This window comes from Canis aureus, chromosome 5, assembly GCF_053574225.1.
Source record: "Canis aureus isolate CA01 chromosome 5, VMU_Caureus_v.1.0, whole genome shotgun sequence".
Taxonomy (NCBI): domain Eukaryota; kingdom Metazoa; phylum Chordata; class Mammalia; order Carnivora; family Canidae; genus Canis; species Canis aureus.
In genome coordinates, this window is record NC_135615.1 from 57,053,291 (window position 1) to 57,124,024 (window position 70,734).

Consider the following 70,734-nt stretch of genomic DNA (forward strand, 5'->3'; position numbering starts at 1 on the left):
TCTAGTCCAGTTTTATAATGGTCTCTGAGTCAAAAAAGATCTTGTAGAACCAATTCTCTGCCTTACAGTTATAGAGAACTCCAAAGTACTATAGTGTCTAAAGACACGTATGAATAGATTTCACTTACTAATTTGTAAATGTATGGGTGTAACTTTTGCTTGCTTAATTAAAAAAAATCAACTTGGGGCGCCTGGGTGGCTCAGTCTGTTAAACATCTACCTTCAGGTCAGGTCAGGTCATGATCCCAGGGTCCTGGGATTGAGCCCAACATTGGGCTCTCTGCTCAACAGGGACTCTGCTCCTCCCTTTCCTGCTGTGATCTCTCTCACTCTTGCTCTCTCGCAAATAAATAAAGAAAAATCAAAAATCGACTTTTGGCAGGCAAATAAATGAAAGTTGGAAGAAAAGTATAGTCAATTTGGATGGAAAAGGCCTTTCAAAAGTCACGTACCAGAAATTAAAATAAGAGGTCTTCCCTCTCATCAGGTAAGTGGAGATTATAGATATGTCTACACTTGTCTATGACTTTTGGTCAGAGCAATCAACAGTCATCCAGCACAGAAGTACAAATGTCAAACATCTGGGGGCACGGGGCACTGTAACTCTACCACTCTAGTTGAACAGTGCGGATCCACTAGGCTAAATTTTATGGTTAGAGCAGTTTCTTACCTTTACTGTTTTGCCTCATAGACAAAGTCAATCAACTCCAAATTATTTTACCCAGATTATTCACCAAGTACAATTGTCAACGTATTCACTAGTCAAAAAATATTTATGATAATTATGTACAAGGCATTATGGGACAGCAAAGAATCACAAGGCATGGCCATACTTTAAAGCAACTTAAAACATAGTGGACATTTCACAAAAGCTTCTGTAGAATTAGAGAAAGAGGCAGAGACACAGGCAGAAGGAGAAGCAGGCTCCCTGCAGGGAGCCCGATGTGGTACTGGATCCCGGGACCCCAGGATCACGACCTGAGCTGAAGGCAGGTGCTCAACCGTTGAGCCAACTGGGAGCCCCAATAAAGAACTACTTCTTGAGCAGCAGTGTGATATGACTGAGAGGTTTGGGGGAAGGGCATCTGCAGTCTATATTGGACAACGGGGATACTGGCGATAAGGAGACCAGAGGGGGAAAAACATATTTCAGTGGTATGGACAGAGGGCAATCGAGGCCTGATCTCTGATTCTAACAGTGGGAGTGGAGAAGGGAGAAAAGACAAGTCTTTGCTTAGGAAGGACTGACCACGTGTGGCGAACGACTGGATGGGAGAATTATACGGATATTATAGGGATGAAGCAATAAAAGACGATTCAGAAAATGTTAAGCCAGGATTAATAGGAAAATGGAGTACTATGGATGGAAGTACAGTGGTCAGGAAGGGAAGCCTAAGATTAGAGAAGGGTGCTAATCCTAGGAATGTAAAGGTGGAGGTTTTTAAGTGGATTTGTGTAGCAGGAGTGGAAAATGTGGTACTACAGCATGGAGAAGATGTCGGTTATCAGCTGAGTAAGGGAAGGGCCTGATGGGTGGCTGTAAGTGGCACCTCAGTCAATCATCAGGGTTCGGGCTCCCTGTGCCTCGTCGTTCATTGTCTTTTCCACTTTTCAGGCCCCAGTGAGTAGTCTCGCCTTCTACTGCTTTATTTGTTTATTTATTTTTTTAAAGATTTATTTGCTTATTTTTATTTATGATAGACACAGAGAGAGGCAGAGACACAAGCAGAGGGAGAAGCAGGCTCCATGCAGGGAGCCCGACACGGGACTCGATCCCGGGACTCCAGGATCATGCCCTGGGCCAAAGGCAGGCGCCAAACTGCTGAGCCACCCAGGGATCCCTCCTTCTACCGCTTTAAATGATAGATGTTTGAGACCTGTCTCTAAAATCACCCTTCCTCTTCTCCTTTTGCCATTCAGAAAGTCCCACATCCCATAGGATTTTTCCATTTTGGAATCAAAGTAATAGGGATACTCGGGAAGAGTCGGACATAGCTATGTTTAACAACATTGTTTAACCAACGTAACTCAACTGAAAGGACCCCTAGGCCACCTTTTCCTTCTCTTTACATCCAAAATGGTTCCGGGCACAGCCAAAGAAACCTCAGATATGGCGATCAGACTGGGAGTGTCTGTTGATTACTTTATTTACTTTTGTATACACTGGACACTCAGTGTGATGAGGCTCCAGTATCCATTTATCTCTCCCTGAAAACATTCTGTTCTTTCGTGCTAATATTTTTTTAATACGTTCTATTCCCATGTACAAGTTTTCTTCCTTCTTTAAGACTCATGTTAAGCATTACCTCTTCTGCAGAGACTTCCCTGACCCCTTCCAGATATTGTTATTTCTTTCTCTGTAATCTTCTACTAAATCAGTTCACACTTCTATTAAAACACATCATAAAATATCTTAATTAGTATACATAGTTTCCACACCTACACCCAACCCCAATATCTTATTTTTCTTTGTATCCATAGCATACATGTCATACCATGCGCGCGACACGGCAGGTGCCCACCAAATGCAGGATGAATAAAGGAATGAATGATCAAGTACAGGTCTTTGGTTTCCCTCAATCATTTCTTTTAGTTACAATATCATATTTTATTTGTATTTGGCCCACATGTGAACTTCAACCCGTATGCTATTTTATGGCTATAATACCATATAGACCCAAGAATCTAGTAACAAATTCCTAACTTTTGACACCATATAGGCATTTCACAGGAAGTGGTTTTAGTTGGTTACTAATTTTTTGTGTATTTCATTGAATTTCTTAAATTTATGTTTTTCATTGAATTTTTAAATGAAAATGTTTATAATTTTTTTCAAGAATCTCTGTTCAAATTGAGCAAAATAACATGTCTTAAGTTACTCTATTTTTAAGATAATGAGCTATTTTCAGGTGAATCAAAAAGTGAACAGAATTTAATATTAATTAAAAGATTAAAGATTTAATTTAATTTAATTTAATTTAATTGGAGATTTTTCTATAATAAACCCACATTCTTGTCAGATACCCATGATCTGGTTCTTCTGCTCAAGTCTCTTAGATTCTGTGTGGTCCCTTCTGGCTTATTTAAAAAGAAGGAGGGCCCATCTATGGAAGCAGGTAGACGAATGGGTGAATAAATGAAGCCAGTCTCTCTCTCCACATACAGATCTCCAAAAATAATAGGATACATGTGTGTAAAAGTGGTGAACCACTAATAATATTTAGAACTCCACAATTCCTAGTGGAAATAAAATAATAAAGCAGTGAACCATTCAAGGAAAAGAACAAGCACCATGGTTAAAACATTGGCATCAGAACTCAAAGCCTGCCTGAAATCCAATCACTCACGATTTGGTCTGCTTACGCTGGGAATTTAGATTCCTTTTATGTCGTGGTCCACTTAGAGATAGGCCAGGCCTGCTGACCACGATCTGCTTTAAGACCGTGCTGTAATTATGCAACTGCCGAACATGCTCATCCTCCATGGAGATTTTTAAGAAATAAACTACCAGTTAGTAGTACTGGTTGAGTCACCCTTATGCTTTGGTAGAGGGAGTAAAAGAGCTACAACCATGTCTAAAGTTAGTAAATATTTCACTTGCAAAAGTTCAAAATTACTACACAAGTTAGGAAATGTGTACTGCTTTGCTTAGAAAGAGGTTAATTAGTGCTATTCTTTAAACACTCCACACCTTGTTTAACATATGATTTCCAAAGTAAGGCACACATTTCCAAGAACCATCCTTAAACGCTGACTCTAGAAATGAGACAAAATTTCTAAACCTTCTTAGGATCTTACGTATGCAAATGAGCATTTCCTTCTAAGCAATCAGTCTGGGAGGCCAAACCCATATGAATGATGCTATCATTCCCAAGAACATTTTGAGAATTCTTCTTGTGTAACTACTTCATACAAGATGATAAATCATCAGGGACGTTTCAGTTTTGCCAAGAAAAACCTATATGACCCAACTTAGTGATCGGTTTTATTAACTATATTTGACACTCACTGACATTTGGCCATTTGTAAAAATCAAATCCACCCTCAGAAATGAAGTTTGTCAAACAAACAGGCAAGATTTTTATGTTCCAAAAAGGTTTCAGCATTGGGCCTATCTATAGAAAAATACAACTTCAGATGATCAGTCTTTTAAACATCACTTATAAAAAACCTGTTGGAAGGACAAGGCCAAATTCATTGCCATAATTAATTATGAGAAATCAACCAATGAAAGCTATTGTCACATCGGAGAGTTCTATTAATGAAATGCTGATTACTTTTTTTAACTGATTTTTTAACTTTTTACTTTGAAAAAATTATAGACTCACAAGAAGTTGCAAAAATAGCACACAGAGCTCATATATGCCCTCACTCAGCCCCCCCAACGGTGATATTTTACGTAACTGCAGTACAATCTCAAAACCAGGGAAGTGGACATCACCTAACACTGTTAAGTAGCTTATAGGTCATAAGAAGACTTTTTCAGTCTTCATCATATTTTACATGCTTTCATTTGTGTGTGTATGCACGTATGTGTGTGTGTGGCTCATGCAACCTTATCCTGTGTATAGACTCATGTAACCCACCGCAATAATCAGGGCACGGCATGCTTCCATCACTACAAAAGAACCCCCCTCTTGCTACCCTTTTATATATGGACCCTTCCCTAATGTCCCTGTCCCTGGTAACCACCAATCTGTTTCCATCTCTACAGTTTTGTCATTTCAATGATTTTATACAAATATCCTACAGTAAGTAACCCTTTGAGGTTAACATCCTTTCACTAAGCATAAATCTAGTTTGTTGCATGCATCATAGTTTATTCCTTTTTGTTACTGAGTATTCTTCTGTTGTGTGAACACCCCAGAGTTTCACCTATTGAAGGAAATATAGATTTTTTTTGTATAACAAATAAAGCTGCTGTGGACATTTATGTACAGATTTTTCTATGAACATACATTTTCATTTCTGTGGGATAATGCCCTAGAGTATGGTTTCTGGGCTGTAGAGTGAGCACATATCTAATTTTGTCAATAGCCGACAGACTATTTTCCAGAGTAACTGTACCATTTTACATTCATACCACTAATGCATGACAGATCCAATTTCTCTGCATCCCCGCCAGTAATTGATATTATTGCTATTTTTTATTTTAGGTGTGTAGTTCCCTTTCTTATTTTCAGAAATTGCTGATTCAGTCTATACCACGGGTACTATGATAATACAGTAGGGATGGCCTTTGTCTTTGAACTGTCTTCCTCAGTAGGAACTTCTAGATTTACTTTATATTTATATTGATTTTTAGATTTAAGATTATAAAAATATGTGTTTTCTACTTCAAATTTATCAACATCCAGAAATTAGCAATCAAAACCTCACCGCAGGCTCTTCCGCTGGGGTTCATCATTTCTCCCATGGCACAAACATGCCCACACCTTCCTGTCCTGTCCTTTTGGGGAGACACATCCTACCGGCTGCATTATGTTGTGTTTCCCGGGGGGAGGGGAGCACTGGTTGAGTTCCTGGGCGCTGGCTTTGAGGCTGCATCGCTGGGGAGGCTGAGGGAGAGGGCAAGACGCCCATAATTCCGCAGGTTCGCTGTGCTTCTTTCCTTCCTAGAGAACAGCTTTTCTATGGTCAGCGTTAACCGGCTTGTATACCGATCCATAGAAACGGTACAGACCGCTAGGTTAGTTGCAAAATGAACACTTTACTTCAAACAGAATTCAAAGCACACTTGACAGGCTGTTACGTTAAGCACTTGCACGTCTGAGGTAGAACAAACTAGATGTAATTCACTTTCGCTCTCAAGTTCACGCCATTCTTTGTGAAGAGGCCCAAAGTACTTACTACCAGTATTAAGGGCTAAAATGGCAAGTAGGAAATAGAATCCAATTACAAAAGCAGCTTTTGGCTTCTGCTCTCCTTACAGGGACCCACAAATGTACATTGAAAATGATGTGCCTAATAGTTACCACAGTTAAAACACTTCATCGTATTTACTTACTCACTTGCAATCATTAAACTACCTCTGCTGGTTGATAATGATGTGTTTTGGTGGGGGTTGGAGTTTGGGGGTGGGGGGAAAGAGTGTTTGCTTTTAATTTAATTTTTGTTTGTTTTTAATTTCAGAGTAAGGTAAGATTTTCTAGTTCCCGCCTTCTCTTCTTGACCTATACAAATTGGCTTACCATGTATACTGTCTTATAAATAAAAGTTGAACAGATGAATCTCAAAAACATACCGATCAGTAAAAGAAGCCAAACAAAAGCCTGCATAGGCACTGTAAGATTCCATCGATATGAAGTTCAAGAACATTTAAAACTAATCTGTGGTGACAGAAATGAGAACAGTGGTTGGGGGTAGGGTAGTATTGATGGGAAACAGGCATGGAGGAGTTTTGTAGGATGGTAAAAGTGTTCCATATCTTGATCTAAGTAGTGGCTACACAGGTGGGGAGTGTGTGTGCACCTGCGTGTGTGTACACCCACAAATCCACCAAGTTGACTGCTTAGGAGTTGAACACTTTGCTGTTATTCTCTAATTGAAATTTAAATTGGCAGTGGGAATAAAAAAATAAGAGGTCTGACGATAAAATCACAGACAGAATAGACTTGGGTATTCCATTTCAAAGGTTCCGAGAATTTTTAAATTTTGCAAATTATAATTCTCCTCAGTGCAAGTGAACCACTTTTCTCAACTCTTACTTCTTCTCTGCCCCTCCCAGCTTCTTTTTTTCCCCTCCCAGCTTCTTAATTAGTTAGATTTATGTTGCAAAGTCATGCACGTTGTAACTGTTAAATTAAAATATTGTGAAGCAGGGTGTGGAAGCAATAAAACTCTATTAAGATCCGTTTAGGCCTTTAAAATTCCACGATTCCCTTCACTCACATGACATCTCTCATTCCTTTTTTTGAAGTTTGGATCCAAGGAATTTTGCATGCTGTGGGTTGGCATTTAGTTAATAGCATCTTTAGCTGAGGTTCCATTTTCTAAATTAACAAGATCAAGAACAGTGACCTGATGATATTTCTTTGTACATCTGGCTATTTTCCAAAAAGGAGGATTAGGAAAAGAAAGAAAGAAAGAAAGAAAGAAAGAAAGAAAGAAAGAAAGAAAGAAAGAAAGAAAGAAAGAAAGAAAGGAAGGAAGGAAGAAAGAGAGAAAGAAAGAGAAAGAAAGAAAGAAAGAAAGAAAGAAAGAAAGAAAGAAAGAAAGAAAGAAAGAAAGAAAGAAAGAAAGAAGAGGAGAGGAGAAAGGAGGGAGGGAGAGAAGAAATATAACCGTCTTGGTCATCTTTATTTTAGAATAAAATGTGTCTCAAATTTTTGTTAGAGCATCCCATTTTTCCCCTCTCCCCAACAAAATGGACAAACAACCTCACACACATACACGCAATCGGTAGTTGCAATATATCTTCTAGTTCTCATTTCCATCTCTTGTATCCCTGATCACTTGTGTTTGGGGTCGTTCCTAACCAAACCAAGGAAAATAATAAAGAAAAAAAAATCTCCACATAAACCATGGTGATAGAATCAACAGCTCGCTTAAGGAACTGAACCAAGCCGGGTTTAACTTCTTAAAGCATATCTGGGGATGATGAGCTAAGAAGGGTGAGAGAAGGCTGAAAAGTATGGTAAGAATCTGCCTAGGCACATAGTAGATGCTCAATATATATTTCTTTTAAAGAAGGCTGGTGACAGCACACAGATTATTTATGCAAGTGAAGAACTCCCGAAGCAACGTGTGCGACCAAGACAGAGGATGGGGGGCCCTGCGGAGACTCCCACTTCCAGATGCTCCTCTTGGAAATTCCACATTTAAAAATAGGTTGGGGGAGAGGTAAGCTCCAGCTATTTAGAGACAATGTGAGGAATAAGGAGGGAGACAGATGGAGACAAAAGTATGGAGGCTGCTGCGGAAAGCAAAGGGGTGTCTTCAGGAAGAGGGAACTAGGAGCCTCTTTCCACTTGGCTGCCCCCAACTTCTAGGCTGTGCCGGGCATTCTAACAGGCGGCTGGGCCTCCAGCGGGGGACCCAGGAAGGCGCTCGGGGATGGGGGGGGCAGGGACTGGGAGGGGGGAGCAGGGATGGGGGAGCGGGAGGGAAGCAGGGACTGGGGGAGCAGGGACTGGGGAGAGTAGGGGGAAGCTGGGACTGGGGGAGCAGGGATGGGAGGAGCAGGGATGGGGAGAGGGGAGAGGCAGGGATGGGGGCAGGGACGGGGAGGGGGGGGAAGCAGGGATGGGGGCAGGGGGGAAGCTGGGATGGGGGGAGCAGTGGGAAGAGCAGGGACTGGGGGGAAGCAGGCCCAGCAACAGGTGGGGAGGAGCTGGTGCACTTTTGTCTCCCGAAGGAAATGGGCTGCGCTGAAAGGGCGGAAAGCAGTGGCGCGCGGGACTGGAGTCTGCGGGGTCCCCGGCCTTCTCGCCGCCACCCCAGGCTTCTCTAATTAGGGAAGGGACGCAGGGTGGCATTAGTTCCCAAACGTTTTAATCGAGCCTCCTTTCAATGGCCGCGGATAAATGTAGCCACTGTTACTCTGGGCTGAATGGGTCGCGGAGGCTCCCGCTGCCCCCAGCGTGGCCATTCAGGGCTCTTTTCACAGCCCCTAAGCGGCTCAGTCCCGGGCCCAGCGACACTCCGGAGCGCTCCTAATTAGTCTAATTAGAAAGGTGGACTGTAAATGGGAGGAAGACAGACTTGGGTTAGGAAGATGCTCGATGCTGCCAATCTCGGCCGGGTTGCCACTTACTCTCTCCGGGAAGAAAAGGGCGCAGAAAAGGAGGCTGGAGCGGACCCGCCGGCCGGGGTCCCTGACCCGCGCGCCCCGCCCCACCGCCGCCCCGCTGCACCCTCGGGCCCGCCGCACCCCCTGCCCGCCGGGAACCGGGAACCGAGCGGAGGCGGCCTGCGCAGCGCAGCGCAGCGGCGGGGCCCGACCGCGTAGCCGCCGAAAGCCGCGCGCCCTCGGGGCCCCTGCGTCCGGACGCGCCCTCCCGCCGAGGAGGGCCCCGCGCGGCGTGGGAGAGACCCGGGGGCCGAGGGGGGGGGCGCGGCGTGGGAGAGACCCTGGGGCCGAGGAGGGGGGCCGAGGCGGGGGGGCCGCGGCGGCGGGGTGGTGCGCGCAGGGCCCCGGGGAAGTCCCCTCGCCGTCGGGGTCCCGCGCGCCCCTGGGCCGAGCTCCCGGGTGTCCGCAGCCCAGCCGGGGCCCCGCGCATTCCTGCGCTCGCGCGGCCCGCGGGAGGCCGGGTGGGGAGCGGTGCGGGTGGCTTCCAGACGCTGAACCTCTAATCGGGCCATAAATCAGCGGGGGGGGGGGGGGGGGCGGCGGCTGGTGCAGGTGTAAAAACAGAGGGGCGAGCGGGGCCGCGCGGCCGCAGCGCCCGGCAGGTCAGCGCCTCTGCAAACGAACATCTTGATAAGTCCGCTGACAACAAAGTAAACACTGGGGGGGCGGGGGCCCGGGAGCCTGGGGGGACTGGGGGGGGCCCGAGAGCCTGGGGGGTGGCTGGGGGCGCCCGGGAGTCCTGCGGGGGGGCGGGGGGCGCCGGGAGCCTGGGTGGGGCGCGGGGCCCGGGAGCCCTGGCGGGGAGGAGGGCCCCGGGAGCCTGGGGGTGGCGGCCGGGCGAGCAGGCCCCGGGGGCGCGGGGGCTCGGAGCTGGGTGCGGGGCAGCCGGGCGGGAGGGAGGGAGGCGAAGCAGGCCCGGGAGCCCTGGGGCCACCGCGTGCGGGGCTGAGGTCCGGGCGCCCTGCTGCCCGCTGCCTGCGCCCCTCCCCGCCCCGCGCCCCTGGCGCCCCCGCACGCAGGCCCGGTCCGGCCCCAGGTCGCAGGCTGCCGGCGGGGCGGCCGGAGGAGGGAACAAACCAAGTGGAGAGGACGATCAGGAATGAATCCGGTGCGCGGCTCGGGAGCAAAGAGCCTGTCGACTCGGTATCGAGACGCTGGCACAAGCGGCAAACGGATTCACAGACAAAGGAAAACAATACAAGTCTCGTTAGATCATTTTTCTGGACATTGTTTAAGGTCTGAAAGGGACCAAATCGTTTCAAAATGTTGCCAGTAAAAATTATCCTATGTGGAATGCAACTAATCCTTTTAGGTTCCTGTCAACTGTTTCCACAAAAGGAATCCGATTTTTCAAATCAAAGATCCAAAAGTCTTTGGGGAGAGATTTATTACATGCCAGAGCTTTAGTTACAGAATAGAGTTACAATAACAACTCGCACCCCCCCCAGCTCCCTAAAATAAGGACTCCCTCCCCAGATCCTTCTACAGAAGTGTGGGGGATGGTTTGCTGGAGTCCCTGCCTGTGCTGGGGGAAGGGGGCCGAGCGAGGGGAAGAGGAGGGAGGCGAAGAAATATTAAATTCCTGACCTAGGAAAACAGAAGGCAGAGGCCTCCGCATTTTATTTTTATCCTCTGTACCCCTGGTTACTTCTGAAGAAGAAAACAAGCCCCGCACTTGGTGACCTGCCCTGACACTTCCTCCGTGCTGACAACTCTAAGGTGAGGGTAATGCTTGAACTGAAGACACAAAAGCTCACGGTGCCCGTGCACTCCCGGGGGGCCAGGACCTGGACTCTCTGAGTTTGCACATTGATGTGTCTACAAATTCTGCAAGTGGAAAAATATTTATTTTAAAGTCTGTAAAAGAATACAAGAAAAATAGACTGTGCTTTTTTTAATTTTCTTTGATTTGTAATAAAATGTTTAAGCATGGGGTGGGGGGCGACTATCCTAGGGTTCTTCTCCGTGCCTCTTTAACTCTTCACACACCCGTGTGAACGTACACTCCTCCCAAGTAGCTCACAGTCTCAGTTCACAGTAGCATGAGCATTTCAGAATGTGCTCCTCCTCCTTGCCAGTTCTTCACAGACACAGCATAGTGGCTAGGGATACTACAAATGGGGGATATCTTAGGAAAAAGCGTTAAAAACTTGGGAGGAAACTCAAATTTCTAGTTTTCTGCATGGAGGAGTTTGGCACTGAGTTGTCTGCAAACCACGCAGACGCTTCGCTGTTTTCGGCGTTTTGTGAGTCAACCGCCAAACTGGGAAAATATTATCAAGAACCAGACAGTCTCTGTTTTGTTTATAGGCCATCAAGATTCTTTTAAAGAGTTCTGTTAAATGGAGTGGGGGGGATGAAAAAACATATCTTCCTCCTCTTCCCTCCACCCCACTGTTTTCCTGCTGAAATGGCTTGCTCCTCGGTTCCCTGGCTGTTTGCTTGCGTTATCAGAGGCAACTTGGTGGCAGGAATTCTTTCACTTGTTTCCTATGTTTAAAGTGGGAATAAAGGGATTTGCATTGTAGCAGGTGCTCAATAAATACTGCAGACTAATCCCACTTTTCAAAGCTTAGAGGTTAAAGAGATGATCGGCAGATAAGTAACTGGGGGAAAGAAGTGGAGCAAGAGTCTAGAAGAGTAGATTTTAAAACACTATTGGTTTGTTTATTTTAGAAGGGAGGAGAAAGTTAGCTGTCCAAACACACAACTGGCTGAAGCACAAGGAGACACGATGCTATCTCTTCTCAATATTTCTAGAAGGGGTTCAGTAACAATTTATTTCATGCATAGAGTGGGAATTTTGATGAAAGAGTTTTCACATTGAGCCAAAGACTTCCCTTAACCTAATGTAAGAATTCAGGTATCCTCCAAAGTTTAGAAGTTCTACTTTTTACTTCCTGGAAGAATAAGGATGTAGGAAAGGAATCACAAGGGAATCATCCTATACAATTGTACAGGGTTTATGTTCTCCAAAATATTTTCACATGAATTGTCCTATTTCATTCTCACAACCTATCTCCATACGCCCCAAAACGACAAACGAGTGTAAAAACTGATCTAACATTTAAGTTCAACCTAGTCTCATTTATTCTGTTGTGAGCTTCAGAGATTTTTTTTGGTTTGTGATTTTCTTCCCTTCCATAGTCAATCATTTAAAAACACACAGACACACACACACATACACATAATCTTGTCCTGTCATTTTCATATATGTGAAGCTCTGCATTTAAATAATAATAGTTATTCTTCATTCATACTAATGCTTCATTGTTGATGTTTCAGAAAATATGTTGTCTTTATATTGCTGAAAATATCTGCCTTTTCTTTATATTAATGGGAATTCCTAAGCAAGTATGCAAAGAAGCTTCTGCCCTCTGCCATAACTAATATGTGCTCCTGCTTTGCCTTTGCTAGTCTGTTATTAATCAGTAGTTGCAAATAAGAGAATCTTCAATCTGTGCCTGGCTCCCCTGGGACAGAGAGGGACAGGCAAGGCCCCAGGGCCTCAGATCTGCTACCCTTGGAGGCCGGATCCTCTCCTGGTGCTCAGCAGACTCCCTGGCCTTGCACGATTCCATGTAGCTTCCATTCTTCCTAACCGATTACATAGATTCATCTTTAACTAGAAGATGCTACATACAGGGAAACACCCCATCTTGAAAAATCAAGTCACTCTTAAGAAGAGAAAAATAACCTTCCTAACTCTCCTCTCTCCAAATTCAGAATCAGAACTTTGCAGGTTTTCTAAATAAAGCCTTTGATATTAACCGAAGGCTTTTCTTCCTGAAATGGGCTTTTTGTTGTCTTTTACGGTGTAGTATCTAAAAGAGAAAATGTTTCTGGTTTCACAGAAACACTCTTTCTCTAGAAAAATCCATGTGATCCTGCGTTAAGCACCGCCCTTTGGAAAGATCGGCATTTTACACTTTCCTCCGCGGTCTGCAGCTCACAATCAGATGCAATCCTTGTACGGACTTGGACTCTGGCTTGGAGGTCCTCCTAAGGGACAGAGCACTGGCCCCAGCAACGGCCGAGGTGGCTGCGCTTCAGGAACACTTGTGGTGGCGACTGGCAAGGATGCTTTGTTTCCGTCAAGGGGAAGGTGTGATTCCAGGAGGTGGCCTGGAATCCCCTTTCTCCCCCAACAAAGCATTTTAGGGAGACCTCCAACCGGGCAGGTCTGAGTCCAGGTGGGATTGTCCCTTGGGAGGCTCCAGGGCAATGGATGGATTGTGGGAGGGCTAAGAGGACCCGTGTAACCCATACCCTACACAGCTGTTCAAAGACAGAAAAATCTTCAAGAATGTGTCTGGATGGAGGTGGGGGCACATTCTGAGAAAAACGACGTGCTTTCTCCTTAAGTGTTAGATCAGTCGATCAGTCTCTTATACATATTCCTCCTTTTTCCCACGTGGAGACAAGGTGACCTTAAATCTAGTTATAAAGACATGCTTAGCAGTTTGGCAAAAAAGTTCTGTCACTTTGGAAGATTTTGAACATTAGAAATCAGGGAGAAAAGCAGAAGAAATGGACAAATAGCACAAAGATGAACCGGGTTAGGTAGATGTGTGTGTGTAATGACTCAAAGACTGCGGACAGATCGGAAGAGCGAAGCCAGGGGAGTGTCACATAGAAGCAGGTAGAGGAAGCTGACACATCTGGAGTAACTGGCTACAGATTCCAAATGTATCTGCAAGAAGGCGCTGGGGTAGCTCCTCAGTACAGGGGACAGGAAGAGCAAGCAAAGAAGCAAAAAGTGTGTAAGAAATAAATGACTCTTCTACACCGTGACCTCTAAGGCAATTTACCCTGCCACAGTGGGTGTCTAATAAACCGCAATGATGGCCACCAAGTGACAGTGTGATGTAAAGGGGATAAAATGGGATTTAAATACTCAAGTCCCAGTAGCTGTGACCTTGAGCAAGTCATTTCATATTTTTTGAAACTTAATACCTTTATTTGTAAAATGAGATCCATAATAACTCTTGTCCTCACTATTCCAGCGTGGTTGAGAGAAGTACCAGTGAAAATCCTTTTTTAAAGTTGATGTGTGGGCAGCCCGGGTGGCCTAGCGGTTTAGTGCCGCCTGCAGCCAGGGCGTGATCCTGGAGCCCCGGGACTGAGTCCCTCGTCAGGCTCCCCAAAGGGAGCCTGCTTCTCCCTCTGCCTGTGTCTCTGCCTCTCTCTCTGTGTCTCTCATGAATAAATAAATAAAATCTTTTAAAATAATAATAAATAAATAAAAGTTGATGTGTGCTGAGGGGTAGTGGATGGAATGGACGGATAAGTGGCTCCTAGGGAACAAGGGACATCTGCTTCTTGCCCTGATGCTGATTACAAGGGTGTGTTCACCTTGTGAGAAGTGATCGAGATTTGTGCATTTTTTCTGTACATATATCATACTTCCTAAAATGTTTACTTTTAAAGAATAGCTCAAAAATGGTCTTTAGAGTCAGGCTGGTGATAATGATGATAAAGATAAGGAAATTATAAATGTGGGCCAGAAACTCATAGTCTTGATCTCATTTCTTTTTCCTAGCCATCTTATCACACCTGGAGGCTCGGAACTCTTCAAGGGAGGCAGGGGGGGTTGACAGTAACAATCAGTTATTTTCTATGTGTGTTCTTGCTTGTTACCAAATAGTATTTTCCCGGTTAAGAGGCTGGAGGAATGAACCAGGAAGTTTCCCGCGTGCCAGAGGGGTCAACAATAAAAAAGAAAGGAGCCCAAGCTGTTCACATCAAGGGGAAGATGTGATTAGAGAGATGTGACATGCAAAGAAATTATCTGAAAAGTGAATTCAGTTGGGAAAGTACAAGTCCCAAAGAGCCGAGAGCAGCTGGTCATGATCAGATTCTCCATCTTTCTGTCAAATGTAATCGTATCCAAATTGGCAGGGTATTTATTGCTAAAGTCGAAGGGCCAGATTTTACACTAAACATATTTACACATTTACATTCACGGCCCTATAAACACTCCACATTTCACTGGCCGTGACATCAAACACATTTACCAACAAAAAGCATATGCCTAATTACAAAATCATAGGGGAGAAGAGAGGCAAGTGGCAGCTGATGGGCAATGAGTGTGCATGCCTGTGTGTGTGTATATGTGTGACCCAGCTGCAACACCAGGAAGCCAGGAGAGACGAGAATGGATGCTGACAATGCTGGGCCCACTCTGCTTGTCCTCTGCTTCCCAGGCCTGTCCTCGTCTGGTTCAGTTCTCAAGGGGGACGGGGACCCCCGGCGCTCCAACGCATCCCACGGTTATCCCCCTGGAGGAGCCCAGAGAGACCAGAGTGACTGGTGGGCAAATTTCTGATTCGGATTGAGTTTGATGGGGATATGACCTTAAAGTTACCCCCACATGACTTTTCTCAGTCGGTAACAAAAATAGGTGGGAGCAAAATGGGTAGCCAGCAGAGAAGTTTTAAAACTAAACCTAGAGTCCTTAATTCCTGGCTTCAGGCAGTAAGATCAGATCCCTGCCCGCCTGGAGCAGTTGTAATAACACCGTTAGCCGCTCCAAGCTTGGTCCTCGGTCAAGCAAGGAAATGAGAGCCACCAGGGCCAGAGAGAGGAAAACAAAACAGGCACCACCACTGGCCTCCGACAGCCTTTAATAAATGACACAGGCTGGTATTCCATCAAAATAATCACCTTCCATCTGAAAAAAAAAAAATCCACCTCCCCCAGTTCTCTCAGAGGACAGTCTACAGGAAGAAATGGTGAGCTTTGGGGGGGGGGGGACCGAAAGGCAGAAGCTTTTCCCCCACATGGATGCTTACTACATTCACTGTAAGAATTTTGTTAGTAACCGTACGCCAAATCCCAGTTCCACCAGCAGAAAGTTTGGGCAGGAAAGGGCCACTGAGTGGGGGCCAGGGAAGGAGGGATGTGCAAACGCATACAGAGATGGCTCGGTGAGTGAGAGCGAAAGGGAAAGGTTCTCAGAATTTTTCCCTTCTCATCCCTCCGTTCTTTTCTTTTCTTTTTTCTTTCTCCTTTTTAAGAGAGGAAAGGAAGTGGCTCTTAAATAAATGCACAGGATGGGGATGGGAAGGAAACACGTTGTTGAACAGAAGCGCTAGCTTCTCATTTTGAAGAAATAAAATAATTACCCAACAGAGAAAAAAAGAAATCAACCAAGAAACGATCTAAGGTCGTGACACCGTGTGTGGTACAAGGAGCAATTCAATCCATAAGGGCTTCATTACCCCCGCAATAGATAACATTTGGCTAAATCCAGCCGCAGAGTAAATCGCCGCCGCTCGGCAGAGCCCTGAATGGAGACGCTCCTTTTTGTGTGGTCCTCGTCCTCCCGGAGCTGCCTGCACCATTAGCCCCAATATATCCCTCTCCCTATTAACTGCAATTCCCTCCCGACTGCGCCCCGGTCATTTGTCTCCGGGCTCGACGGGGGCGTTTGATGAGCAGAGAAACAAGACGGAGGGGAGAAAAGCGTCGGGTTAATGAGTTGTAGCAAATCCACACTTTGTAGTTGGGAGGAGGAGAGCTGGTGGCCAATGTTTGTCCAACTGGTTTATTTTTCGAGACCCAGCCTATTGAGGAAGGCTTGTTCAAGCAAGCTCGGTCCTTCCAAACACACAAACATCCTTCTGTGTGCCTTCAAAGAAAAGGGGACCAGGGCTGGATTTGCATGCGAATGAGGAGCCCGGGAGGAGACGTCCTTGCCCATCAAAGGCCCCGGTAGCCCGCAGCCCCTCGGCCTTTGTTCCAGCACCTGCTCCCGGTGCAGCCCGACGGCCGCCCTGCGCTCCGGGCCGCGCTCCCCGCCTGCAGGCCCCGCCGCCTGGGCGCCCCACTATCTTGTCCCCCGCCCCCGCCGCTGGCCACACCTGGAGCGGAACCCAGAGCCCCCGGGGTGCAGGAGGCAAACCTGGGGAGCCCGCAGGCGCCTGGGGCTTCCTCTTTCTCTGGGCTGGGGGCTCAACAAGCGCTTGGTCTCTCCGGCTGGTGTGCGTGACTCGGGGACGGGCTCCAGACTCCAGATGAGCCCGCGGTGGGTCTGCACGGTGCCTTGTTACCATCCCCTTAACCGCTCTGACAACTTGGGGGGGTAGAGCCCAGCCTGGCACTTTTTTTTTTTTTTTTTACAGGTGTGGGCATCTAACAGAGGATGAGCAGGGATTCCCTGCTTTCAGGCCGTCCAAGCATCACGCAAATAATAACCCGCATGGTCTTGCTCTTTCCCCTGCTCGTCATAATGACTTCCAGCTCTGAGCTGCAGGTCTGTGACTTACGGAGAGAAGGCTGCAAGGCGCGCAGCAGCGCCTGTGCCGTCGGGGATCCGCCTGCTAACGCCTCTCCCCGGGTGGCTTGGGCATCCGTACCTCCCGGCCCAGGGGGCTCCTCTCTGGCAGCCAGCCGGGCTAGGGTAAAAGTAACTTTTGCATATAAGGTTCTGGTCTAACAATGTTTCCATTTGTATCTGCATAGTCAGTGGTGAACTTTGAGGGTATGTCTGAACTCTTACTTAATCTTCTCCAAATGCTTGATAGGAAAAAACCCAGGACTTAATTTTAAGGCTGTGAGAGTCCAGTTTCTCCTCCCTAAAGAGGCACACGAGGCCAGGGCGTCAAGAGCGACTGTCACTGCAAAAATATTGGCCTATAATTCAGTCTTCATTAACTTGATAGGTTAGTGGTGCAGATCATCAGGTACATACCTGTCTAGGCTTTTGAAAAAGAATTTGGTAAATATATTTAACCTCCTCTGCAACTCACTGATATTAAGTATTTAAATTACATATTACATATGCTTTGGTTTTATTTGTAGCCTGTGGCAAATATCTACAGTTATCAAAACTAGAGTCTCATATTTTTTCACATAACTAGAAATTGCCTGCAACAAGTAGTTAATGAAAATACTCAAAATTTGAAAAAAAAGATACCCTAAATCACAAAAGCTGTATAATTACTTCAATAAACACTGATACACTTTCATTTTTATTCTTAAAGCGTGTACTATGCTAAAATTGAAGATTTCTCTTACATACTCTACGTTACTCATTTAGAGTTTCACTGTTTGCCTTTTAAAATAAAAACTTCTTTATGCAATTCCTAAACATCTTTTCTTTCAAGAAAATAGTAGCTTTAAATACTAGAGCTTTCAAATAAAGTTTATTTTACACAGGTAAATATTATGCAGGACTTCAAAGCTACTTGTATCTATTAAATTTGCAAAGACTAAAGATTGCCTATTTGCTCATGCTGCTTTCATTACAATATAACTGTCAGGTTGGAGAATTTTTACAGATACAATATTGTGCTCAAAAGGAAGTGAAAGTTAAAGTGGGAAACTCAGAAATAAAATTAAAAGCTCTGCAAAAATATCTGAGGGTGACTGTGGCATCAATTTTAACAGCCCCAGTGCTCTTCAAAATGGAACAGAAGTCTGAAAATGTCTATTACAGTAGCTTATTTTATTGTCAACATTTAGAAGCAATTTCTGATTTCTTGCAGTGACTTTGACCTGGAAAGCAGAAATGAAAAATGATGCCGTGATGCTCTTTAAAAATCCCTCAGAAAATAAAATTTCCTATTCTATGTCGGGTTCCTACTTCATTCCCACGGAAATCTTTTTTTTTTTTTTAACAGAAAAGAAAATAAACTAAGAAGGGGACGAGTGGAGCCAATTTTTTTTGGTGGATTTTCTTTGAAAATTAAGCATTTTATTTCTGAAAAAAGTGTAAAAATCTTACATTAGAATAGCACAATAATAATTGCCAGTAAAATTTACAATACCCCTTGTAAAGAATAGGCAGCAAGTACAAAATAAAAATCCCGCGTGTCTATTATGATACAAAAACACAGGTTAAAATAAGAAACGATCATTTTGACTTTTTTGTTGTTCCTTGTGTAAACACGTTAATCATTTTTTTCCCCCATAACTGTATGAAAAAAGTACACCAGACAAGTGTCCTCGAATATAAAAACTATTGCTTCGCTGGCGCTCTTCAGGACCTTTAGTATCTGTGTATCACTCTTTTGAACATTATTGGTATTTTTTAAACTCCTGGACCTGAGAATCTCTAGACCTCCAAAAGGCTTAGATTTAGGAAGTGATCAATAAAAAAGTTCCCACAAATGGAGGAAGGCCCTTGCGCTTACACAAGGGAGGGCCCGCGGCGGGCCCCCTGTTCCTCCAGGGCCGGGCGGGCCGGGCGGGCCGGGGGGCTGCAGCCTCGGGGCGGCTTTGCATAAATAGAGGGGCCGCGCCGCAGCGCAGGGCGCACCCGGGGCGGTCCCGGGGCGGGGGCCGCGCGGAGCCGGGCGGGGCGGGTTCCTACCTGCGCGCTGCCGAGCGCCCTGACCGGGCGGCCTTAACAGTTAGAGACGCGGGCGGTCAAGCTGTCGCCGCCGGGCAGGGCCGCGGCCGGGTGCAGGGTCCCCAGGGCGGCGGACGAGGACACGGAGGAGGCTGCGGCGGCCGCGAGCGAGCGGGTGAGCGCGGCGGCAGGGCCCCCCGCAGCCTGGGCGCCGCCGGGGGCGGGCGCGGGGGCGGGCGCGGGCGCGGGCGCGGGTCCGGGCGCGGGTGCGGGCGCGGGTCCCGGCGCGGGCGAGGCCTGCACGGCTTGCGCGGCGGCCGGGCCCAGGCTGCGGCCGATGATGCTCTCGATGGAGAAGGGCGAGCGCGCCAGCGCCTTGGCGGCCGGGGCCCGCAGCGGGGCGGGCGGGGCGGGCAGGGCGGCGCCCAGCGGGTGCGGCCGGTACCCGAAGGCGGGCGCGCGGGGCGGCGGCGGCGAGTGCGGGTGGAAGGCGGCGAAGAGCGCGGCGGGCGGCGCGTAGGGCGGCAGCTGCAGGCCGAAGCCGCAGCCGTAGGGCCCGTAGCCGCAGGGGGGCGGCGGCGGCGGCGCGGGCGGGAAGAGCGCGGCCCCGGGCCCGGCCCCGGCCCCGGCCCCGGCCCCGGCCCCGGCCCCCGGCCCCGCGCCCGCCGCGCCCGCGCCCGCCGCCCCGCGCAGCAGCAGCGCCTCGTGGGGCGGGAGCAGCGGCTGCCGCTTGAAGCGCTTCCTCCGCCGCAGGAAGCTGCCGTTGTCGAACATGTCGGCCGACTCGGGGTCCAGCGTCCAGTAGTTGCCCTTGCCCGGGTTGCCCGGCTCGCGCGGCACCTTGACGAAGCAGTCGTTGAGCGACAGGTTGTGGCGGATGCTGTTCTGCCAGGCGGGGAACTTCTCCCGGTAGTAGGGGAAGCGGCCGCTGATGAACTCGCAGATCTCGCTCAGCGTCAGCCGCTTCTTGGGGCTCTGCAGGATGGCCATGGTGATGAGCGCGATGTACGAGTAGGGCGGCTTCACCAGCGGGCTCCGCGCCGCCGCGCCCCCCGCGCCCCCCGCGCCCGCCGCGCCCCCGGCGCCCGCCGCGCCCGCCGCGCCCGCAGTCGTCGCGGGGCCCGGGGGCGCGGGGGCGCGGGGGGCGCGGGGCGCGCGGCCAGGGGCGCGTCGTCGTCGTCGTCGTCCTCGTCCTCCAGCTCGTCCTCCCCGCCGTAGGAGCGCCGCCGCCGCCGCCCGGGCCCCGGGGGGGCCTCGGCGCCGCTGCCCTCGCCGTCCTCGTCGTCGTCGCCGCCGTCCCCGCCCTCCCCCACCACGTCGATGTCGGTGTCCTCCGCGGGGCCGGGCATCTCCGCGCTCAGGGTCATCGCTGCGGCGCGGCGGGGGCGGCGGGGGGCGCGGGCGCGGCGGGCGCGGGGGGCGCGGGGGCGGGGCGCCGCATCGGGACGCGCGGCTCGGGGCTCCCGCCGCTCCCCGGCCCCGGCCCCGGGGGCGCCACGCTCGGGCCTCGGCGCCGCGCCCCGCGAGTCCTCGCCGGCGGCCGCGGGAGCCGCTCGGGGCCGCCCCGCCTGGGCCCGGGCGCCGAGCGGGGCCGACCTTCCCCGGCGGGCGGCGGCGGCGGCGGCGGCGGCGGCGGCGGGCGGGAGCCGAGGCGGCGGCCGAGTCCGGGAGAGGGCGGACCTCTCCGCGGCTTATAGCGGGCGGCCTGTCACATGGTGCGCGCGTCAGCGCCGCGGAGGGCCGGGCAGGGGCGCGGGAAGCCAGGCGCGGACGGAGCGCACCGAGGACCGGCCCCGCGCGGGTCGCGGCGGGGGACCCGGGGCTGCGCGCCGCTCGGCGTCCCGGCCGGGCCCGCGCTGGCCCTCCCCTCCCCCCTCCCCTGCCCCCCTCCCCTCCCCTCTCCTCCCCTCCCTTCCCCGGGCAGCCGCACCGCTCGGCTTCCTGGCGTCCCCAAGCTGGCCCTCCCCTACCCCACCCTCCCCGGGGCTGCGCACCGCTGGGCTTCCCGGCCCGGCCCGGAGCTAGCCCTTCCCCCCGTCCCCTCTCGGGGCGGCCGCACCGCTCAGCATCCCGGCATCCGGCCTGGTCCCTGAACTGACCCTCCCCTCCCCTCCCCTCCCCTCCCCGCTCCGGGGCGGCCGCGCCACTCAGCGTCCAGCCGGATCCCTTAGCTGACCCGACCCTCCCCTCCCCTCTCCTCCCCTCCCAGGGGCATCCCGCCCCTTCCCGAGCTGGCCTTCCTCTCCCCTCCCCTCCCGGGGGCGCCGCACCACTCAGCGTCCAGCCGGGTCCCTGAGCTACTACCCTCCCCTCCCCTCTCCTCCCCTCCCTTCCCCGGGCAGCCGCACCGCTCGGCTTCCTGGCGTCCCCGAGCTGGCCCTCCCCTCCCCCACCCTCCCCGGGGCTGCGCACCGCTGGGCTTCCCGGCCGGCCCCAGAGCTGGCCCTTCCCTCCCCTCCCCTCTCAGGGCGGCCGCACCGCTCAGCATCCCGGCATCCGGCCTGGTCCCTGAACTGACCCTCCCCTCCCCTCCCTTCTCCTCCCCTCCCCGGGGCAGCCGCACCACTGGGCATCCCGGCCCCATCTGAGCTGGCCCTCCCCTCCCCTCCCCTCCCCTCCCCTCCCCTCCCCTCCCCTCCCCTCCTCGGGGCGGCCGCATCTCTCAGCATCCCGGCTGGTCCCTGAGCTGACCCTCCCTCTACCCTCCCCGGGCAGCCGGTGCCCCGCTCAGCATTCTGACCGGGTCCGAGCTGACCTTCCCCTTCCCTCCCCTCCCTGGGGCGGCCCGCACCCTTCAGCATCCCACCCCGTCCCCCCAGCTGACTCTCCCCTCCCCGGGACTCCGCTGCCAGCCGACCCCCCCCCAGCCCGCCCCCGAGCAGCGGTCCCCATGGAGGGGGCCCCCCCGAGCTCCGCGGGCCGGCCCCGGCTCCCTCAGCCTGGGCCCGCAGCTCCCCGGCAAATCTGTTGAGAAGCGCCCCCACACACCCCGTTTAAGCACAATAATGATTGTTTACTGACCTTTTAACCTGTCTCCTTCGGTTCTTCTCCAAAGACGTTTGTTTTCCGCCATCTGTTAATAAAAATGTGGTTAGGGCTGGCGTTTTGGTCACTTATCTGCAACTGAATGCCCTAGAAACTTGACAGCTAAACTAAACCACTCTAATGAGAGGATCTGACAAATTTCTTGGGAATAAAGCAAGTAATCGTTGAATGCAGAAAAGACGTAGAAAATGTCAGTGAAAACCCAAATACACACACACAGAAACAACTAGGAACAACTCAAAAAGTTCTTTCATGACGAGGTAAGGGACTCTGTGGTTCTTAGTAAGAGGGAGATTCTAATCAACAGCCCACAGTAACCTTATGTGTATAAGGTGTACACACACCTCGACTCAGGCTTGGTAATAGGGTAATGAACACTTTCAAACCAGCTTTTAAAAGTGTTTTTGGAAAATCTAAGTATCTCCAATAGCTACTGGTGGGAAGCAACGAAATAATGCTGTAAAATAAGATTCAAGTTTTGTTCAACCCAATTTTCCTTTTCAGGTGACAGCGTAGCAGAAACAACTCAAACAGGATGTCATTTTAAGCATTCCTATCTTTGTCATCAACCCACAGTAATTGCTGCGGCTGTGCAAAGGTCCTGATAGCCCGTGGAATTGACACTCACGTGGCCACTCCTTTTGGATTTTTACATTTCTTAAAGCACTCCTGTTTCAAAGTGGAGACCCACCTCAAATTTTTAGCTTTCTGACTAAAATGAACACTTGAAAAAACTAAGTATCAAAAGTCAGTGGCTTTCTGTAGCAACGACCCGGCAGCTGCATTTGTGTACATGTTACTTTTCCCACCCAGTTCTTTGCGTTTTCCAATGTCTTATTAATCCCCTTATCAATCACAGTCTCAAAAATAAACTGCCCCAACCTGAGAATTCTTTTAAAATCGAGTTTTGGGGGCCGAGGACAGCTACCCACCAGTTGCGCTGACAAATGACCCCTAACATCCAACACAGGTCTTTGAAAGCTGTGACGGTGCCTCCAAGTCCTAAATAAGTGGTTTCTCAGTGACTCTCCTTTGAAAAATGGCACAACCATGGCATCATGGCAAGGGGCTCCGCATTCACCTGAGCCAACACTGTCAGCACTACTACTCCGTCGTTGGTCATTACGTTGCTCTGCTCTTGTAGCCCAAGTCCTTACAAGGACCTCACGCTGGCACTTCCAAGTCCAAGTTTTAGAAGCGCTCCTCGGAGAGCTAAATCAACAGCGCGGAGCCAGGCGGAGCACTATGGGCGGCACAGGAAGGAAGACGGCTGCAGGCCAGCAGCTCCTTCAGGTGCTCGTGCCCTCTCACTGCCCTGACCATGTCCGCAGAGGAGAGAGGAGGGAGCAGGGCGAGGAGGGGGGAGGATTGAGGAGGGTGAGGAAGGGGGAGTAAGGAGGGTGAAGAGGGAGGAGGAAGGAGGGTGAGGAGGGAGGAGAGTGAGGAGGGAGCAGGGCGAGGAGGGAGCAGGGCGAGGAGGGAGGAGGGGCAGGAGGGAGGGGGCGAGGAGGGAGTAGGGCAAGGAGGGAGGAGGGAAGAGGGTGAGGAGGGAGGAGGGGGAGGAGGAAGAAGAGCAAGGAGGGAAGAGGGAGGAGGGAGAGGAGGGAGGAGGGAGAGGAGGAAGGCGGGGGAGGAGGGAGCAGGCCGAGGAGGGAGGAGGGGGAGGAGGGAGAAGGGAGGAGGGAGGAGGGGAGGGAAGTGGGCGAGGAGGAGGAGGGAGGAGAGGGAGGAGGGAGCAGGGCGAGGAGGGAGGAGGGAAGAGGGAGGAGGGAGCAGGGCGAGGAGGGAGGAGGCCGGAGGCCGGCTGCCCCTTGCCGAGGCTCCCACCGGAGGGGCTCGGGGTGTGCTCCCCGCGAGCCTTGGATGGTGGGTCACCTGGCGGCGGGCGGGCGCGGGCACCTGCCAGGACGCGGTGGATCTGGGCCGACCCCGGGCCGCCCCCCAGGCTGGGGCGATGGCGCTGCGCTGGGAGGTGCGCGGCCGGCTCGCGTGGACGGACCGTGCGGGGCGCCCCGGGCCGGGGCGGGGGAGGGAGGCTGCCCCCTGGCGGCGGCGCGGCGGCCTGCGGGGCGAGCCAGGCAGGGGCGTCCCCGGGGCGGGCGGCCAGCTCGGCTTCCCTCCTGGCGCGGCGGCCCGGGACGCAGGCGGAGGGCGCGGGGGCGGACGCCCAGGGGCCCGGGAGGGGCCGGCGGGCAGCCCTGGAGCTGAGCCTCACACCTGGGCTCCGCACGCTCCCTTGCGCCTGGCGGGGGCTGCGGGGGGCCGCGCGCCCTGGACGTGCCGTGGGTGGGCGCTCCCCGCACCCCGCACCCCGCTCCCCGCACCCAGCACCCCGCACCCCGCTCCTCACAACCCGCACCCCGCTCCCCGCACCCCGCTCCACCACCACGCACCCCGCTCCCCGCTTCCCGCACGCCGCACCCCGCACCCAGCAACCCACACCCCGCACCCGCACCCTGAACCTGGCTCCCTGTTCCCCGCACCCCGCACCCAGCACCCCGCTCCACCACCGTGCACCCCGCTCCCCGCACGCTGCTCCCCGCACGCCGCTCCCCGCACCCAGCACCCTGCTCCCCGCACCCCGCTCCCCGCCCCCCACTCCCCACTCCCCACACCCCAATCCCCGCAACCCGCACCCCGCTCCCTGCACCCCGCACCCCGCACTCCGCTCCTCCACCACGCACCCGCTCCCCGCACCCCGCACCCCGAAACCCGCACCCCCACCCCGCTCCCCGCACCCCAAACCGGTCGCCTGGGGGCCTGGCCTGGCCGCAGCCGCCCTCGCCCTGCGTTTTGTCTGCTTGCTGGTCGGCGCGAGCTAACGCACAAATCGCACACAACTGACTTTATTTTCACTTTTTACTTTCTTTCCTGCGAATAGACGCAGAGCCTTACACCGAGGCAAGTGACGCACAGTAGGAACGTGCACACTCGGGCGTCACCGTGGCACCGCAGGGGAGCAAGAACTGAAGAGCACAGTTCAGAGACATGGAGAATATTCACGTTGGTGCAATCACATTATCCATTTCCAGAAAGTTCCCATCATCCCAGACTGAAACTGGACCCACTAAACAGTAACCCCAGGGTCCTGCCCCTCGCCGCCAGCCTGGGCAAGCACTAGTCCACCTCGTCCCTATGAATCTGACCCCTCTGGCCGCCTCACAAAAGTAGAGCAGCACCACCTTTGTCCTCTTGACAGTGGGTCTCTAACTGGGGTCTTCAAGGTCATCCCTTGTAGCACGTATCAGAACTTCATTCCTTTTTAAGGCTGAATAACACTCTTTCCTATATAGATGCCACATTTTGTGCATCCATTTGTCCACCAAGGGACGTTGAGGTGGTTCTCTCCTTTTCTGTTCCTTGGTGAACCTCAACGCACCCAGCTCTCTGTGAGACTCCGCATGCGCCCAGTAAGGGTATGCTTGTCACTGTCCTGCGCCTTTCTCACCCCAGAAATCCTCAAGGGAGCCCCATGGTCCTAAGAGAGCACACATTAGTGAAGTCACAGCAATAGTCCCCCCCCCCCCCGCCCCAGCTTCTGGATTTGTAACCTCAACTTGCTCACAATCCTGAGACTTGGAGACTCACACTCTGCACATCATCTTCGATTTTAAGCAGGAGGAGTTAAGACTCCACCAGAATATTTGTGAATATTGTGAATATTTTCCCCCAGACACCTGCACGCGCGCGCGCACACACACACACACACTTTTAAATTCCTTTTCTGCCTTCTCACCTGTCCTAAATCCCCAGAGGCCCCAGATGACCTTCACATGCTTCTCTGGCCATCCAGGCATTCTCTAGGGGTCTAATGGTTGTGCCATGAGGGTTGGTTCGTACACTCCACCAAGCTAATGTCGAGGTCACAGTAGCCAGTGCAGTGGGTACCTCCAAGTGATGGCTGAGCAATCAGGCTTGCACAGGTGCTGCTACGTGTTAAGAGGTCGTGATGGCGAGCAGAGCCTTCTGTCATCACGTCCCGGTGCCAGCTGCCTCTCCCAACACAGGACTCCACGGGCCAGGCTCTTTCCACCCCCTAAATGTGCTTCTCCAGTGCTAGTTAGGTAGTCTGAAAATAAGCTCAAGACAAGGGATTCCTGGCTGAGGGTAGTGGTACCTCTCCCAAGAGTAGGTACTATTTTAATCTGGGAATTCTTTTTTTTAATCTGGGAATTCTTTTTTTTAAGATTTTATTTATTTATTCATGAGAGACAGAGAGAGAGAGAGGCAGAGACACAGGCAGAGGGAGAAGCAGGCTCCCTGCTGGGAGCCCAACGTGGGACTCGGTTCCGGGTCTCTAGGATCACGCCCTGGGCTGAAGGCGGCGCTAAACCGCTGGGCCACCCGGGCTGCCCATTAATCTGGGAATTCTGTTATAAAATGTCATAATTGAGTTTCAAATGATGGGTCTCCAGCAGTGTAGTCGGAAGTTGAGAAGAAGATATTTTAGTGGCCTTCTGGGTCTTACTAAGCAGTCTATGCTTGCGCAACAGCTCCTTAAACAAGCATTTCATGGCCTCTGAGCAGGATTCAGAAATCCTCAAGAATTCAGAATGTCAGAAAGGTCTAAATCTGTGTTTTATAACAGCGAAATTATTTACACTGACTCAGGAATTTTCATTACCACAGTTAACCTGGACTCGCCCTCCTGCCCCAACGCACACCAAACAGAGACTTCTTTAGTTAGCTCTGATCTCAGTGGTCTGCAGTGGTGCATGTTTAAATCTTGTACCCCCAAGTCGAAAGTTCAAGAGATGTATTTATCAGGAATTAAACTGCAAAATACACACATCTCCCTTCCAGAGAGGAGTCCCCCATTTCGGGGCGGGACCACCTTCCATATAAGACTCTCAAGAGCACATGCTTGTAGTTCTGTAATCTTCTAGCATTTACTTACACTGTTTAATAAGTTAACTTCTTGGAAATAGATTTATTATTTTTAATTCTAATATGAGAATTGAAAACAATAACATTACTATATCTAGAAAGAGTACATTTATTTCTTATTTTATTCACAGTTCACCCAGAGGAAATGTGAAGAGGAACCTCTCTGTTTGGGATGAACAAGGCCTCTCTAAAGTGATTTGAGGGGTACAGCTATCCAGACACATTGAAAATAAAAAGGATCCCGTATAAGACCATGAGAAAGCCTCATCATTAATTGCATTTTTTGTGGTTTAAAATTGGCATACAGTGACAAAAAAAAAAAAAGGAGTATAGAGTGACTGAGCTTATCTATTACACACACAAATACACACACGTGTGCACACTTACACTCTGTTGCCTGGTGTCCAGGCTTAAACCAAGGCTGAACTGTCACCTCTCTGCTCTACCTATGCAAACACCAAAACATCTCGATCTCCACCCTCAGAGCCAGCCCTGACACCACGACCTGGCACCAATCCGGTGGGGACATCGGGAGGGTAGCTGAGGTGGAACACAAACATGGGCCCCTGTGCGGAAGGCACCTCAACATTTTTCATTAGAGGGATGTGTGAACAAATTGTCTTTGCTAGAAAGCTTTGGTTGGCTAGCCTTCTAGTGCAGAAAAAAAACTGAGGAAGGGCCTGAACCCCAAATTTACAGAAGAATAAATAAAAATAATGAATGATCACCGGTAACAAAGTTAGAAAAAGGTGAAATGCCATTTTCCTCTATCAAATTAGCAAAGAACATTATCACGATGGGTGTAACAGAAGGAACTGCATCATACACTTCCTGTGTAAAGTGATAGAAACCTTCTGGCAAACAATTTGGGAACTGGACCTTAAGTGTCCGTTCTCTTTGAATCATTTACTCTAGGATTGCATCCTAAGAAAATAACCAGAAATGTGAACAGAAATGTATGTACCAAAAAATGTTTGTTGCAGTGATATTTTAAAAGGGAAAAAGTTGGAAACATTCTAACTGTCCAAGTGTTAAATGTATTACTATATATCCTCAAAACGAAATCATTTGCAATCGTGAATAGTTAAGTCTGTGACTGGAAGTCCTAGCAATCAGGTGAGAAAAAGAAATAAAAGGCACCCAAATTGATAAGGAAGAAGAAAACTTTCACTCTTTGCAGATGACATGATAGCATATACAGAAAACCCTAGACTACCAAAAAGCTACTAGAACTAATAAATGAATCCAGTAAAGTCACAGGATACAAAATTAATATACAGAAATCCATTGCATTTGTATGCCTAATAATGAAGCAGCACAAAGAGAAAGTAAGGAAACAATCCCTTTTACCAAAAATAATAAAATACTGGGAATAAACTTAACCCAGTAAGTGAAAGACCTGAACTCCAAAACCTATAAAACATTGATCGTAGATAACACAGTGATTGAGGATGACACAAATAGAAAGATATCCCATGCTTATGGATTAGAAGAACTGATATTGTTAAAATGTCTGTACCACCCAAAGCCCCCTACAGATTTAATGCAACCTCTATCAAAATACCAACTTCGTTTTTCACAGAAACAGAACAAATAACACTAAAATTTGGAGGGAACCACAGAAGAACCCAAATAGCCAAAGCAATCTTGAAAAAAAAGGACAAAACTAGAAGTATCACAATCCCAGGTTTCAAGATATACTACAAAGCTGTGGTAACCAAAACAGCATGATACTGGCACAAAAGTAGACACATAGATCAACAGGACAGAAGAGAGAACCCAGAACTCAACCCAAGACTTATATGGTTAATCAATCTAAGACAAAAGAGCCCAGAATATACAACAGAGAAGACATTCTCTTCCACACATGGTGCTGGGAAATCTGAACAGCTACGTGCAAAAGAATAAAACTAGACCACTTTCTGACACCATACACAGAGTAAATTCCAAATGTATTAGAGACCATCAAATGTGAGACCTGACACCATAAGACTCCTGGAAGGAAACATGGGCAGTACTTTCTTTGACATCAGCCATAGAAACATTTTTCTAGATGTTTCCACAGGGAAAGGAAACAAAAGCAAGATTAAACTATTGGGACTACACAAAAATAAGAAGCTTTTGCACAGTGGAGGAAACCAACAATAAAACAATAAAACAAGGACAACAATCCAATTTGAAAAATAGGCGGAGGACCTGAATAGACATTTTCCCAGAGAAGACATCCAGAAGGCCCACAGACACCTGGAAAGATGTGGAACATCACTCATCATTGGGGAAATGCAAATCAAAACCAGAATGAGCTATCACCTCACACCCTGTCAGAATGGCTAGATTCAAAAAGACAAGAAACAACAAGGATTGGTGAGAATGCGGAGGAAAAAGAACCCTTGTGCACTATTGGTGGGAGTGCAAATTGTTGCAGCTGCTGTGGAAAGCAGGATGGAGGGTCCTCATAACATTAAAAATAGAAACACTATATTATCCAGCAATTCCACTACCAGGTTCTCAAAGACAATGAAAACACTCAGTGAAAAAGGTAGGTGTGCCCCTCTGCCTATTGCAGCATTATCTACAGCAGCCACGCCATGGAGGCAATGCAACCATCTCTCCCCGGATGAGTGGATGAGGAGGGTGTGGTGTGTATGTCCAACCAGAAGAAAGAATGAGATCTTGCCATTTGCAACCAACGTGGATGGATCCAGACCACATAATGTTCAGTGAAAGAAGTCGGTCAGAGAAAGATAAATACTGTATGAATCCTCTTATGTGTAGAACTCAAGGAATAGAACAAATGAACGAAGAAGAAAAGAAAAAACAAACAAACAAAAAATCAGATTCAAAACTATGGAGAATAAACTGGTGGTTGTCAGAGGGGTAGTGGGTGGGATAATGGAAATCGATGATAAAGGGAATAAGAGTACACTTCACTTTTTTTTTTTAATCCAAAATGTGATTATGGTGGCGGGGGGGGGGGGGGTAGGGTGGGGGTGGGCACTAGGCTGGCTCAGTCAGTAGAACATGTGATTTTAGGATTGTGAGTTTGAGCTCCACCTTCAGTGTCGACTTGAAAATAGAATCTTAAAAAAAACTATGTGCTCATTGGGATGGTTTCCCGCTCCTCTAGATTCTGGGTGTGTGCAGCGCTGCATCGGTGTGAAGGAGCGTCCTCTTCCTCCTGCAGGTGGCAAACAGACCGTGGAGCAGTCAACACACAAGCTACCGCTGCGCATGGCTAACGACAGCCGTGATCTTGCAGCATCCTGGGCATTTCACATCCGTGAGGTTGGGATTGGGGCCGTGCACCAGGGGCTTCTCCTTGTGCTTCCTCTCCTCCTCTTCTGGGGCTGAGTGGAGGAGGTCCCTGAGAGGGGCATGTGGTTTGTGGGGAGGATGTCATTGCACGAAGGCCAAGAACATTTATCTTGATGAGCACTGAGCAATGTATAAAGTGGTCGAAACATTGTATTGTGCACCTGAAATGATTATAACACTGTATATTAATACACTTCAGTAAAAACATGAGGTCTGTGAGCAATTTTAATAACTTGAAAAAAACTTAAATGGTAAATGAAAAATCCAGATAGAAAAATTTTAATATAATTATACATGTAATATTATATTTATTTACATATATTTATTTTATATATTTAATATAATGCATGTAAATAGTATGACGGGGAGGAAATAATAAAAAAGTTCAATTGGTTATTTCTGGAAGGTAGGATTATGGTGGTTTTTATTTTGTTATTTCTTTTTTTTTATTTTGTTATTTCTGTTTTACTTTTCTGTTTTCCTAACTATTCATGATGCACAATTTCCAAATTGCTAAGTTGTGACACCTGAGAGGCACAATTAGTGTAAAAGAAAGACTGCAAGCTGAACAGTTTATATCATCTGAAGCATAATTATTGGAACAGACACTAAGAGTTTTAAATAAGCATGATAAATATATTAAGGTGAAAGGGAACTTATTAGTAAAATCAAGCAAGAAAAATAAATAATTTTCAAAAAGATCCCAGTGGAAACATTAAGCATGGAAAATACAATAGATAAAGTAAAGAACAAACAGATGGAACACACAGCAGAATGGATACAGCTGACGAACGCACTGGGTTTGAAGATCCATTGGAGGGAGTCTCCCAAAAGCAGCTGGAAAGGGCAAAATCCTAGTTCAAGGAGTTTTATTTATTGAGCAAGAGAGAGATAGATCATAAAAATATGCAAAATGAAGGGCTCAGTCGGTTAAGAGTCCAACTCTTGATTTCAGCTCAGGTCATGATCTCGAGGTCCTGGGATGGAGCCCTGCATGGGGCTCCTCACTCAGTGGGGAGTCTGCTTCTCTCTCTCTCTCTCTCTCTCTCTCTCTCTTGCTGTCTGTCTCTCAAATAAATAAACACATCTTTTAAAAATGAATATGTTAGTTAATTACTTCCTTCTATCACATGCTAGAAGGCAACAGACACTGCAGGAGAAAATAAAAAAGAGGGTAAGAGGGCCGGGAGCAGTGAGTATAGTGTGGAAAGGGTCAGGTAGGTTACAATTTTAAACAGGGAATGAAGACCGGAAAAATGATAGAGTTGGATATTTAGGGGAAGAGAATTCCGAGAAGGAACAATTAGGGCAAAGGCCCTGAGGCAGGAACATGCTTGGTCATAGTCAAGGAGTGGCAAGCAGGCCAGCGCAGTCTAGCGGAGAGAGCAAGAGGGAGGATGGGACAAAATCCTAGAACAGGAGATGAGGCCAAAGGGCTGTGGGATGGGAGGGGGTGACCGTGCAGGTGGGACCTGTGTTTGAAGAGCTACTGCAAGGTGTTGCGCAGAGAGGTGACCTGCGGGAGCTCAAATCCTTAAATCCTGTAGAGAATTCCTGGCTGCTCTATTAAGAACACCCTGTGTCAGGGCGCCCGGGGGCTCAGTCCGCTGAGTGTCTGCCTTCGGCTCAAGTCGTGACCCCAGGCTCCTGAGATCAAGCCCCGCGTGGGGCTCCCTGCTCGGCAAGGAGGCTGCCTCGGTCTCCCTCTGCCTGCCTGGCCCCTGCTTGTGCTTGCTCTTTCTCAAGTAAATAAAATCTTAAAAAAAAAAAGAAAAGAAAAGAAAAAGGAAAGAAAGAACACGCTGTGCCAAGCAAGGGAAGCACCAGGAAGGCAGCTTAGGAAGCCGTTACAGCCCAGCGGGCCTGACCCGGGGCACATGCCCAGGCAGCGGCGGCGGCGGGGGGAAGTGGTGGATTCTGGGCCCACCAGGAAGATGGTGCCTGGTGGTTCCCGGAGTCGGCCTCAGCCTGTATTCGGTGTCAAGGAGAGTCAAGCTGGTCTGTCTGCGGCATTTTTTATGTTGCTCCAACTTCGCTTTTTTTTTTTTTTTCTTTTTTGCCCTCTGTCATCACCTCAGTGTTGGCGTCCCCAAGACTGTGTCTTCGGGGCGGCCTCGGTCTGTAGGCCGTGCCACGTGAGGCCACCCCCCTCACGCCATCGGCTGTTGCCCAAGGCCTTGAAAATTCCTATGTCCCTTCCCGTTTGTCCACGCGCCACAGGGTCATGCTCCTCGCGGCCTGCTGGGCGGGTCTCCTGGACCCTGAGCTGAGAACTCGATGTTTCTCCCTGACTCTGGCAGGCCCTGTTCCTTCTGTAGTCCTTGTCACTCCTTGTGGCTCATCTTGCCATGTTGGCAGCAAGAACTGGTCAAGACGTGAGGTCTCCTTCCTCATGTCACAACGTCCAGTTTGCCACCAAGTCCCTCCGGTCCCCCATGCTGCAAGGCGTGGCTCAAACGCCACATTCTCCGTGGAATCTTAACCCATTCTCAATATTTCAAAGTGGTTTCTCCTCGGAGTTTTATAGCTTTAGGCTTTACATTAATTTAGGTCAGGGATCCATTCTGAGTAAAAGGTTGTACATGGCATGTGATTAGAGGCTATTTTTTATTTTATTGTTTATTCTTCTTTACACGTGTACATCCAACTGTCCCAGCACGCACACCCACTGAATTTCCTAAGTATCTTCTGGTGACAAGGTAAAATGGTACAACTACTTTGAAAGACATTTTGGCAGAATCTTAAAAAGTTAAATCTAGGCCTACCCCACAACCCAGGCATTCCAGGTCTAGCTGTGTGCCCAAGAGAAATGAAAGTATACGGCTACGGAAGGACTTGGTATATGAATGTTCCCGAAACAACCAGGAGCATCTCCACAGCACTCACTAGTCCCCCAGCGTCAAGGAAAGGGACCCGTGTCCCCTTGTTAGGGCCACAGGCCGGGAAGCTACACTGCAGAGACAAGGGGAGCCAGACGTCCACCAGCCATCGCAGGACCGGTTGTCTCTCCAGTCATGGGACAGAGGCCCGAGCCAGGCCTGTCTCCCGGTGTATGGGTGGCCGTCTTCCCCCGTGTCTCTTCACATCACTGTCATCCCTCCTGGTGGGCTTCTGGGCCCAGACCTGAGGCTTTTCACAACACGAGGCATCCGGGATCAGGACCGACCCTGATGGCTTTACCTTGACGACCTCTGTGTAGACTCTGTCGAAATACGTTCCTCTCCTGAGGTGCCGAGGATTAGGACCCCAACACGTGAATTTGGAGGGAGACACGATTTAATTCTTAAGAGAGGAACACAGACGACCCCCCACCCCCTCTCAATGGGCAGGGTGGCAAAGCCACCACATAAAAAGTGTGTGTGGGGGGGAGATATTACCACCATCTCTGGAAAATATAATCTACTTCATCGTGATATGAAATGTTTAATAGGGAGACTCTATGACAGCTTGGGTTCTTCATTTCAGCGAAGTCAGCTCACAACATAAGAAGACATGTAATTTAGGGGGGAAACTGTTTTCATGTGTGTCATATTTTTATGATGGTTGGAGAGCTCAAATACTAAGTAAGCGTTTGGTTCCAAACAAGACACCTGGAACGCCTATGGCTGATTTTCCAAGGCAATGAGAGGATCTGCTTCAAAAGCTAGTGCTTTCCCAACAGAATTTCCAGCAAATTATTATTCCTGGCCCGAGGATGTGCTTTACTTTAAACTCCTTTGCTGACTTGCTTATTTGTAGTAGACACTCACTATTGGCGCTTGTAGTTCACCCTTGACCAATCTTGTCTTCACTCCGAGGAATTCATGCCTATTAATTTTATTTTGCAGGCAAGGCAAATGTAAACGTGTATTTTTATCAAGTTTTAGGAAAAACATATCACTAAGTACCTGCTATGACAATACATCTCGTTATGCCTCATTTGTTGCCATTATTATTATTACTACTTGAGATTTGGGGTGACCTATGGCACAAAAAAATAAGTGCGGCACCTGGCATTGGTAATGCTCCTTTTTTTTTAAAGATTTTTTTTTTCATTTTGAGCAATCTCTATAGCCAATGAGGGGCTCAAAGTCACAACCCCAAGATCAAGAGCTGCATGCTCTACGGCCTAAGCCAGCCAGGCCCCCGGCGAGGGCCACACGCTCACTGGCCCAATGCACACTAGTAGCTGTGCTCCAACAACAAACCCCGGGATGAAGATTGCACAAAAGCCAGTCTCCGAAACCTAAATGTTCCTTTTAAAAGGGGGTGGAGGCCTGGTTACCTCCAAGCCCGTGGGCCAACTCCAAGGCATCTGTTCGCTACCGTCCACTCCTGCCACGCTGCCTTAGCAGCCAACCTCTCCGCCTGCCCACGTGGCCAGCACCCAGCACGGGCCCACCAGGCCTCCCAGCGGGGTCTGCCCACCACAGCTCCATGCAACCAAATTCAAGCTCCCTGAGCCCAGCCTGATGGAGCCATCACCCCTGCTCAGCTCTCCAGGCACCTCGCTACTCCCCACCCCACGACTTGCCCATTAATAATGCTCGCGGGGCGCCTGGGGGGCTCGGCCCATCAGCCTCCGGCTCTTGACCTTGGCTCGGGTCGTGGTCTCAGGGTCGTGACACGGAGCCCCCGTCCTGGTCCGGGCTCAGCGTGGAGTCTGCTTGGGCTTCTCTCCCTCTCCCTCCCCCTCCCCGTTCTCTCTCTCTCTCAAATAAATAAAATATTTTTTTTAAAAAAACCCTGAAAAACAAAAAAAAACCCCAGTACTCCACATGTTGCCTCCATCCCATCAGGCCCTGCCCAGGCTGAAACCCTCGCCCCACTGTACCTGCAAACCAATTGCAAACCCGCAATCCAGCAGCCGTGTCTGCTTCCAGGAAGCCCCCGCTGACTGCCTCAGCCCCGCCAGGACTCTGCCTGGGCTCGGGGGCAGGTGCTGTCTCCCTGTCTCCCCGCGGGCTGTGGACCTCAGGCCTGTGGGGCTACCTGCTGCGACGACAAGCCCCGAGGTGAAGCATCCAAGGGGAGGACCCCCGTTTCTCCCACACAGCCGCGTGCTGCTCGCGGACCCCGACTGCATGCCCTCACCTGGCACCCTGGGCCGCCTTCCGCCCGCTGCCCAGCCCGGCCACTTCCACAGAGCCCGCAGCTGCAGCCCAGGCCCCACGCCCCAGTCGAGCCTTCTTTTACCCAAATCCATCAGCTGGCAAGGAGCGCACACCTGGCTCCGGGGACCCCGGGGACCAACGGGGGCTGTGACGGCGCCTGCCCCGGCCCTGGGCCTCAGCCTTCCTGCCCACGCTCCAGGCCACCAGCCCCGGCCTCTGCCCCCGCGGCTCCGGCCGCCGCCTCTAGAGCTCCAGGTGCCGCGGGGCCGCTGCAGGCCCAGGACAAGCACCAGCCAAGAGTGTGGGGAGGGGACTGCCAGCGCCGAGCTGCTGCACTAGCTACACTTACCCGCAAGGGACACGGAGAAGCAGCCCCAGGACACCGAGAGGCCAGCTGCCCCGGCTGCCTCCCGCTGTGAATCAGAATCTTTGAAAATGGGACAAAAGTATCAGCATTTTTTTTCTTTTTTTTGACTTTCCAAGTGCTCCCAACGTGCCAGCCAATGTGAGACCCAGTGAGTCGGACCTGTGGTTCTCAGAGCTGGCTGCCAGTCAGAGTCACGCAGGCTCCTGCCAGGACCCCACCCCGAACCAGCAAAACCAGAGTTTCCAGGTGTGAAGCCTGGGTGGCTGCCTTCGTTCCCTTACCCCTTCCTTCCTGCCTTCCCTGCCCACCAGCTTTTCGGATTTTTCCAAAGTTCAACCAGTCTGGGGGATTACTAACCTGGACTTCAATGGACCCCTATTAAAACTGCCATTTTTGTTGCAGTTGATAAACCCTTTGGTTATTTTCTGGGGGCGAGGGGGTTAAAGATCCGTCTGAGAGAGAGAGTGCGTGTGTGAGTCGGGGGAGGGAGAGAACCGCAAGCAGACACGCTGAGCACACAGCCCTACTCCGGGATCCGGATCAGGATCGATGCCAAGGCCCACAAGACCACAACCCGAGCCGAAACCAAGGGTCAGACGCTTAACCTACTGAGCACTCAGGCATCCCTAAATCCCTTGTTGTGAACAAAGGAAATTGAGATAATGATTTTTATTTTTTTGAAACTAGAAAAGACTGATCCCGGGGCGGGTAGATGCAGGGGAACAAATTTATCTTCTGGTGGCGGGGGCGGGGGGGGGGAACCCGTTAGCAACAGGACTGTGCCTTCTCCAAAAATCACCTTGGGTGGCACTTCCCAGAGCCCACCTGCTCCTGCAGCTCCAGCATCACTTGGGAGTGTGTTAGAGATGTACGTCCTCGGGGCCTAAATTCTGAGGGTGGGCTCTTGGGTCTGGGTCTCGCCAAGCCCGGCGGGTGATTTTTTTTTTTAAGATTTTTATTTATTTATTCCTGAGAGACACACACACAGAGAGGCAGAGACCCAGGCAGAGGGGGGAGCAGGCTCCCTGCAGGGAGCCTGATAAGGGACTCATCCAATCCCGGGTCCCCCGGGGTCACGCCCTGAGCCAAAGGCAGATGCTCAACTGCTGAGAATACATCAGGTGTCCCAGCCAGTGGGTGATTTTGAGGCACGTTAAGGTTTGAGGGCCACTAACCTGGAAGTGGCACTTCCGGTGGGGAAATTAAGATCTTGAGCTTCCATTTCCGATGTGGGTCATCTTTCTTTTGTTTTCCTGACACACCACACGGCCTCTCAAAAAGACAAGAGTAACAACCGGCAGTGCTGCCTGAAGGCCCGGACTCACCGCGCGTGTCTCCACGTGGGACGGCGCCGTCACGCCTCCACTCTGCCCCTGCTGCTTACCGGCCTTCGTCCCTGACCTCCGCACTCAGCCTCAACATGTGGTTTGTGACCTTAGTGTCGTGGCCTGCAGGTAAGCCCCCAACTCTGCCTCCCACCTGCATTTAGGAGCTGCCGCTGCGGTTTGATCAAAATGACTGTTGGGCTCCTGTTTGCCTGCTGCTTCCGCTCCCCATTTCCTCACCAGATGGGGTCACATAATCCCCAAGTTTTATGCAAACTGCAGCACAGGGGCCTGTGCGGCCAGGGCGGTGAAGGGAAGCCCTGCTGGGCTGGACCCACCAATATTTTACGAGAAGTCACAGGCTTCCTCTCAGCCTGAAGAACAACAAAGTAGGAAGCAGCTCATTTTCTTTTTCCCCCCACAACCCTTTGTCGAGGGTTAGCAAGACCCTCCAGCGTGAGGCCGCGCGGTCTGCCCCGGGTGGAGCCAGGGCACGTGGGGATGTGAGGGGCCGCCAACAGTAAGCAGCCCCGTGATGGTTCTCGACGCTGGAGGGCTCCACTGCTACTGAGCACGCACTAATTCTGGGATTTCAGAGACGTAATTTTACTTAATCCCAACAACATTGTAAAGGTAAGTAGTCTTTTATTTATTTATTACTGAGAGACACAGAGAGAGGGGCAGAGACACAGGCAGAGGGAGAAGCAGGGTCCCTGCGGGGAGCCTGACGCAGGACTCGATCCCAGGACCCTGGGGTCACGCCTTGGGCTGAAGGCAGATGCTCGACCACTGAGCCCCCCAGGCGTCCCAGGAAAGAGTGATTTCTGATGCCATCACAATCACCTTTACCTTCATAAATTCTTTTGTACTTATGCCTTTGAATGTTACAGAGCATCCCAAGAATCCACTCATTAGCCAGCACACGTTTATACTTTTAAAAATTGTATTTATTTTCAGCGTTGATATCAGGATGTGCAATGCGGTGGTAGAGACAAGCCGAGCCTGACAAGTCTGTGTGGCGCACGGAGTGAAGGCGCCCGTCCGGGCAGGTGGAGGAACAGTGAGAGCTCTGATCTTAGTTTGCTAGCTGTGGGGTTTCAGGAACACCGTGCAATCTCCCCGAATCTGTTCCCTTTGTGTTTGTATTTCTGCAAGTAGGAATAAGACTACTGCCTCTCTCTGTGTCTCTCATGAATAAATCTATAAAATCTTTTTTTTTTAAATCTATAAAATCTTAAAAAAAAAATGATCACTCTTTCCTAATCCTAATTCTTGGATCTGTTTCTCCTTGCTCTCCTAGCCCAACAAGGACTTTATCTACTCTCCAGCCGGGCCAGATAGGACCACAGCCACGTCCTTCAGGCACTATGCTCTCCACTGCTGATGACTGAACCCCCTTCCCTCGCTCGCCATCCTCCTTCCCACCTGTGTGGGAACAATCCACCCATTCAACACAGGACAGTGCCTGCTTCCCCACACCCTGCCAGGATTGAGCACTGTAGTCTTCGAAAGTTTTCATCATGAAAATAGGAAAAATAAAAACCTCATTTTAATTGGCAGGTTCTTAATTGCTGTAGAGGTTAAACATGTACATTCTTTTGTGGATTGCCTTTTCATTTCCTTTACCCAACTTCTTTTTTATTATTATTTTATTTATTTATTCATGAAAGAGAGAGAGAGAGGCAGAGACACAGGCAGAGGGAGACGCGGCTCCATGCAGGGAGCCTGACGCGGGACTCGATCCTGGGTCTCCAGGGTCACGCCCTGGCCGAAGGCAGCGCTAAACTGCTGAGCCACCCGGGCTGCCCTTTATGTTTAATTATATATAATTTTTACGTCTCACTTTTTACATTAAATCCATCTGAAACTTGTAAGGTATGCGAAAAGAATCAAGAGTCAACGCTCTCCTTCAAATAAATAGCCAGTTTGTTCTAACGCCATTATTGAATAATAGAGATCTTCTTCAACTTCCAATGACGTTATGTCCCAGTTACAATTTCACCGTAGTTGAAAATATCCTAAATCAACACTAAACACACCTAACCTGTGGAACATCATCACTTAGACTAGCCTAGCCTACTTTAAACAAGCTCAGAACACTCACAATTAGCCTACAGTTGGGCAGAGCACCTAACACAAAGCCGGCTTTGTAATCAGGTGTGGAGTATCTCACATTATCTGTTAAATACTGAGACTGAAAACCAGAATGGTTGTTGGTGTGTGAGCTGCTTACCCTTGAGGCCTGGGACCTGACTGGGAACCACAGTTCCCTGCTACTGCCCAGCACCAGAAGACAGTGCTGTACTGTGTATCACCAGCTGAGAAAAGACCATTATTTAAAATTCAAAGTACAGTTCCTTTTTTTTTTTTTCAAAGTACAGTTTCTACTGAATGCTATTACTTTTGCACCTTCTAACGTGGAAAAAAAATCGCTAAGTCACTCCATCACGCTCTCGGACCACATGTACATACTTTCCTCAACGATTTAAGGGATCATCTTTATTAAACACTAAATTTTCTTTCTGGACTCTCTAGTCTTTCCATTGATGTATTCTCTTTTTTAAAATATATTTTTAAATTTATTTATTTATTTATTTGAGAGAGAGCGCACGTGCAGGAGCTGCAGGGGAAGACAGGGATTGGGGGCGGGGGGCGGGTCTCAAGCTGACTCTGCGCTAAGCGAGGGGCCAGAGGCGGGGCTGGATTTCACAACCCTGAGATCATGACCTGAATTGAAACCAAGAGTCAGATGCTTAACGGACTGCGCCACCCAGGCACCCCTCCATTGATCTATTCTTGTGCCTGTAGGACATTGGTTTAATTTCTGTAACTTTATACTATGGTTTAATATCAAGTAGAGCTACTTCAAGCTTATGGCTCCATGTGTAGTGTGGAGTCCAACATGGGGCTTGAACTCACAACCCTGACATCAAGACCCGAGCTGAAATCAAGAGTCCAATGTTTAACCAACTTTGCCACCCAGGCGCCCTTCAATCTCTCATTAACACTAAAAAAAAAGTCTAGGCTACTATTAAAATTTTTTCCTCCAACTTACTCTTGGAAATATTTTGCCAAAGCCTGACTTTTTCACTTACTTTTCTAGAAGCTATTCTTTCCATTATTTAATAATCATTACCTGTGTCTACAGTTAACCTGGTTCTGTGGTAAGCGATGGCAATAAAAAAAATTTTTTTAAAAAATTGACAAAGTCCTTGCATTCAAGAGGCTTAAAATCACATGTAGGAAAATTAAAGCAAATGACTTGGGGTAAGAAATCATGATTTCTGCTGTGGGGGAGAACTGTAAGGGTAAAGTCCAAGAAGGCTTTGATACATCTATCTCCTGGGGGAAGCAGTGGAAATGCAAATAGCAAGGGATGGCCAGTGCTACACCACCAGGCCTCTTAAGGGGCCTGGGGAAGGGTCCACGCTTCCTATGCAACATTGGGATGCTAAGATTCCAAAGATATGTCTTGGGGGTCTTAAAAGTCTACATTCCATCTTAGCACTGTCCAGCGGGGTCTACATTTTCAGTTTCCCTACCCCATGCTAAAACTTCCTCCGGGATTACATCTCACAAACTGGCAGTGGTGAGGACGCCCACCTGTTATACAGCTCAAGCCAGCATAAGGCAGGGACCCTCTATGCACACTTTGCTCCCTGGTATAAGGTACCAGCTTTATTAGAAATGAAATGTTGTAGCTTTCAAAGCATGATTTGCCTGTTTATATAATCCAGAATCCCCGATAGTCTTGTGAGGGGAGCAGAGGCCATCATTTCTACTTTAAAGATGTATAAATGGATGTTTTGCAAAGCTAGCACATTAAGTGATTTGTCCAAAGTGCCACGTGACAGAGCCAAGCCTATAAGCAAAGTTTCAGATTCCTAGGTCAGTTTTTTTTTAATATTTTTATTTATTTATTTGTTCAGAGAGAGAGAGAGAGAGACCCAGAGAGAGGCAGAGACACAGACAGAGAGAGAAGCAGGCTCCATGCAGGGAGCCCGACATGGGACTGGATCCGGGTCTCCAGGATCACACCCTGGGCTGAAGGCGGCGCTAAACCGCTAGCCACCAGGTCCCTAGGTCAGTTCTTTTGTAGTATGTCTGTGGCCTACTGGGTAAACCCAATCTGTGTGCTTAAGGAGGTTCTAGTAGCACTATCCCGAACTTCATTATACCTCCTCTCCTCTCTTCTTCACCCTCACCACTGTAAGGAAATGGGGGATCCCCTTCCTTTCTTTATACTTTTCCATCCAAAAAATGGGATTGGGGTGGAGAGGAAAGAGGGCTAGGACAACACTGGGGTGAAGATCTAGATGGAAGCCAAAGAAGAGGGGAAATGAGCCTCTGTGGGACAAGGTTCAAGGAGTTGTAGCTGCCAGAGTCTCCTGCTAATTTACCTCCCAAGGCTCCCTGGCTAAATCCCCAGTCATTCCAACCCACTTCCTTTTTCACTGTCACATTGGTAGCTTCTGAACTTCCGAATCTCTCTCCTTCTCTGGGCAACTGACGGACAGAATTCAGACTTAGCTTTTTACCTCTGCAGATGTACCTTTTAAAAAGACATATACATGGGATGCCCAGGTGGCTCAGTGGTTGAGGGTCTGCCTTCGGCTCAGGGTGTGATCCCAGAGAACCGGGATCAAGTCCCATATCAGGCCCCTGCATGGAGCCTGCTTCTCCCTCTGTGTATTTCTCTGCCTCTCTCTCTCCATGTCTCTCATGAATAAATAAATAAATAAATTATTTAAAAAAAAGAAAAAGAAAAAAACACACGTGTTCTTTTTGGTTTTGTCTTTATTTGTTTATGTAAAGGGTCTGTACTCTTACTAGCAATAGAGAAAGTGGTTGGGACTGAAAAGGCAAAAAGTCTTCACTCTTAGTGCCCCTCATGCTATTTCATAGAGATACTACAAAGGAAAGACATTTCCTCCATCCCCAGTTTTCCTGTAAACCAGCTGGCTCAGTCCATAGAGCATGTGCCTCTTGATCCTGAGGTCCTGAGTTCAAGCCCCACATAAAGCTTATTTAAAAAAAAAAAAAAAAAGAGGGTGGGGGCACCTGGGTGGCTCATTTGGTTAAGTATCCAACTCTTGTTTTCAGCTCAAGTCATGGCCTTATGATGTGAGATCCAGCCCTGTGTCAGGTTCTGTGCTGGGTATGGAGCCTGCTTGAGATTCCTTATCTCTCTATCCCTCTGCCCTCCCCCCACTCTTTCTATCTCTCCCTTTCTAAACAGAAGAAAGAAAGAAAGAAGAAAGAAAGAAAGAAAGAAAGAAAGAAAGAAAGAAAGAAAGAAAGAAAGAATAACTGGGACAGAAGAAGATTAATCTGCAGCCCTTGCATCGGGGCATTTCACTACTGCAGCTGAGACTTACAGAGAGGAGGACTTTGGGGTTAACGTGGGGGGGTGGGGTGGAATGGGCCGGATGCTGCCAAGACTAACACTAGGGATGGGTGGGAGCTGACAACAGCTGTGGGGGAGCATCCTCCCCTACCTCAGCCTCCAGACCTCACCCTAGACCAGCTGGAAGGAGTGGGAAGACAGAGGAGGTGGGGGATCTGGGCCAAGGAAGGGGAAGGAAAGAAGGGGAATTTTCAGTCAAGCAATTGGGAGACAATTCCTAGGTCCCAGGAGGGAGGGCTTGTCCTCTGGTGCATGTGTGTGTGTTGGGTGCGGGGCAGCGGGGGGGGGGGGGGGGGGGGGGCAGGGGGACGGTTAAGTGACCTAGGTAACTAAGCAAAGCCAGACTCCGCAAGGCCACTGCTAAGCCTGCCTCCGTGAGTGCTGTGTGTCCCGTCTGCGGCTCGATGCCGGGGAGGCACTCATAGATGTTTCATGCTGAAGCGCGCATAGCTTGTACATAAAAATTCCATATGCCAATTGACTGGACTACATGAATACATCTGTCAAAAACAGGTCTCTTAGGCACAATTTAGGACATTCCAAAGCAGCTTTATAACTGTTTCAACCTCCAAATGGTATGAATTAACACTCATAAGCCACGTCTATTCTCTGTCAGTAGGATTGGGCTAAACATCCAAATAATTCAAGTCTAAAACACTCCGTTGCCTTCATTATAGGGAGTATCAGTAGAAAGGTCTTTTCTTTTCCCCCCAAAAATTATACTGTTGATGGACTCAGTGTTTGATGTCACATTGTTAACATATGGGAATATGGCCATAATGATAAAATATTATGGGCTTGAAAAGAACCATATTTTTGCATTTCTACACGATTGTTATTCCAATAATATCTATAATTTCCAGTGTACACTGACACCAGTAAGTGATGAGATCTCAGGTGCAAGTATATTTTTTTTAAGAAGTCAATAAAAAAAATAATTATATAAGAGTTCCTGAGATGGCCCTTTTGATCTTCAATTCTCTCCATTCTCTCCTTACAACGGGAGATGCACAAAGGAGGGACACAGCCTCCCTTTAGGACAAAGCTTAGATGTAAACTTCACGTGCTCAGTCTCAGTACTACGCATATGCACTCTAGGGACTCGGGGCACCTGGGGGCTCAGCAGTTGAGCAGCTGCCTTCAGTTTAGGTCATGACCCCGGGGTCCCGGGATCAAGTCCCACATTGGGTTCCCCTGCAGGGAGCCTGCTTCTCCCTCTGCCTGGGTCTCTGCCTCTCTCTCTCTCTCTTATGAATAAACGATGTCTTTAAAAATAGATAAATAAACAAACCAACAAACAAAAGCCATCTTCTCATATCACACAAAAGTTAAATACTTAGGAAATCTAATTTTCTTCAATTGTTTCTCTTTTGCTGAAAAAGCTACGATTTTGAATGAAGTATTATATACTTCTAAAATGGCTACTGTGTATATATAATTTGATACATTACAGTATATAAGTAAATAAACTGTATTAAAAATTAATCAGCAGGGGCATGTGGGTGGCTCAGTCAGCTGAGTGCCTTCCGCTCCAGGCACGGTCCCGAGGTCCTGGGATTGGGGAGCCTGCTTCTCCGTCTCCTCCCTGTTCATGTTCTCTCAGTCTCTCTCTCTCAAATGGATAAAATCTTTTAAAAAAAAGTTACTCAGCAAATACAGTTATAAAGTTAAATAGTAATAGCTTGGATTTTTAAGATTTTATTTGTAAGTAATTTCTACACCCAACATGGGGCTCAAACTCACAACCCCAATATCAACCCCGCATGCTCTGTTGACCAAGACAGCCACGTGTCCCTGATTTTCAAGTTTACTGATATTTTGACTTAAAATTTTATTTTGTGATTCTTAACCCTGCATTAGATAAAAAGAGTAAACTTTATACCTGTTCTTATGTATAAAGCACAGACACACATATAGTAAATGGCCATATACAGCACATCTGTGGGATTAAAATCTGATGGGCAGGTGATTAGGGCAAAAACATGTCCAAAAAGACTCTTGAGTGTAATGATACCTTTTTTTTTTTTTTGAATGATTTTTTTTTTTTTTAAGTTGAGAAACTCTGAACTAAAGCCATCTAAGTTTTTTGGCAGGAAAATATTTTGCTGTTAGTTTGCCAGGATGAATCTCAACCAAAACTTGAAATAAGAATGGGTTTATGCATATTCTTTTCTTATCCTCATGTCCCCTTCCTTGTTTTTTCTCCTTCCACCCCAGGTGGTTGCATATCCTCTAGTCACAGAATGACTCTTTTCCTTTTGAGGCCAGGATCCCATTCCCTGGCTTCAGTGGTGGCAGGTGGTCCAGGCCTGTCCACCTGTGGACATGTCACTTGACTCCAACCAATCACAGGTAATCCTGGGACTTTTGCTGGAACTCAGAAGAGACCCTTTTCTGTAGGAGTTACATTTGCCAGGCTGTGAGCCTGGAGCTGCTCAAGTCCCTCTGCCATAACCCGGGGCAAGACTAGCAGACAGTAAAAGCAATCTAGTGGAGAGCAAAGGGAGAGAACCAAAGGATGGAGGCAGTGCTCAGTGGTAACACCGAGAACCTAGATCCAGCCATGCCTGAAGCTATCAGAACCCCTGGTGTTCTCTGGTGTCTGCTGTGGCTAACGTCAAACAGAGCCCTGCCTCTGTCACCAGCAAGCAGAAGGGGGATGTCACTTCAGACACCAACACTGCCCAGTTCGCTAATTCCAAGACTCTCCGCCCAGAGTCCAGGAACACCTCTTTGGTTCTTCATCCAAATCAGCATTTCCCATCTGCGGTCTTAACCCCATCACCTACCCCTACTTAAAACTCTACTTTCAGGGAGACTGTTAACAGTTCTCACCGGGTATGGTTCTGAATGGAAGACACTAATCTTTTTTTTTTTTTTTTAAGATTTTATTTATTTCTTCATGAGAGACACGGGGGGGGGGGGGCAGAGACACAGGCAGAGGGAGAAGCAGGCTCCATTCAGGGAGCCCGACGTAGAACTTGATCCCGGGACTCCAGGATCACACCCTGGGCTGAAGGCGGCACACCCAGGGATCCCCGGGAGACATTAATCTTACAGCAGTATTTCTGGGGTCACTTTTAATTTCTTGGTTAAATTGTGAATTACTCTTTATTTGAAAGAATGTGCTTTATTTCCTTTTTGTGGACACAATGTTTGCCTATATGTAAATATATATATACATTATGTGACAGCCTATCATCAGCTCACTTATCATTAAATATGTACCATTAAGGAGTTATATATATATACTGAAAGGCAACAAACATGAATCTATATTCATGAAATTTTACTCTGACCTCCATGAAAAAATGTCTACTGTTCATTCATAACAGATAAACAGAAGGTGAAACTGTTTTGGTAATTTTATTATAAAGTGTGTAAATACAAATTTTAAAAAAATGAACTACAGGGGCATCTGGGGGTGCTCAGAGGTTGAGTGTCTGCCTTTGGCTCAGGGCATGACCCCGGGGTCCTGGGATCGAGTCCCACACCAGGCTCCCTGCAGGGAGCCTGCTTCTCCCTCTGCCTGGGTCTCTGCCTCTCTTTGTGTCTCTCATGAATAAATATTAAAATATTTTTTAAAAACTGAACTACAGTATACTAGACAATATGTTTTTGAATTTGCAAGGTTCTAAGTAGTGCATTCACTAGCAACTAAAGTTGTTCAGTATTCCTCATAACTATCCTCAATAATTTGAAATTTAGTAATTTTTTGATTTTCAACAACTCCATTCCCAAAAGCTTTCTCTGGAAGGAAGGAAGGAAGGAAGGAAGGAAGGAAGGAAGGAAGGAAGGAAGTCAGGAAGTCAGGCAAAGAAATTTGGAAGTAAAAGACTACTTCTTTAATTCTGTAGATGCACAATCAGTTAACACTGTTCATTTTTCTGAGGACACAAAAAAATTGAACAGCAGACCAACTAATGGGAGGTGAGTCACAGCCTGGAGTGTGTCATTTTGTCAGCATCAGTAACTGATAGTCAAAAATAGGATCATTTAAAGAGATTCAGTTCACTAGGAAGATTTAGGTTCAGATACATTACACTTGAGGACACCCAAATCGATTCTGAAGGCATCTGAACATACAGAACTGGGAATAAGAGGCCAGGGTTTGTGGTACAAATCCAAAAGTCAGCAAAAACTCAAATGAGCAGGCTCAGAAAATGGCTGAACTCTTTGGATCAAATGGAGAGAAAAGGAGAGGATCCCATAGAAAGTCTAAGGACAAGGAAAGGAGGATGGCCTGAAATGATATTGGAAAAAATGAGGCAGGCCAGCATCAGGAAAAAAAACAAACCAAAAAAACAACCAAGAGCAAAGGGTCTTACTGTGAATACCTATATCAACACAGCTATTGAGAAGGTGGGAAAGAAAGTCTTATAATTCAGGTTTTGCTATCTAGGCAACAGGGCAATCTTTCCTTACGTTATATGTTACATGTTAAATCATCCAGGGGATAGGGCTTTGTTTTGATCCCAGTTAATAGAAGACAGATGTCTGGCATCTGGTTCTATGACGAGAAATGGCCACTTTTAGAGCAGCTGGCAGGCATGCTTGGCCCAATGTCTGTGGGGGAACAGTGACTTGACAACAGTTGTACATCTAGATTTCGAGGGAGTGGGCAGTAGTATGAAATACTTCACCCAAATTATATGGTAGAAAGGTTTTGTTTTATTTTTTGGTTTTGATTTTTTTAAAGATTTATTTATTTGAGACCGAGAAAAAGAGAGAGAGCTGTGGGGTGGGTCTGGGGTCAGCTTGCAGCTCAGCACAAGCCTCAATCTCAGGACCCCAAGATCACAACCTGAGCCAAAACCAAGGTCAGACGCTCAACCAGCTGTGCCACCCAGGGGCCCCTAAAGATTTTATTTTTAAGTAATCTCTACATCCAATACAGGGCTCAAACTTATGGCCCCGACACCAATAGTCTCATGCTTTACCAACTGAGCCAGCTAAGCGCCCCTTTTTGACTTCTATTGGTATATATTTTTGGTACCTATTATCAGAAGGCAGTAATTTTGTTATATTCCAAATGTCTTATAAAATTTTAGCATGGATTACCTCTATGACTAATAGTCTGTAGAACTGTCACACTTGAGACATTTGGTTCAATTGTAAGCGATAGCTATTAGAGAAATGAGGCTATCAATCTCACTTCTGAAACAGAAGTCTGCACCAACCTTATGAATAGACAAGTCCATCAAGAACAGCTCTGGATTATCTTTAGCCAAACCTGTGTGTGAATTCCCTCTACTTACCCTCCCCAGCCTGGCCCCCTTCACTAGTCTCTTCACCTCACTCTGGCATTATTTTATGTGGCTTTTTCCAAGTTTAATTTTCTCTTGTTTAACATATTCATGACACCCTCAGTCACCAGATAGTCAAATGCAAGGTCCTTAGCATTGCTCCCAGGGTCCCTCATACTTGCTGGGGTGTATTTGGTTTTGTTTTTTGTTTTTTACTGCTCCAGGCAATGGAAGCAATGGAAGGAAAACTCCAGGCAAAGGAAGTGCCTATTTGACGTGCCTCTTGGGCACAGGTGTTGATGTGGCCCTTTCTCTTGCGGCAGGTAACAGTGCAGGGTTGCAGGCGAGCAGAACACTTGCGGCAGATCTTGCCCCTTATCTCCATGCCAAGCTTCAAAACTTCAGTCATTTGTATACCTTCTTCATGATTTTTGGCATACTCAAGTACCAAATGAACTAGCTACTTAGTATTTCTTTATATAGGTCAATTTTAACTACTCAAATAGAGTATCTTAGAAAGAAAACTGAATTTCTAACAAAAATAGCAAGTTAGGGACGCTTGGGTGGCTCAGTGGTTGAGCGTCTGTCTGCCTTCGGCTCAGGGCATGGTCCCAGGGTCCTGGGATCAAGTCCCACATCGGACTCCCTGCATGGAGGCTGCTTCTCCCTCTACGTCTCTGCCTCTCTCTTTGTGTCTCTCATGAATAAATAAATAAAATCTTTAAAAATATAGTAAGTTGGTTTCAACTGCCATATAATGAAGAGAATTGTTGTTTAATTCTACCTAGATGATCCTGCCAATTGAAACTCTAAGACTAAGGCTACTTTCTTAATTTTACGTTTTATTTTTCTTGAGGTCCAGAACCCCAAGATCATGACCTGAGCTGAAATTAAGAATTAGTCGCTCAACATTCTGAGCCACCCAGGCTTCCCTGAAAAGACTACTCCTAATGGAAATATGAAGCCACAGTTCTGTTTTAGTCAGTACAATCAATATACAAAATCACTTGCTCCTCATTTGTTTGAATGAAGAATGAAGGACAATCTAAAAATTAGCTGCAATACTTAAAAGCACAAATAATCGTTATAATTTAACACAGATTTAATGCTAATGTCAGTCTCTTCATGTGGTCAGCAGATCTGAGCTCAAAACAGACTATATGCTGACAGAAAATGAGGGAGAGTAACACTTAAATTTTCAATTCTGTAAAATTACAGGAGGTTGAAAAATATTACTCTTTACCACCTGATTTATATTTTATAGCAAAAAATATTACTGGAACAGAATAGAGATCCCAGAAATAAACCTACAATTAATTGGTCAATTAATCTAAGACAAAAGAGGCAAGAATATACAATGGAGAAAAGATAGTCTTTTCAATAAATGGTGCTGGGAAAACTGGAAAGCTTTATGTAAAAGAATGAAACTGGCCTACTTTCTATTACCAAATCCAAAATCAAGCTCAAAATTGATTAAATACCTAATCATGAGACTTGAAACTATAAAAGATCCTAGAGAGAACAGAGGCAGTAATTTCTCTGAAATCAGCCATATCAACACTTTTCTAAATATGTCTCCTGAGGCAAGGGAAACAAAAGCAAAAATAAACTATTGGAACTACACAAAAATAAAAAACTTTTCTACTGCAGGGGAAATCATCAATAAAACAAAAAGACAACCCATACTGAATGGGAGAGGGTATATAAGGGGTTAGTATCCAAAATAAATAAAGAACTTATATAAGTGAACATCAAAAAAACCCCCAACAACCCAATGAAAAAATGGGCAGAGGACCTGAGTAGACATTTTCCAAAAGAAAATATACAGATGGCCCACAGACACACATGAAAAGACGGTCAACATCACTCATCATCAAGGAAATGCAAATGAGAATCATAATATCCCTTCATACTGGTCAAAATGGGAAAAATCAGAAAGAGGGCAGCCCGGGTGGCTCAGGGCATTTAGCGCCGCCTTCAGTCTGGGGCGTGACCCTGGAGACCCGGGATCGAGTCCCACGTCGGGCTCCCTGCATGGAGCCTGCTTCTCCCGCTGCCCGTGTCTCTGCCTCTCTCTCTCTCTTTCTGTGTGTCTCTAATGAATAAATAAATTAAATCTTTAAAAAAAATCAGAAAGAGGAGAAAGAACAAGTGTTGGCGAGGATGTGGAGGAAAAACGAGCCTTGTGCACTGTTGGTGGGAAAGCAGACTGGTAAAGCCACTATGGAAAATAGTGTGGAGGGTCCTCAGAAAATTAAAAATAGAACTGCCATATGATCCAATAATTCCACTATTTCCACTACTGGGTATTTACACAGGGAAAACAAAAACACCAACTTGAAAAGAAAGGCACCCCTATGTTTACTGCAGTATAATTTACTTTTTTAAAGATTTTATTTATTCATTTGAGAGACAAAGCGCACAAGCAGGGGGAGGGATAGAGGGAGATGGAGAAGCAAACTCCCTGCTGAACACGGAGCCCCATGTGGGGGCTCGATCCCAAGACCCTGAGATCATGACCTGAGCTGAAGACAGACGCTTAACAAACTGAGCCACCCAGATGCCCCTGCCCCCTGCATAATTTATAATAGCCAAGACACACATGTAACCTAAGGGTCCAAGTGTCCATTAATAGACAAAGAGATAAGAAATGTGGTGTATGTGTATATATATATATATATATATATATATATACATATATATATATATATATCTGTACATACAGAATAGAATATTACTCAGCTATAAAGAGTATGAAATTGTGCCTTTTGAGACAACATGGGGGACGCCTGAGGGGCTCAGCGGTTGAGCATCTGCCTCTGGCTCAGGTCGTGACCCCGGGGGTCCTGGGATCGAGTTCCGCATCGGGCTCCTCGTGGGGAACCTGCTTCTCCCTCGGCCTGTGTCTCTGTGTCTCTCATGAATAAACAAACTAAAAACCTTAAAAAAAAAAAGAGAGAGACAACATGGATGGACCTAGAAGTTATGATACTAAGTGTAGTCAGACTGAGGAAGACAAATACCATATGATTTCCCTCATAAATGGAATCTTTAAGAAAACGAATAAACAGTGGCGCCTGGGTGGTTCAGTCACCTGGGTGGGCATCTGACTCTTGGTTTTAGCTTCGGTCAGAATCTCAGAGTGGTCAGATCAAGCCTCGTGTGAGGCTCCAGCCTAGGATGCAGTCTGTCTGTGTCCCTCCCTCTGCTCCCCCCCACCCCAGACTCTCTCATAAATAAAAATAAAATATTTGTAAAATTGAATAAACAAAAAGCAGAATCAGAACTATAAATACGGAGAACAACATGATGACTGCCAGAGGGGAGTGTGGGTGGGATTTGGGCAAAATGGGAGAAGGGGAGAAAGAGATGAGGCCTCCAGGTCTGGAATGATTACGTCGTGGGAACAAAAGACAGAGCACAAGGAATAGGGCCAATGACACCGTGACAGTGATGTAAGGGACAGATGGTAGTTATCCTCGTGATGAACTGAGCATGACGTATGAATGGTCAAACCACTAAGTTGTATACCTGAGACTAAGGTAGCACTGCATGCCAACTCTACTCAGATAAAGATAACAGTGAAATAACTAAAAAGAAAAACCTGAGACACAAAAAGGTTGAGGCAAAAAAAATATATATGTATTATCCCGTAGGTACGACTCAATAATTAAAGAGTGATTAGGAAAGCAGATACCAGAGCCTAGACCTTGGTGCTAGCTTAGATTTTGATTTTGAGGGGTGCCTGGGTGGCTCAGTCAGTTAAGCATCTGCCTTCCGCTCAGGTCATGATCCTGGGGTCCTGGGATCAAACCCTGCATTGGGCTCTCTGCTCGGCGGGGAGCCTGCTTCTCCCTCTCCCTCTGCCCTCCCCCCTGCTCATGCCCCTGCCCCCACTCTCACTCAAATAAATAAATAAAATCTTTTTAAAAAAAAAAGATGTTATTTTGGGGTCTCTGGCTGGCTCAGTCAGTAGAGCATGTGACTCGACCTCAGGGTTGTGAGTTCAAGCCCCATGTTGGGTGGAGAGATTACTTAAAAATAAAATCTTAAAAGAATAATAAAAAATTTAAGGGATGTTATTTTTGCAAATTAATGAAAATAAAACCCTTCACAGTAGAAGACCCTGGGGGGTCGCTTGGGTGGCTCAGTTGGCTAAGCATCTGCCTTCAGCTCAGGTCAAGATCTCACAGTCCTGGGATTGAGCATCAAGTTCGGCTCCCTGCTAAGCAGGGAGTTTGCTTCTCCCTCTTCCTCTGCGCCTCCACCCCACTCATGAGGTCTCAGGTAAATAAATAAAATCTAAACAAAACAAAACAAAACAAAACAGTAGAGGATCTGTGAAAGCTAAAATAAGTATGGATGCCCCACCTACCACTCATATACTTTATCAGGTTTAGTAGAACCCTCTAGATGTAATGATCCACTTTATACTTCTAACTTACATTAAAAAAATCTTTTTGCAGAGTGAACTCAAGCATGTGTTCTTGCTTCAAAACTTTTCTTTCTGGTCTTTTATCACGGGTCTTTCTAGAATCCATGTGAGAAAGAACAAAAATGAAAACAAAACAGAAACACCTTGACTTCTACTTGGCTTCACAACCAAAAATTAAAGCCGGATCACAGAGTTAAATGTGGAAGTTAAAACTGTAAGAAATAATGGAGAATATCTTCATGGACTAGATACAAATTTCTTAAACAGAAAGAAAAAAGTACTAACTATAATATTGTATCTTTTTTCTTAACCAAATTCTCAGCTTCTCAAGGCATTAAAATACTGAGGCACTACTTTATCCTATAATATGTAGGAAATGTTTTCTAATTTACAATACCAATGTTGCAACTAATAAGTCTACTGAGTGAGGTTTACATTTTTTTCCAGTTCCTTTTTCCTTTGGATATATTCCATTAAGATTGGACAGTCTGCATAAGGCATTCAAAAATAATCTGAAATAGCTCTCTTCTCTATATAGCTATTTTCACCATTTGATATAGTTAGGTTCTTCTGCTTCAGTTTATTGTCAATTTTAGAATTTTAGGGTTTGCTCTTCTTTTTACTCTGATTACATGTTCCAATATATAGAAGATTCGAAAGTCAAAACTAACTGAAAAGGTATACTCTGAGAAATCTTGCTTCCACTCCTATCCCTTCTACTTTTCCATTTTATTTCTGCTCACATCATGTAGGTGTTTCTGTTTTAAGTGTCTGGTTTCTTATTCTTTTTTGCAAAAAAAAAAAAAAAAAAAAAAAAAACCAAACACATTCATAGTTTTCTTTTAAAGGTACCATCTTCTGGGGCACCTGGGTGGCTCAGTGGTTGGGCGTCTGCCTTCAGCTCAGGGCGTGACCCCGGGGTCCTGGGATCGAGTCCCACATTGGGCTCCCCGTAGGGAGCTGCTTCTCCCTCTGCCTCTCTGTGTTTCTTATGAACAAATAAATAAAATCTTTTTAAAAAATAAAGAAATAAAGTACCATCTTCTATATGCTTGGCTTCATTGCAGAGTACTCTAATGGTTTGCAGAATATTTACAATTTAATTTTTAAACTATTTTTAATTGATACTCAGAACAGTTATATAAGCATTAGCCATCACTAGCACACTGTTATCTTCAGTCCATGCAAGGCCCTCCCCTTTTTCTTCTTCCCTGATCTTCATTCCCATTTTCCTCCCCACAAAGGCACACACACACTTGTGTTTTTTTTCCCATACCAACAATCAATTCTCCAGATACCAACTGGGTGTCTAATAATTCAATTCAATGAGGACATCATCTTCCTGGAGTTGACCTTAGATGCCATCAGTTACAGGAGCACAGTCCTGTAAGACTGTCTCCACTTCAGATGCCAGTCATATATCCCAGGCCACCCTTACCAACTGGCTATAAATTGAGGGTTCCCATGACCCTTCCCCAGGTTTAGGAACTTGGTAATGGCTCACAGAACCCAGGTAATACATATGCTTGTCGGCTTATTACAAGGTTACTCAGGAGCACCCAAAGAGATGCATGGGGCCTGACATGGAGGAAGGGGGATTTTGGAATGTGTAAGCCCTCTTTTGGCTGTGTTACCCTCCCAGCACCTTGATATAATCACCAACGTCAAAGTTCTCCAAGCTCTGTTGTTTAGGAGTCCCTCTGTAGGTTTCATTACGTAATGATTAGATAATGATTAAATTATTGGCCACTGGTGATTGAACTTAACTTCTAGGTCCTCTCCACTCCCTAGAAGTTTAGGGGTGGAACTGAAAGTTCCAATCCTCAACCCGCTAATCATGCCTTGGTCTTTCTGACACTCTCCCCCATCCTGAAGTTCTTCTAGTGGTCCCCAGCACATGAGTCATCTCATTAGGATACAAAAGACACTCCTGCCACTTCAAGGGTTTAGGGGCTATGGTCCAAAAATCTGGGACAAAGACCAAATATTTATTTCCCGTTATATTACACCTCTGTAATGTTGAAATATGATCTCAAGTATGAATATATCTTTGTATTATATCTTACATTGTTCTGTGTTGCTTTTTAAAAAACTTATGAAGTATAGCAAATACAGAAAACTGCAAAGATCACAAGATAGACCTTTGCCCACCATCCTAGCAATCGCCTATGCACTCCTTCCAATGACTGCCTCCTTTCCCCTCCTAAGAATAACTACTGTTCTTATGTTTATAATTACTTCCTTGTCGGTATTATCACCTAAGCATGCATCCCTATACACTAGTTTTGCCTATTTTCTTTTGTTGTTTTTTTGTAACATGTCTCTTAGGTCTCTTTTTACCTAGAATCTCCCTTTTCTCCTTCCCCCCACCACCTTTTCCAGAAACGTATTGGTTGAAGTATCACACTGTATTATCATTTCTCATAATCTGAATTTTGTTGAATGTATTCTGTGGAATAATTTTTTAAGCTTTTTTTTTTTTTTTAAGATTTATTTATTTTAGGGGAGGGAGGGGCCGAGGGAGAGAATCCACAAGCAGCCCGATGTGAGGCTTGATCTCATGGCCCATGAGATCGTGAACTGAGCTGAAACCAAGAGTTGGATGCCCAACCGACTGAGCCACCCTCCTTCTGTAGAATAACAGATTTTCTGTCTTTGGGTTTTCTGTAAATTGATGACTGGATCACCTTGGAGTAAAAAATTAATGTTTTTCTATTTAACAAAGGTAGTACAGATAAATTTGACAGACCAGGAATATCTAAAATAAGTATCCAAAATAAAAGAGGTTAAAAAAAAAAAAGAGTATAGGGATCCCTGGGTGGCTCAGCGGTTTAGCACCTGCCTTTGGCCCAGGGTGCGATCCTGGAGTCCCGGCATCAAGTCCCACGTCGGGCTCCCGGCATGGAGCCTGCTTCTCCCTCTGCCTGTGACACACTCTGCCTCTCTCTCTCTCTCACTCTGTGTCTATCATAAATAAATAAATAATTCTTAAAAAAAAGAGTATAAACATTGTATACCAACCACATGTAATAAAAATAAAAAATAAAAAAACTATAATATATCTGGGAATCCAGCTAACAAAGCATGTGCAAGATCTTCAAAAAGTCATCTCAATTAAAATACATAAAATATGGATGCCTGAGCAACTATTTGAACTCACAGAGCTTCTTGCGAGACATGTCTATAAAAGCAAGGGAGACAAAACAATAATGAGCTATTGGGACTTCGTTAAGATAAAAAGCTTCTGCACAGCCAAGGAGACAGTCAACAAAACTAAAAGCAACCTACAGAATGGGAGAAGATACTTGCAAATGACATATCAGATCAAGGGCTAGTATCCAAGATCTGTAAAGAACTTATCAAACTCAACATCCAAGAAACAAACAATCCCATCATGAAATGGGCAAAAGACATGAACAGACATTTCTCCAAAGAAGACATACACGTGGCCAACAAGCCCATGAGAAAATACTCCACATCACCTGGAATCAGGAAAATACAGATCAAAACCACAATGAGATCCCACCTCACACCAGTGAGAATGGGGAACATTAACAAGACAGGAAACCACAAATGTTGGAGAGGATGTGGAGAAAGGGGAGCCCTCTGCACTGTGGGTGGGAATGTGACCTGGTGCAGCCACTCTGGAAAACTGTGTGGAGGTTCCTCAAAGAGTTAAAAATAGATCTGCCCTACAACCCAGCAATTGCACTGCTGGGGATTTACCCCAAAGATACAGATGCAGTGGAACGCCAGGACACTTGCACCCCGATGTTCACAGCAGCAATGTCCACAATAGCCAGACTGTGGAAGGAGACTCGGTGTCCATCGACAGATGATGGATAGGGAAGATATGGTCTATGTATACAGTGGAATATTCCTCGGCCAGTAGAAATGACAAATATCCACCATTTGCTTCAACGTGGATGGACCTGGAGGGTATGATGCTGAGTGAAGTCAGTCAGTCGGAGAAAGATAGTTATCATATGGTTTCACTCATATGTGGAATATAAGAAATAGTGAAAGGGACTAAAAGGGAAGGAGAGGAACTGAGTGGGGAAGACTTAGAGAGGAAGACAAACATGAGAGACTCCTGATTCTGGGAAACAAAGGGTTGCAGAAGGGGAAGTGGGTGGGGTGACGGGGAGACTGGGTAATGGGCACTGAGGGCGGCACTTGATGGGATGAGCACTGGGTATTATATGTTGGCAAACTGAATTTAAATGAACAAATAAATAAAATATGGGCACCTGGCTAGTTCAGCCAGTAGAGCATGAGATTCTTGATCTTGGGGTTTTAAATTCAAGCCCCATGTTGGGGGTAGAGATTGCTTAAAACTAAAATCTTTAAATATATATATATAATAAAATACATAAGATATTTGAAACAATAGTTGCACTATATTCACGGACAAGGTAGGTTGGTATTCAGCATCTGTTTATAAAGCTTACTTCTATATTATAAATCTTGAAAAGTTAAAAACTACATTTCCCAGGGGTGCCTGGGTGGTTCAGTCAGTTGAGCAGCTGACTCTTGATTTTGGCTCAGGTCAGATCTTCGGGTCTGATGTGGGCTTGTAGGATCCAGCTGGTCAAGCTTCATGCGCAGTGCAGAGTCTGCTTGCCCTTTCCTTCCCCGTCCATCCCTTGCCCCCTAAAATAAAGAAAATATTTTAAAAACATTTTCTAAGAACTACATTTCCCAGATACCCTTGCAGTTTTAGTGTTCTTGAAGTAAATGATTTCTGCCAATTGGGTACATTTAAGTAAGATTTGGTGTAGAAGGCCAAAGCCTTTTTCCTGCTGCTTTGTTTTTTTTTGGCTAGCGAGCATAGTGGTGAATATATTAGTATTTTCTGCAGCTGCTTTCTAGAGCACAGTCATTGGCTTTGTGGGTGTTGAGTAATACAGTATCTTCTTGACTCTCACATTGTGGTTAAAGTAGTCTTTTTTTTTTTTTTTAAGATTTCCTTATTTATTTGACACAGAGAGAACACCAGTGGGAGGAGGGGCAGGGGAAGAGGGAGAATCATCAAGCAGATTCTCCCTTGAGCGTGCAGCACAACATGGGGCTCAATCCCAGAACCCCAAGATCATGAGCTAAGGCAAAATCAAGACGGGATGCTTGACCAATGGAGTCACCAGGCACCCCTATAGTCATCTATTCTTAACATCAATAATTCTAGTCCTAGCATATTGATTCTCCGTCCCCTGATGGGTAGTATCAGCTCCCTTAATAGTCATGTTCTGTAGTATTATCCTGGGACTCATTTTTTTTAAAGATTTTATTTGTTTATTCAGGAGATACACAGAGAGAGTGAGAGAGTGGCAGAGACAGACGGAGAAGCAGGCTCCCCACAAGGAGCCCGACGCGGGACTCGATCCCGGATTCTGGGACCAGGTTGTGAGCCGAAGGCAGATGCTCAACTGCCGAGCCATCCAGGCGTCCCTGGGACTCATTCTTGATGCCTAAGCTAAAGCCCACTCTTCCAGCCCATTCAATAATTTTCTAAGCACCAATTCCCTATATTATACCTGTAAAAATAGCCATATCTATTTACTGCAACTGAAAGCAGATTCATACAATTAGTAAAGATATAAAAGCTTCCCAAATTAATCTACACAATGTCAATGCAATTTTAAAATAATTTAACAAGCCTAACATGTATATGGAATAGAAGTCTGCATATAGGTCAACTTTAAAAAAAAATATGTCAACTAAAAAAAAAAAAAAAGTAATCATCCTACCATATATCAAGAATACTGGGTCTACCACCCAAATGCAAACAATGAAATGATTACTTCTGGGTTTTTTTCCCACTTTTTTATATCAGTGACAAATGATACAGGAATATACAAAATGAAATGCCTTCTAGGTTTGAAATCTGGACAGTTCTATTAACCAAATGAAGTCACTAATTATATATTGGTCTTTTATTTTCTACCTTAACAACTTGGTTTAAAAAAAAAAAACAACAGAAAAAGAAAAAGTAATACATGAGCAGTGTAATATATCTGACAAATAAACACTGGGTGTCCTGACAGTAAACCTAAAAGGTGCAGACTTTAAGACAGGCCATCAGCCCATGGAAGGAAATCCCCCTGGGGATGTGTGATGGTCCTGGCTAGCACTGGATGTGAGCTTGGGGAGAAGACAAACTACTGAAACAAGAAAGTGAGTCAGTTACAATTTGGTAGTCACCAAGTTACCCCAGTTTAAATTTTAAAACGTCTATAGATTTGGTTTCCGCAACAGTCACATTGTTTTGAGCACATAAAAGCTTTAAAAAAAAAAAAAGTTCCCCAATAAACTGCAGAATACATCTTTAAAGGTGCTTAAATGTAACCTAAAAATACAAAGGGCAGGGGCGCCTGGGTGGCTCAGTCAGTGAAACATCTGCCTCGGGCTCAGGTCATGATCTCGGGGTCCTGGGATAGAGTCCCATGTCTGACTCTGCTCAGCAGGGAGTCTGCTTCTCCTTCTCCCTCTCTCTCTCAAACAATATAAATTTTAAAAATCTTTTAAAAAAATAGAAAGGGCAAAACCATTTTTTTTTAATTAAAAAAAAATCAGGTTGAATTAAGGGCCGTGTGAGATAGTCTTGCTGGAGGTGGCTCAGCTTATAAACACGGAGAGAAAGCTGGGCTGGACTCTTTGTCTCTATAAACTTGGTACAGTGCTTTTTTTAATAGCTAACTTTTAAGCTAACTTTTAATTTTTTAAAAATCTACTAGAAAAATTAATGCTCTGCTGGCATTTTCTGCCTAACAAGAAAGGTTGCTTCAAACTGTTTATTTTTACTTGCTAAATTTGCACTAGCCCCACCTCCTTCCAGGACACACCTTTTTTGAGAGAGAGAGAGAGAGGGCACAAGAGCGAGGCTAAGGGGCAGGAGACAGAAAGACAATCCTTTTTTTTTTTTTTTTTTAAGATTTTATTTATTTGAGATAGAGAGCAAGCACGAGCAGGATGGCAGGGGTTGGAAAGAGGAGAGGCAGAGGAGGAAGCAGATACCCCACTGAGCCAGAGGCCTGATGCCAGGCTCAATCCCAGAACCCCGAGATTACAACCTAAGGCAAAACCAAGAGTCAGATGATTAACCCACCACGTCACCCAGGCGCCCCCAAGACATACCTTTAAAGCTTTAATTTTCCTGTGGCTCTCAGTTTCCTGTTCTCAAACCAAAGTTTGAGCCACTTGGACCTGTAATTTACCTTTGCAGCTCCAAAATGATATAAAATGTAGAGTGTCAATCTCCTACATCACTTTCCTTGTTCCTACAACCCTCTTATTCTTTAAACCAAAAATACAAGTTCGGACTCCCAAGAAAAGCAAACAAGGATGCTGGATGCTGGCAAAGTTAGCAAATATTAAATTGGAAGATATATTTAAAAGGACGTCGGATTTATATTACTATCTTGTCGAGAGTGTTTTCCAGTCACTTTTAAAAGACATACAAATAAACCAGTATATACATTTTTCTGCAGGATCTGATTTAATTTCCTTGAAGTTCTTTATATTCCTCTGTTCCTTATATGCCTAGTCCTCTCCTATCTTTATAAATGACAACTCCACATACTCACTAAAGCAACTAAAGTTTACCAGTTTGTCAGTCCTTTTCCTTGTTGCCATATCAGTTTTAATACAAAAATACTAAAAAAAACCAAAAAACCAAAAAACCAAAAAACCAAAAATACTGAACCTAGCAACAAAGTCCATCATCCATATTGACCCACCGTCATTGTAGCACTTGCTTTTACTAGAGTGTAAGATACAATTCTCACTTTGGTTTATGCTGTTTATAAGAAGGCACATACTGGAAACTCTCAGCATATAAACACTGATAAACTGAATTGCAACTAATAAAGAATAGCAGTCATGGCAAGAAGAAAGAAGACTGGCCTCTATAAAGTGTTCAGTTTATTACCTTAAGCAATTTGAAAGACTAAGAAGATAATAGGATCGGGGAGAATTACATAGCTATGAAAGCCCTTAAAAATATTTTAGCGTGGTGAAGATAATAAACTGTACACTAAATAGGTGATCAGCAAAATTTGGATAATGTAGACTTTCATCATGCTTTGCTTTCATTACTGACGTTCTAGGATCTTCGTACCCATTTATCATCCTTGTCTGACTGCAGGCAATGTATATTCTAAGAGCAATTTATTTTCAGTAGGTTTTTTTCCCCCACCAAGTGAACATTTAAAGCTTTTATTTTTTTAATTATAAAAAAGTTGTTGACCTCCTTGGTTTCACTCCGGTCTCAGAAATATAGAGTATATTAGGCAACTGATATTTTATTTTATTTTATTTTATTTTATTTTATTTTATTTTATTTTATTTTATTTTTGCAACTGAGATTTTAGAAGATGCTTTGGGGGCACCTGGTTGGCTCGGTCAGAGGAGCATGTGACTCTTTTTTTTTTTTTTTTTTTAGCATGTGACTCTTGATATTGAGGTCCTGAGTTTGAGCCTCACATTTGGTATAAAAATTACTAAGAAAAATAAACTTAAAAAAAAAAAGATGTTTTGGATAATCCCTGTGACTTCAGTAAATCTTTTCTTTTTAAGCACATTTTAGCTGTTTTCTCTCCCCATCTTCACACAAGATTGTTTCTCTATCAACGTTCCCTGCAAAACAAAAAATCCTTGTCTGCTCCTCTTCCTCCCTTTCCTAGCACTCAACTTTCTGTATCTTTCTTCCAGAGTGATCTTATATAAGTTTTCTGAAATAAATACGTATTAATTTAATAACTGCTGATGCGTGTAGTGGGTCTATGGAAGTTCATTATATTATTTGTGCTATGTACTTGAAGTTTTCCACAACAATGTAAGAAAGATATTCAGTCTGATAATCAAAAAGTTAGGGTTGGCAGTATAAATTTGAGACTTAGCAAAATAAAGTTAAGATTTAAAGCCATGGGACTGAATGAAAAGACTTAGGAAGAGTATAGGTAGAAAAAAAGATAGGACTAAAATGTATCCAACTCTAATATTTAGAAGGCAGAGAAAGAAGATAAAGCAAAGTAGACTGAGGTGTCAGTAAGACACCCCAGGAAGCGAGATGTTCTGGGAGCCTAGAGAAGAAAATATTTAAAAAATGTACAAGTAGCCAGGTGTGTCAAATGCTACCTAAAGGCTAAAATGAGAACTAAGAATTTGCCTTTCAGATTTGTCAAGATGGAGGTTTAGACAATTCTTTGGAGAGATTTTGCTATAAAAGGAAACACCAAAATTAAGTAGTGGCTGGAGCAGAATAGAGATCAAAAAAGTTTTTGGTTTTTCTTCTGAAACACCTGAAAGGGAGGCATTTTAGCATACTGGTGGAATGACCTAGTTGTAGGGGGAAAACAGATATAAGAGGGATTTAACAGAAGAATCAAGGTCCTATATGAAATGCACAAACGTACAAGTGGAGGGAATATTTCTTCTGTGTTTTTTTTAAATATTTATTTATTCATTTATTCATGATAGACACCGAGAGAGAGAGGCAGAGACACAGGTAGAGGGAGAAGCAGGCTCCATGCCAGGAGCTTGACGTGGGACTCGATCCTGGGACCCCAGGATCGCGCCCTGGGCCAAAGGCAGGCGCCAAACCGCTGAGCCACCCAGGGATCCCCTCTTCTGTGTGTTAACAGCAAGAAAGGCAAAATTTACAGATTCAGATGCACAGAGATGGTACAGCTGACGGAGGGTAAATGAAGTGGTGTCAATCTTCACACCTCAACTCTTTAAGCATTAGTTAGACGGCCAGTGATATGAGCAGTAATACGGGAAGAAACTACCTCCTCAGATTTCCGTGAAGATCCAACTGTCAAAGAGCCAACACTCAACATCAACCTAGAAGTTGTTATTAAGACTCCTGGTTCAATTCTCCATGAACTCAACAAGATTATCAATCTATCATTTTACATTTAATAAAGTACCACAACTAAAAATAACAACGATGGATGTAACTTAATGGGGTCGAGGGTGTCAGAGAAGGCTTTCCGGAGACTTTTAAACCAAAAGCTACATGAGTTGCAGACAGTAACTGAACAAAAGTGGGGGTATTAGAAGTTCAAGGAGATGTAGAAACAGACAAAAGGTCCATTGTGGCTATCAGTCAAGGGCCAGATCACAAGGCAACTAGAACCACAGTGATTCCCAATACCCTTCCGTGGGTCAAAATGGGCACAAAATGGGCACAAAATCATTACATCAAGTATGTATTTGAGTTTGGGTCGAAGCCAACTTAAGTCCAACTGAGAGGTGAAAACGATTCATGGACTTTGATTAGACCACAAACTGTAAACAAAGGCGAGCACACAGGTTTCCCCTTTCTTGCCTATCTATTGACCGAGGTCATGTTGAATCCTTGAGTTTGTTCAAGCTCAGCAGTTAAGTGTGGGAACTACTAACTCGTATTTGCCATAGATATTGTGAATTATTCTTGTCATCGCTAAGATAGTAACTTTTTTCTGGAGTTAAAAAAAACAACCTTCAATTACTTTTTTAAAAGACTGGTATATAAACATTACTAAGAATATAAATATTCTTATACATTACTAAGAATATAAATATTCTTATACATAAGAATGTAAATATTCAGAATCTGGATTTCCTAACCATTCACAGAATGTCGCAGCAGAAGTCAAAAATCAAAATTCTCTTCTTCCCATTAGGGGACCTTTCATGATTTTCAACATGGTGAGTCTTAAAAATTAGAAAAGCCCAGGACAAGTGGGAACCAAAGGAAAATTAAAAATAACCTGGGATATTACCTGAAAAACAGGTATTTAAAAGGTCAATCAGGTGACAGGTAGGTGAAAGAATGGTGTATTTATGTAAATGCTCAAAAAAACATTGTATGACTTGAAAGTTTCAAATGCCCTCAGTATAACATGGAAGAAGGAGGGCTGGGAATGTGTTCCTGAACAAAGATGGAAAAAGGGGAGGTTTTAAGATTTTATTTATGTGGGGATCCCTGGGTGGCTCAGTGGTTTAGCGCCTGCCTTTGGCCCAGGCCGTGACCCTGGGGTCCCGGGATCAAGTGCCACGTAGGGCTCCTGGCATGGAGCCTGCTTCTCCCTCCTGTATATCTCTGCCTCTCTCTCTGTCTCATGAATAAATTCAAAAAAATAACTATAAAGATTTTATTTATGTGATGCAGAGGGAGAGAGCAGGAGCACAAGCAGGGGGAGTGTAGAGGGAGAAGCAGGGTCCCCGCGGAGCAGGAAGCCCAACGGGGACTCGATGACCAGGACTCCGGGATCCTGCCCTGAGCCAAACGCTTAACCGCCTGAGCCACCCAGGCATCCCCCAAAGGGGCGTATTTCTATACATTTTGCAATATTTGCACATTTGCACATTGCACTGAATGATGCTGGCGGTCACTTTGACCTTTACAGTAACCCACTTAGCCTAACGGCTCCTCTTTCTTCTGTACTCACCTTGACTCCTGTTTAAGAGAAGAGCAACATTGTTTCCTAAGAAAATACCAACTGCTACACTTACCCTTAAAAAAAAAAAAAAAAAAAAAAAAGCAAGGCAGCTGTCCTATTTTTCTTAGAGACGCTACATTGTAACAGATTTACACGTGAAAAGTATCCCAAAACAGAAAGATTCATTTTAATTGGACAGAATCTGCACCCACGAGGTCCCCTTTGTCCTAGAAACTGTATTTTCCCCGGAGAGGAGAGCTCTTGGGCTCATTTTGTAACCTGCAAGAGCCTCATGGCGAAGACCACGAAGAGGCTGGCGCACAGCGCTGCGATCCCAAGCTGGACACTGCCGCGCCAGGAATTCAGCCTCCAAACACACCGGGCACAAATTCTCCTTTGACTGCGACTGCGCAGTTAGGAAACAAGATCGGGGGACGCCCCAGGGCGGGTGGGGCAGCGGTTAGGCACCTGCCGGCGGCCCGGGGCGTGACCCCAGGTCCTGGGATCGAGTCCCGCGTCGGGCTCCCTGCATGGAGCCTGCTTCTCCCTCTGCCGGTGTCTCTGCCTCTCTCTCTCTCTGTGTGTCTCTTGAATAAATAAATAAAATCTTAAAAAAAAAAAAAAGAAAATGTGTTCAACACTTGTTCATTGTAAAATCCATGCCCATTGATAACAAGGAGCCAAGTTTCTGGTAAACAACAAAAAAGAAATGAGAGAGTCCCGCACGCGGGGGGCGGGGGGGGGCTGCTGCGCTGACACTCGCATCGCCCGGCTCCACGCCCAGGCCCTCGGAGCCCACGGAGCCCACGCAGCCCGCGGCGCCCGCTGGAAGCCCCAGCCCGGGACGCGCCCCAAGGCGCTCGCCAGCAACCGCAGAGCGGGGTCCTGCAGCCCGCCGCGCCGCCTCGTCCGGGGAGGCACGATCCGCTGACCTGGACCCGGTTCCGGCAAAACGTCTTGAAAAAAGGCGGATTCCGGCCGCAGAGGGAGCGTCTGCGACCCTCGGACGAGGGCTCCGAGCCGCAGCCAGCGAGAGGGGCCGCGGGAGCGCACGCCGGGAGCCCCACGCGTTCCCGCTCCCGACGGCGGGAAGGGCGGGCCCGCGGGCCGACCCACTCAACCCCAACCGTGCAAAGGGCCGACCCGGGAGGCTCAGTCGTGGCCCGGCCGCCGCCGCACTCGGAGCCCCGCGGGGCCCGCCCCGTCCCGCCCCGCCCACCCGCGCCCACCCACGCCGGGGCCCCGGGCGCGCGTGCGCAGCGGAGCGCGCGGCTCGCGGCAAAGCCCGCTTCCGGACTTCGGGCGGAAGCCGCGGTGCGTCACTTCCGGCCTCCCTCTAGCTGCCATCTTGCGTCCCCGCGTGTGTGCGCCTAACCTCAGCTGGTCCGCCTGAGACCCCCCGAGCGCCAACCCTAGTCCCCCGCGCGGTCCCATTTGCGCTCCAACAAGGTACAAAAAGGCTCTGGACGCCGGCGTGGGAGGAGGACGGGAACGGGGGCGGGAAGTGCCCGAAAGGAGCGAGACAGGGAGGGACAGGGCTGAGGAGAGCAAGGCGATGCGACGGACGGGCGCCCCCGCTCAGGCTGACTCTCGGGGGCGAGGGCGAGCCAGGGGCGGCTGCCCTGGGGGCGAGGCGACGCCGTCTCTTCCTCCACCTCGCGGCGGGACCCGAGGACAGGAGCCTCAGGTACCGCGAGGCTTTGCGGACAGTGGCCGGGCCGGGCCGGGCCGGGGAGGCCCTGGCTGGGCCGGGGCCGGGGCGGGGGCGGGGGGGAGGGGCTGGGGCTGCTGGCCGCGCGGGGGGCGGGGCCGGGGGCCGCGCGGGGGGCGGGGCCGTGCGAGGGGGCGGGGCCGGGGGCCGCGCGGGGGGCGGGGCCTGCGGGGGCGGGGCCGGGGAGCTCGGCGGGGGCTCCACGGAGCCCCGCGGGGTGCCCTGGGAAGTCAGGCCTCGGCCTGTTCAGGACTCCTTTTTTTTTTTTTTTTTCCTTCTTCTTTTTCCCCCTCCCCCGATGGTGTCTTGGGAAATAACGAGCGTGGAATGCTAGAGTGAACCAGACGCTTCCTCGCTGAGGGTTTCCTGTTTTTCTAGATGAAAGAAACTATCATGAACCAGGAGAAACTCGCCAAATTGCAAGCACAAGTGCGCATTGGTGGGAAAGTAAGTTTTAATAGTTTCTCGGGGTTTGTTTGTTTGTTGTTTTTTTAAGTTTTAATGTTTGGGGGGCCTTTGGGGGACTTGCTCTTTTTTTTTTTTTTTTTTTTTGTTTTTTTTTTTTTTTAGGTTTTGTATTTGCTTTCCTTGCATCGTTGGCTTGTCACCGTCTCTAGAGGGCATTTCAGGGCATTTCGTGGAGCCAGCAGGGCGAGGGCGGGGGAGGGGAGGAAGCGGGGTTACACGGTGCACGAGGGAGCGTGTCCGTGGGACATGCGTGTGTTCAGTGAAAAGAAAAGGAGTCCGGATGGAAAGAGCACTTATCGCTCCCGGGTAAAATGTGTCTTCAGTGTCGGTGTCTCGGTAGAACGATCGTGTTTCCTTAGTGAGAAGATGTGTCATTGGGGTCAGGCAATCCTTGTGGCTCTCACACTCTCGTTTTGGCCCGAAGTTTGTATACCTTCGGTGCTTTGCTTTTTTATTTATTTATTTTTTATTTTTTTAGATGCAGTAAGTCGGGACTTGAGTTCCACTTATCTTTTAAATTGTAGTTTGTAACACAAGCCTCTGGGTGATAATTGTCCTTAATAGAGGTTTGTGTCTCTTTCAAGTTAAGGCCTTCCTATCGTGCCTTCTTACCTAAACGCAATCCAGAGTAGTTGGGCATTTTCTAGGACATTTTGGAAGATAACCTTTTGCTAAAGGTATGTCACAGATTTTAAGGGCAGTGACTGGATCTGAAAATAATTACCTAAGCAACTAACCCTTCCATTTTGACTTTGTAAATGTGCTAAAACTGAGAGAATGAGAGTATTTGGTAGGTTTTTAGGTAAGTTTTTGGGTAATTGATTTTTCCTGCTGGATACTGATCCAAGGGTATTCTTTTTTGTAGTTGGGACTTTTTAGATTGTTTTCTGAGTAATTTACCTAACTCAGAAGCCCCCCCCTCCCCCACGGAGATGTACTTGGTTGTATTTTGCGTTGTGTTAGCACATTCCTAGTGTTTAACAGGGTGTGGTAGCCTGTTGGAACAGAGCAGGTCTTCAACTTGGTAAAACTTGTAAAGCTTCCCTGGGACAAGGTTATTACCTATTAGTTTTTTCCAATTTTAAGCATTTGCCTTCAAGGAAAGTCTTCTGTGAAATAGTCAAAAGTTGCACATAGGTCTAAATGATGAGAGGTGCAGCTGTGAAATTACAGACCGCCAACAATGAATGTATCCTGATCTTTTCCCTTTCCTGAAGCCAGTAGTCTTCAGGATCTGCACCTGCCCATTAACAAGTAGTAGGTGTTGCTTTTTTCTTAGCAATTGTTAAGAGCTGGGTGTGGCCCTCAGGTCCCAGAAAAACTCGTTATATTCTTTGTGGGTCAGTGTTTGGATGTTCTTGTATTAGGGTTTTTAACTATCTCTTAGTACAGGTTTCACAAGAAATAATCTGAATAATGTGTTTGTGTGCTTTCTTTCTGTTGTTACTCTGATCCCTCTTTAGCTGTGAGAAACATTCTAGGGCAAGGGAAGTCTAGGTTTTTTAGATTCTTAAGGTTGATGTGAGATTGAACTTCAGTTAGTATAGGAAATGCTTATGTCATTGTAATATGGAAATAACTTCTTTACCTTTTAAGAAATATCTTTATTATTCGATGTGAAATTCGGTGAGTTAGTTTTGCTTTAGAGAAATCTGTTAGGTACTTTCAGATAAATGGTATAAAAGAACGTTATTCATTATCCGATCAGAGCATTGATAGTAAATTATATGAGTAAAAATTAAACTCTACGGATATGAAGTGTGTGGAATCTACAGGAGGTGTGTTTGTTTTTTAGAATCTTATAGTAGTTGTTTAGAATGTCTGTTAGAATTCTTTGCCAGATACCTACATGACCACGTGAAAGTGATTTTTATTCTGGAAGGTTTTGGGGAGGGTTGGTAGCCAGTATTTTTTGTAACTATTGATTTTGTTCAGTTATCATTTACTTAAACCATTAACTGTACTCATTTCTGGGAATATGGAATTTAAGAAATTTATGGTCCCTAAGGGGATTTTAACGCTAGTAGGGGAGATAGTTATCCTTTTTTTTTAAAGTGTGTTTTGTTTTGTTTTTAAAGTCTGTTTTTCATAGTGGAATATACATAGTGTAGTAGAAGCCTTTCAAAATACAGAGATGGGAATGATTTTGCTTGGGGACGGTTTATTGCAAAGTTTAGGGAAGGCACAAAAGAGGCAGTGATTTGAACAGGGTTTTAAAGGACAAATAGGAATTGGTATGGGGGTTGGGGTATATTGAGATATGTGGGTGGTAACGTTTCCATAAAGAGCTTTATGTATCATGTAAAGGGCTTAATCTATACATATATAAAAGAGTTCTTGAGAGTATTTATTAAAGAATGTTAATCAGAAATTGAGAGTCACATTTGCCTACTTTTGAAGGTTTATAGGATATGTTTGAGGAGGAGGAGATTGGAGACTTGTCTATAAGTACAAGGGGCTACAAGTTTTCTTGAAGCCTGTATTTATTCCTTCACCAAGTTACTAAGTGCCTTCAGTGAGCCAGACACTGTTCTCAGTATCGTTCAGAGCAGTAAACAGAATGGAAGCTCTTAAGAAGGTTACATTCTATCTAGCGGAGAGAGACAATAAAATACATTTATCTCGTATAGTAGTATTTATTATGAAGAAAAATAAAGCTGGATAGATAAAAGATGGTGACTGTAAAATTTGCTTTTTTACATCGAGTGGTGGGAAAGACCCCTGATAAGATGAAATAAGACCAGAGCTCTGTAGTAAGGGAGGGAACCAATGCAGATAGTAGGGGAAGAAAGGAACAGTATGTGCAAAGCTTCTTTTTTGGCCTGTTGAAGGAACTGTGAGTTTTATTTGGCTAAAGATGAGAATGTGTGATAGGAGATGTGGTCAAAAACAGCCTAGTAGGGGCAGGGCAGATCATGTAAAGGACTTGTGGGTTAAGATTTTACTCTTAGGTATTATAGAAGTCTGTATATAGACTCCTTTGGATGTGTCCATATACTGTCGTGCCCGTGAATATTAATGGATGTTGATTTTTCATTAATTAAAAACAAAAGATTAATAGTTTTGGACCTGGAACTTCTAGTTGAGGCTTAATTTAGGTTGATACATGCCACCTCTTTGATGACTTCTAGAGCAGATATTCTAAAAGTAGCACTGGGAAAAAGTCATTCTTTTATATATGACAAAATTAGAAGCTTAGAAGTTATTAAGGATTTCTAGACGATTCCTTTGTTAACCTTCTTTAGGCTTCCGTCATTGCCTACTTGCTGCCTAGAAGTTTGTGCTTATGGTAATTTTCTTAAACAGATCCAAAGATCAGGAAGGAATTACAAACTTTTTGAAAATGTCTGTCGTATGGTATATATGTGTGCTGTTTTCTTTTCTCCTCGCTCTAGGGAACTGCTCGCCGAAAGAAGAAGGTGGTTCATAGAACAGCTACAGCAGATGATAAAAAACTTCAGTTCTCCTTAAAGAAGTTAGGGGTAAACAATATCTCTGGTATTGAAGAAGTAAGTGTCAAATTTTATTTCTTTATAAAACAAGATGTCATGGGCAGCCCAGGGTGGCTCAGCAGTTTAGCACCACCTTCAGCTCAGGGCATGATCCTGGAGTCCCAGGATCGAGTCCCACGTCAGGCTCCCTGCATGGAACCTGCTTTTCCCCCTGTGTCTCTGCCTCTCTCTCTCTCTCTGTCTCTCATGAATAAATAAAATCTTTAAAAAAAAAAAAAAAATGATGTCGTTGGGAAAAGCTTTTAATGGTTATACATTAAGTTTTTTTTTTTTTTTCCAATCCTATCAGAGAATTTCATATCCCTCTAAAGTAGGTTTCCACTCCACTAGTGAATATTAGGGAAATTGCTAAATCTGAAAGCAATTAGAGTGCACTTCTCATTCTAGACAAAATATAACCTGTGCTTCACTGTGAGGTAGTAGATTAGTTATCCAGTCCTCAGCTTTTTCTTAATAGAATGTTTGGTTTTTGAAAAATTTTGGTGGATGTTGCTAATTAAATTTTTTTTTTCTTTGTAGGTGAATATGTTCACAAACCAAGGAACAGTGATCCATTTTAACAACCCTAAAGTTCAGGCATCGCTGGCAGCGAACACTTTCACCATTACAGGCCATGCTGAGACAAAGCAGCTGACAGAAATGCTACCCAGTATCTTAAACCAGCTTGGTGCAGACAGTCTGACTAGTTTAAGAAGACTGGCTGAAGCTCTGCCCAAACAATGTAAGTTTCCAGTAGTGGTTTTGCCCAGGATTACTGAGTTATCAGTAAATTTCTAAGATCTCAAGTAGATATGAATATCTCTACATTTGGAAATGCCAGTTTTCCTCTAAAAAGTAACAATTTTTACGATGACTTTTTTTTAACCCATTCATATGAGAGCACAAGCATGAGTTGAGATGGGGGAGGGAGAGGGAGAAGTAGATCCCCCCCAGCTGAGCAGGGAGGACCCCAGGATTGTGACTCCTGCCGAAGGCAGCGGCAAACCAACTGAGCCACCCAGGCACCCCTTACAATGACTTCTAAGCAGGTGTTCTTAGTGTGTTCAATAAGTTAACTAATATGCTGTGATCATTATACTGGATTCAGTGTAATATTTGTTTTCTCCTATGGATTAGAGATCTAAAATTTTTACTTTTACCAGCTGGAAATGATGAATATATTAATTTTTTGTTTTTTTTGATAAGTGATAGTTTAGAATTCATTAAGATACATTATAACTTGTCAAATTTTTTAGTCATATTTACAGCTGGTAAATTACCATTACTGGTATTACCAGTAATGTTTAAGAATTGGACTGGCATTATTTGGGTATTTTTAATACAAGGATTTTGATCAGGGCAGAAAATCCTGTTGTTGAGTAAGTGCATTGAGAGATGTAGCTACTTTATGCTGTGGTCCTCTATTTAAA

The 70,734-nt window shown here is 46.5% G+C and overlaps 2 protein-coding genes and 3 long non-coding RNA genes across 10 annotated transcripts in view; 3 read left to right on the forward strand and 2 right to left on the reverse strand.

The window, feature by feature from the left end:
* Nucleotides 1–17,918: 17,918 nt before the first annotated feature.
* On the reverse strand, nucleotides 17,919–20,497 carry FOXD1 (forkhead box D1). The gene is given in 3 exon segments (XM_077898156.1): nucleotides 17,919–18,292; nucleotides 19,110–20,243; nucleotides 20,246–20,497. Coding segments are annotated over 2 exon segments (1,311 nt in total). The 5' UTR covers nucleotides 20,456–20,497; the 3' UTR covers nucleotides 17,919–18,292; nucleotides 19,110–19,142.
* On the forward strand, nucleotides 19,111–27,313 carry LOC144314253 (uncharacterized). 2 transcript variants are annotated; one of them, XR_013380077.1, is made up of 4 exons: nucleotides 19,111–19,263; nucleotides 25,015–25,136; nucleotides 25,427–25,549; nucleotides 27,152–27,313. It is a non-coding gene; the product is annotated as an uncharacterized LOC144314253 (long non-coding RNA). The 2 variants fall into 2 exon arrangements; XR_013380078.1 differs by lacking the exon at nucleotides 19,111–19,263 and adding an exon at nucleotides 22,649–23,426.
* Nucleotides 27,314–37,057: 9,744 nt separating this feature from the next.
* On the forward strand, nucleotides 37,058–38,711 carry LOC144313457 (uncharacterized). Of its 2 annotated transcripts, none has more exons than XR_013379103.1 (2): nucleotides 37,058–37,249; nucleotides 38,421–38,711. It is a non-coding gene; the product is annotated as an uncharacterized LOC144313457 (long non-coding RNA). The 2 variants fall into 2 exon arrangements; XR_013379102.1 differs by lacking the exon at nucleotides 37,058–37,249 and adding an exon at nucleotides 37,420–37,753.
* Nucleotides 38,712–54,716: 16,005 nt separating this feature from the next.
* Nucleotides 54,717–64,853, reverse strand: LOC144314255 (uncharacterized). 2 transcript variants are annotated; one of them, XR_013380079.1, is made up of 3 exons: nucleotides 64,567–64,853; nucleotides 56,660–56,861; nucleotides 54,717–55,172 (listed from the first exon to the last, which is right to left on the reverse strand). It is a non-coding gene; the product is annotated as an uncharacterized LOC144314255 (long non-coding RNA). The 2 variants fall into 2 exon arrangements; XR_013380080.1 differs by lacking the exons at nucleotides 54,717–55,172; nucleotides 56,660–56,861 and adding an exon at nucleotides 63,800–64,241.
* Nucleotides 64,854–64,925: 72 nt separating this feature from the next.
* The window catches only part of BTF3 (basic transcription factor 3), an 8,369-nt gene continuing 2,560 nt past the window's right edge, over nucleotides 64,926–70,734 (forward strand). The window contains exons 1-4 of one of the 3 annotated variants that reach the window (XM_077898160.1): nucleotides 64,926–65,083; nucleotides 65,724–65,792; nucleotides 69,209–69,322; nucleotides 69,845–70,046. In XM_077898160.1, coding sequence (XP_077754286.1) covers nucleotides 65,724–65,792; nucleotides 69,209–69,322; nucleotides 69,845–70,046 — 385 coding nt within the window. In that variant the 5' untranslated portion in view covers nucleotides 64,926–65,083. Of the gene's footprint in view, nucleotides 65,084–65,103; nucleotides 65,322–65,723; nucleotides 65,793–69,208; nucleotides 69,323–69,844; nucleotides 70,047–70,734 lie in introns of those variants that run through there. The other 2 variants (XM_077898157.1, XM_077898159.1) reach the window with 2 other exon arrangements.